The sequence below is a fragment of the Carassius gibelio genome, chromosome A4 (assembly GCF_023724105.1).
Source record: "Carassius gibelio isolate Cgi1373 ecotype wild population from Czech Republic chromosome A4, carGib1.2-hapl.c, whole genome shotgun sequence".
NCBI lineage: Eukaryota > Metazoa > Chordata > Actinopteri > Cypriniformes > Cyprinidae > Carassius > Carassius gibelio.
The window spans coordinates 5,962,637-6,034,725 of record NC_068374.1 but is presented as its reverse complement, the minus strand read 5'-3'; the positions used below and the strand labels follow the sequence as shown (position 1 = coordinate 6,034,725).

The 72,089-nt window shown below is 39.1% G+C and overlaps 3 protein-coding genes and 1 long non-coding RNA gene across 6 annotated transcripts; 3 read left to right on the top strand and 1 right to left on the bottom strand.

Moving 5' to 3' along the window:
* Positions 1-20,684: 20,684 nt before the first annotated feature.
* On the top strand, positions 20,685-24,141 carry LOC127968610 (uncharacterized). Its single transcript, XR_008156028.1, has 2 exons — positions 20,685-21,165; positions 23,925-24,141. It is a non-coding gene; the product is annotated as an uncharacterized LOC127968610 (long non-coding RNA).
* Positions 24,142-33,666: 9,525 nt separating this feature from the next.
* On the top strand, positions 33,667-38,103 carry LOC127981329 (uncharacterized). The gene is made up of 8 exons (XM_052585493.1): positions 33,667-35,234; positions 35,392-35,521; positions 35,845-35,922; positions 36,238-36,627; positions 37,029-37,127; positions 37,313-37,545; positions 37,666-37,844; positions 38,004-38,103. Exons 1-8 carry the CDS (start codon positions 35,136-35,138, stop codon positions 38,101-38,103), a joined length of 1,308 nt encoding a protein of 435 aa, XP_052441453.1. The 5' UTR covers positions 33,667-35,135.
* Positions 38,104-39,430: 1,327 nt separating this feature from the next.
* On the top strand, positions 39,431-42,714 carry LOC127968196 (uncharacterized). The gene is made up of 7 exons (XM_052569212.1): positions 39,431-39,695; positions 39,954-40,045; positions 40,427-40,544; positions 40,728-40,829; positions 40,927-41,097; positions 41,493-41,669; positions 41,977-42,714. The coding sequence occupies exons 1-7, from the start codon at positions 39,683-39,685 to the stop codon at positions 42,183-42,185; spliced, it is 882 nt and encodes a 293-aa protein (XP_052425172.1). The 5' UTR covers positions 39,431-39,682; the 3' UTR covers positions 42,186-42,714.
* A 2,323-nt stretch (positions 42,715-45,037) lies between these two features.
* On the bottom strand, positions 45,038-53,132 carry LOC127967804 (uncharacterized). 3 transcript variants are annotated; one of them, XM_052568520.1, is made up of 7 exons: positions 52,805-53,132; positions 52,280-52,460; positions 49,706-50,289; positions 48,922-49,225; positions 48,322-48,386; positions 46,883-46,926; positions 45,038-45,856 (listed from the first exon to the last, which is right to left on the bottom strand). In XM_052568520.1, exons 1-7 carry the CDS (start codon positions 53,015-53,017, stop codon positions 45,820-45,822), a joined length of 1,428 nt encoding a protein of 475 aa, XP_052424480.1. In that variant the 5' UTR covers positions 53,018-53,132; the 3' UTR covers positions 45,038-45,819. The 3 variants fall into 3 exon arrangements, with proteins under 3 accessions (XP_052424480.1, XP_052424470.1, XP_052424459.1); XM_052568510.1 differs by having other exon boundaries at positions 48,922-49,345; positions 52,805-53,129; XM_052568499.1 differs by having other exon boundaries at positions 48,922-49,555; positions 52,805-53,124.
* Positions 53,133-72,089: the final 18,957 nt, after the last annotated feature.

The following is a 72,089-nucleotide window of genomic DNA, read 5'->3' as shown; positions in this document are numbered from 1 at the left end:
ATAACTGCTGGATTTGAGCATGCCTATGTTTGACTTCACGTTAATTGCAAAATGCATGACCATTAATAACCAAAAGTTATTAAATTGTGAACTTAACAAGGTTGACCTCAAATGGTTCAGAGGCTGTATCGTCCAAACTTTGATCAATCGAAACCAAACTTGGTAGACTTCATCTACACCATTATCTGAGGGTCCAATGGGAACAATGCCACATATGGGTGTTGAGATACCAAAAATGCACATTTGTTTAACTCCTGAACAGTCAGTCAGAAAATTATGATCTTGGTGTCTATGGATTCTGTAGGTTATGCCAGCTCTGTCTCATTTTCCAACATGACGTCTGTCCACCATATTGAATTGAATAAACTGTTTTTTTCACTACACCTCCTTGAAATCTTGTTCAATTTTGTAAAATTGTATCAAATCTTCAGACCAGATTTTTGATATTCACTCCCTGGCTAAGGCACTGATCCCGAACCCGAGAGGTTGTGGGTTCGAATCCAGGGGGGGTAAGGTTGATCTGTTGTCCTGATGTATGTTCCATTTCTGCTGTTTTTCTTCCCGCATTGCTCTGGGCAATATCATTATTAATATTCAGAACAGTTGAGTACCTTTTTTTTTTCAGGATTCTTTGAATATAAAGATCCAGAGATCAGAATTTATCAGAAATAAAAGCTTTTGTAACATTATATGCAATACCATTCAAAATCTCGGAGTCAATATTTTTTTTTTATTGGGGTGGGGAGTTATTGTATAAATTAATACTTCTATTTAGCAAGGATGCTTTAAAATTGACATAGACATTTATAATGCTACAAAAGATTTATTTCAGATAAATGCTGATCTTCTGAACTGATTTGCTGCTCCAAAAAACATAATTATCATTATGATTATTATTATTGAAACAGCTGAATATAATTTTTTTCAGGTGTCTAGAACTGTTATCAGGCCTTAAAAGTTCTTAAAAGGCTCGACAGGACCCTAGCCGAACAGATTTCGGCCCGAGCCTGACAAGTACATTTTGATGGACAGCTTTTTAAAAGGCAGAACCTGACTACAGAACCTGTCTACAGCCCGACATTTTTCACATGCATATGAACTGGTGTGTTGGTTTTATCTAGTAAATCAGCAAGTTTCTGTTTTATAGGTGAAAAGTCGCCAACCTTCAGCGCACTAGCTAGTTTAAATGTTAAACAAACATACAGCGATAGATGTGTGTGCCATCCTTTGAATGGTCTCTTAAAATAATACACATTGCTAATCATAGTTAGCCCAGCGATAGGTAACATTAGAAAATAAGCCTTGACTAAATTCCCCAAACCACCCAAAAGTAATTCATATGGCCGTATGGCATACGGGTCAGGTAGCCTGCTTCCATCCGCGAGAGTTAATTTACAAAAATATCTGTCACGGTCCAGCAGAGTCAGGGACTGTACATATTCGGACAGTTCCGAAACTTCTTCTGCATCCATGTTTAATAAATCCCTCCTAAAACGTGCTAGCTTATGCTTGTCAACATTGCGTCCACGCCTCTTTTTGCCTCCAGCTAAGCCCCACCCGCCCGGAGACGTTGCAATGTTTACAAACTTTTAAGGGGTCTATTCAATCCTAATACTAACACTGGATCAGTGCATTCTCTTAAAGTGACAGTCTTTATATTAAACGAACAGCAACAAAAAAGAAATCACTCACTGCTCTTGATTGAAAAGCTTTTGTAACTTTAATAAAGAATAATCTTTAATTTATAGTCCAAAATGCAATGCTGTTTTACATTTGATTACTTTATTCAATTTCTGTACCTAAAATCTAACGTTAGACCTCCCTAAAAATCCCTGAAAGGGAGTTTATTTCATTTGTATTTTTACTCTATTGTATTTTATTTGTGCTGTTGCTTGTAATTAGAATATGCTTAATAATATGATAAAATATATATATATTTTGAAAGTGTAGTTTTTCCATACATAGCACATACAACGGTACTTGCACCAACTAGCACTTTTTTTTACATATGGGGATACAGTATTTTTTTTTGTGCCAAATTTGACCAGAAATTTAGATTTTTCATTGCTAGCCTACAATATATAGCCTAGTCTACAATGTTTATTTATTTACTTTGAAGGTGACGAAGGAAGCAACAGTAGCATTAGTGCTGTTAGTGCTCCTTCTGCTGAACAAGAGGGGCTGGACAGTTCAGCTTTTGAGTCAGAGCAGGAACCTTCAGCTAAAGTTAAACTATAAGCACAACTAAACATGCTGGCTATACTCTCAGAAAAATATGTGCTTTTATGATTTACAAGGTCATCGGTAGTAGGACTGTGATAATTGGGACATACAATTGATGGCTGCATAATTAAAGCTGCGGTAGTTAACTTTTGACACTCTAGCGGTTAATAAACAGAACTGTTTGCGTCTTGTGGAAGAACATCGTAGCCGGAACTTCTTCTCTCTGTTTATGTCTATGAAGAATCACAAAGGCACTGGGTTACTCCGCCGCGGTATCCCCGAAGCAATCTAAAATAGTCCGAATATAAACACTTATTATAGGTGTACCCTAGTGATTCAGGACAAGCCAAAAACACGGTTTGGAAAATTGATACATGGTGTACTCACTTATTATATACATTTTTCTACATTTTGAACACAAACAAAGTTACGGACCGCAGCTCTGATTGGTTGTTTCTCAACGGGAGCGATGTATTTCTGCAAATGGTAATAGGACCACTGGGAGGAGCCAGAGGAGCTTGATTTTTTCACAGATTATCTGTCTCATATTCTACTGTCAGGACATAATGACAGGTTTAACAAATATGTAAAAAATATATGTTTACACAAGTTCCCTAATGCAGCTTTAATATAGATTATTGAAAGTGCTTATTCCATATTGCAGAGAAACTCAATGTGCAGAGTGAGAGAGAGGGGGATTAAGGGAAAGATGATTGAGACAGTGAATGCATTGATACTTCTTGATACTTTGTTTGATTATTTTGCCCATCCACAGTCTAGGGATTTTGATTTATTTTTTAAGTATAACCCAATTCAAACAACTGAAAGAGCCAAAGAGTTTATCAGTCTGGTGGACACATGAATTGTGTGGTGGTGACTGCAGCAACAGAGGAGGCCTGGGGTGGAGTCAAATTCCCGGCCTGATTTACTGTCCCAGTCCGCCACTGGCACTGAGTATTTTGTTACTGAATTAATCTTTGTTTTTGATCAAAGCATTTGAATCTATGATTCAGTGGCCCATTCATAAAGACAATCACTAACTTCATTTCTAAATGCATCAGCCGTTTTGAATGAGTCAGTTGATCACTCATAAAGACAGAGATTTTTAGTGTAATATTTATTTATCTATGTCAGGCTTAAACCATCACAAAAAGACACTCTGCAAAATATGGTATTATATAGGGATGCAACGATCATGATTTTTCATGGCCGATTACGATACCGATTTTTTTTTACAAGCAAACTGGCCGATTCCGATACCGATTTCCAATTTTTCTTTTTTTTTTTCTTTTAAGCAACAAACAAGAAAGAAAGAAAATGTGCATAAACAAGATATTTGGTATTTAATACCAAATTTGCTTTTGGCTATTGAAAACAATAACCGTAACCATCTAAAAATTAACAGCAGTAACTGCACAGTAAGTAGCCTACATTCAATACAAACATAGATGGTACAGACATCAGCATTTAGCTTTTGTTTTTTAATTGGGTTGAAACTACATTGAACTGGCCTTAATTAAAAGATTAACTGTAACCATGTGAAATTAAAAGACAACTACATTCTACAATCCAAACAACACAATCAACACACATTCAATAAGATGTTTCTTAATCAGCATTCAGCATTCCTAAACCGCATTCCTACGGATGCAGTGTTTATGCAAGTGGTACACATTGAAAAAACTATTTTAGGACAATGTTTGGTGTGACTTGCCTGGAACGGTACAAAGTCGTTAGTATAAATGTGGGATATTTATTGATTGTTTACTGCTCTAAAGGGTTCGCTGCCTGTAGGATGTGCAACAGCTCCACCTTTTGACAATGAAGCACAGCGCTCATCTTAAATACTGGGGCCAAATCACAGCACCCTCACTCTTCTTGGAGATGGTGGATGACAGAGTACCTCGTGTGTGGATTGTTGGCAGTTCAATTATTCGAAGGCTGCATGCTCACATCATTGAGCAGGGGCTCGACAGGAGCCTTGGCCTTCGCTGCAGCATTACTTGGCAGGGCAGAGGAGGCAGACTCTGGAAGCAGTTGTTTCCAGTGCTGCTGTCTCTCAGGGCCAGAGCTCCAGCTCCAGACATCTTGATTATTCACCTCGGTGGAAACAGCTTGTGTTGGGAGGGCCACAACGTCCTGGATCTCCTTCAGGAAATGAAGACGGACCTGACTGAAGTCTTCAGGATGCTCCCCAGAACTAGGCTTCTTCTTTCATTCATTCTTCCCCGACTGAATAGGTGAGGACAGACTGCTAGGTCTGAATACGGCATCGAACGGAGCCAGCGGTGGCTCAACAGCGTGATTGCAGGCTTCTTGTCGGAGAGACAGATGCACTGCGTTTGTCATTCCAGCATTGACCTGTCGCATCTGTCCAGGGACAGAGTCCACCTGAGCCCAGAGGGGAACGAGCGTTTGTTGAGTAACCCAAGAGAAGCACTGCAGGAAGAACTCTGCCCTCAAATGTGCTTTTACTGCAGCAATGGCTCTTTTAAGAGCCACCCATTAATTCAGATTAAGCTCATTTATCTTCAAGTCTCCTCATGTTACATGTTTTTTTCTTTCTGCACTGTTTGTCGTAGACTCTTGAATGAGGTGTCAAATCATACGGCTTTTTTAGGAGAGATAAGCTATGAATTTATAAGCAATCGGATGTACGATAATCGTACAGCAAGCAAGAAAATTGGGTAAAAATGTCCCATAGAATTAAAACTGACAAAATCAACTGACATATCCTTGGATCAGAAAGGCATAGAGGCTTGGGAGTGGCTCTTGGGGCCGTTGAATGCTTGAATCGGATTGGCTGACAAACGTTGTGAGGTGTGCAATTATTTTCTGGGAAACACTTGATGAACGTAGCTCCAGGCAGCTCTCGAGCGCATTACAGTTCATATCACTTCACATAGTTAACAGTAATAATGGTCACGCAGTTTACACAAAAAGCTGTCAGCGCTACCCGATGACTTTATCAGTTAGTGCAGCAGAAGAGTGTTTAGACTTCATTAATAACTGCATTAGAATGCTATCAATGGCTCAAGCCTCCATTACGTATCTTAAACTACGTTTTGGTTCTAGCAAAAGAGGAATTAGATGAGATGTGGAAGAAATAATCCTACTCACAAGAGATTTTAAGTATAAAAAAACAGACAATTCCCTGTAAATATATCTTCTGATTGATGTCTTGTGTGGTAACTTTGGTATTAGTGGAATAATTGACTCTGGATCATTAAAGGTCCCATGATGTGGATTATTTTATTTATTTTTTTGTATGTTTTTTAATGTTTCCTGAGGTGTGCTCATATTGTTAGTAAGATTTTTACATTTAACATGTAGAAATAAAAGCCATTTTTATATCCTGATTTTAGTCCTCTGTCTTGAATGCTGTTTGAAGGGGCGTGTCTATTGTGAGACTCTGTTGTGATTGGCTGACATCTTTGCATTTGAAATGTGCAATACATCTGGAACCCTTCTCAAATACTTTTACTACATTTTATTACGATTACTGCTGTCGAGATTAACGAATCGTGAAAGTGTTGATTATAGCATTATTGTTTTGATAATTTCCAGAGAGACAGAGTCTGTTTATAACGTGAATGCAGTGATCTCGTCATTGCAACGTGTTTTCTCTCACAAAATGTTTTCACCACAACTAACAGCAAACACGATATCGACATGAATACAGTAAGAGCTTCGATGTGCAGCATAACAGCATCATTCATTATAACAGCAGTTTGGGCAAGTGTGCAGATAAACTCACGATGTGTGATTGACAGCTCCGAACAAATATAAAGGGAGCGTTCTTTGATCGCTCTCTGTAGTTTTATCACAATTTAAACAGATTTGTTTCATGCTACTAAGAGAAACAACGTGAAGTTGATCGTTTAGTCACTGGCTTGATTCACTGACACATAAACAGTATTAAACGATTTAGAAAGAAAGTCTGTGTGAACTTGAATGATTAGCTACACATCAGAAATCACTGATCAGGCATTAATGAACACTGTTAGTCACTGTTTGTGGCGATGCTGTCGAATCCATATCGTAAAAGTCTGTTTGTGACGCCTGTGCTGACATTGTGACTCAATTAAATGTAAATATTTGGGTGGGCAAAGCAGAGAAAGGGGAGGTAACATTTCCCCGTATGACGACATACAGGGAAGACTCCAGATCAGACGTCTAAGCTCTCGTTTTCTCAGAGGTTGAGCTGGACACCCATCCTCATCCTCGGAATTACTAGCCACTGGGGGACCATAGACAGGTTAGGGGAACTAGTATTAATGCTAAAAAAAACCTCACAAAGTGACATTTTCATGTCATGGGACCTTTAAATTATTCAACAGCCCGTTGTCAATTATTCCTTACTTAATGTGCTTATATTATGTCTCCACAACATCACACAGACATCATGGGGGGGGTTACAGTACCGAGTTTTGCCACTGAAGCACCACTTCACTAAAACCCTAACACTAATATTAAAACATATTCATTTTTAATTCTGATGGCTGTACTTCTGGAGTTCCTAATAAACTGACATCTTGTTATAATTAACTGAACTGTCCACTCTTAATTCACGCGGACATATAATTAGCTGAAGTTTTTATAATGCGTATTTCGCGTGCTGAAAAGTGTACACTGTCCTCTAAGTGGAGGAGATGGGGTGCTGATATCAATGGAGACAGGTAAGTCAGCTGTATTTATACCCTAGGGTTGATTATCTTAAGTGTGCTCCACCTGTGCTAATTAGGCTGTGCTAATAATTATCTGACGTGCTCCTTCGAACCTTGTTATGAAACTTCATTAAGTGAAGATGAGGAGCAACAACTGAAGATGTTGACATAGTTTTGCTGCATAAATATTTTTCCTTCATGCTGTGAAAACTGTATTATAAAACATTGCTCATATAAAAGAACATTATCACTGAAATCAGCAAGATCAAATACTTTCTGTCCAATCTTTAATAAGGACAGATTTGTTCAGTGTGGATCTGATAAAGGCAAGAAGATTGTGTTTGTTAATAAATTTCTAAAATCTGAGAGCTTAATAGGAGACTTGTTTATATTATATTGTGTTCTTCTACCTCAAATGGTAGAGCATCATGCTATAAAGCGCAAGGTTGGGGGTTTGATTCCCCGGGAACATGATAAAGGTAAAAATTGATATCCTGAATGCTCTGTAGGTCGCTTTGGATAAAAGCGTCTGCTAAATGCACAAATGTAATTAAATTTGAATTTAATATTATTGTATTTAGAAAATATTATATACTGATTTTAATAAAGATAATCTATGGTGAATAACATTTTATTAACATTTAGGATAAATTATTTAAACCATTTTAATTAAAGATTTCTATTCAGAGGGTTGATGTAATCTTTTAGTCATGGATCTTTAATGAAATCCACTTTAACCATATAAAGCTGAAATGTGATTTATTTTAATATATATATATATATATATATATATATATTTTTTAGCAAACGCTTTTATCCAAAGTATATATATAGATACATTTAGATACAAGACTAGATAAAGCTCAGCTGTACTAATGGCTTTGGCCTTTTGATCGCTCTGCAGTTTAACTAATTCAGTCCATCCTTTGCCTCAATTATAGTCGTATTCTAATGTAAAATTCTATCAAGCAAGACTTTTATTTTGGTGTGGTGATGTGCTGCGCTAGTGCGGTGTGATTGTTCCTGTGTATAACGAGTGAACATTTGAAAGAGAACACTTCGGTTAGATAAGAGAACGAGAGTTTTGCCGCCTGCTGCACTATAAGCTGTATGAGTCGACGCTCGTCGCTCCACTCAATGATCTGATGAACGGCGCTTCCGGTGAGTTATATAGCGGTGGCCCCGCCCCTTTTGGCGGACTGATGCGCCATTGGTCTGTGCAGCTACACAAACGTGAACAAATCAGGCTTCAGCAGAAAGAAAAAAGGAGGATCTTCTGCGTCTGTGATTCAGCTGAAGGTGTGCTTTTAATCACAATAAGTGTCTGAATCAATACAGCTCGTTTAGAGAATTGTATATGAATATGAAATTAATTATTACTGACTGTAATTATTGTCACAGATAAATAATTACAGTGTTACAGTTATTTTGTGTGAGTGAAGCGCATCCGTGCTCGAATGAACATGAACAGTTTATCATAAACACTAGTTCAATCACCGGTATTGAGGGAGAAATCAATCTTTAATCAACTCCAAATCGACTGAATCAATTGCATCGCAGAAATGATTCAGTGATCCGAATCTCATTCTGACTGACTCCTTTACAGAACTCAGAAACTGATTGAGATACACATGGAGATCTACTTTTATTTTATTTTAATAATTTTCATTTAATTGGAAGTGTCCAAAAACTCCTGAAGCAGCTGAGATACACGACTCACTGTTATAAAGATGGATTTTATTAAAGAGGAGAGCGAAGACGTGAAGATTGAAGACACATTCAGTTTAGTTTTCATTCTCAAAGCTGAACTCAGTTTGATTTCATTCTTATTAAAATTACCAGCTCTGTAGAAACCAGGAAAAACAACACAAACGTCTATGCTGTTTTCAGTTGTTACTTTTGAAATTAAGGATTACCATTTTTGCCCGTTTAATCAGGAAGTTAAAATAATAAATACTGTTTTGCCATGACAGATCGCTGTCACCAGGCGGCAAGGAAGTCGACCGGAAGTTGAAGTCAGCTGCGTGCCGCCATCTTGTAGCAGAACTTCACTTGTGTTAGCATTCCCATTGACTCCCATTCATTTTGGCGTCACTTTGACAGCGAATAACTTTACATCTGAGGCGTTTAAAGACTCTGTTTGTCCATTATTTATTTCTAAAGAAACACGACAATGTATAAAGGGCTCCATTACCTTCTATGTTACATTATGGCCCCGTAGAAACAGTTTTTGTAAAAATAGGCTAACGATTGCGTCATAACCACTCGGCTCTCTGTCGCATTACCGTACAGACAGGAGGAGAAGCTCGCAGGCAATTAACTTAATATGGCGTACTGGCGTAACATTTTAAAATACTATACAAAATAATTAATAAGAATACTTACTCCTACTCACTCACGCCAAAGAACTCCCCGCTCAAGCTCGCCGTCTCTGCAAGATTAATGATGGCAGTTTGCACGCACAGCTACTAGAAGATTTACATCTGTCAGAAAGGTTGCTTACGTCGTTAAGCTTCGTTTGAGTCTGCGCGTCAGAAACGGAAGTGCTAAAAAATGCTAAAAATGGGCTTCACTTGTCTCAAATGAGTTCCAATGGGGTCACTGTGTCCATTTCTTTTACTGTCTATGGCTGTCGCCTCAGATCAAGCAAAGCACACGTGAACGATCCACTGAGCGCGAGTGTATAAAAAGCTAAATGTTTTCATTTAATTTTCATTTCGGTTCATTCTTGGTTTAAAAAAAATCTTCAGGTTCCATATGCAGAGCGAAATGGGAACGGTCCAGCATTTAGCAATAATTATTATTAACTTAATTTTTTCAAACTACTAACATTTTGCATTTTTGAATTATGCCTTATGTGTGTCCAAAAATGGAGTATTTTCTGTTTCAGCTGTTTGATCACGCTGGTGTCTCGTGCACACATTCACTGGAAACAGCAGTCGTTCACCAGACATTCAAGCCGCTTTTCCACTGTCTCCGTCGAACGACAAGCGACAGACTGGAAGTCATTCATTTCCAATAGAAAGTAATGCGGGATAGTGATGGGTCGTTCGCGAATGAGCCGGCTCTTGTAGGTGAACGACGGGAGCTGGCTCGCATTTCTGAAGAGCCGACTCTATTAAAAAAATATATATAGCCTATAGAAATAAAATAATTATGTAATAATTAAATAATGGATGCATTTTATTTTATTTAAAATAATTGACTTATTCAAAGAACAAAACAAATATATATTTAGACTGTCTGATCAGCCTCATATTCTGTTCCTGTCAATCATACACGAGGTTTCAACCAATTATACGGCATGAGGGAGGGGCCAAGCCATCACACACACAGTGTCAAACTCGGAGGAGAGGAGAGGAAAAACACAACAGCTTTTGAAAACAAAACAAAAGCAGGAAAATTAGTCGGAAGCACAGCAGCATTTGGAATCATTTTAATGATCATCAGCCCCTCGAAAGTAAGGCAGCTTGCATTTCTGAATGCAAATCTCTCATAAAATAAAAATATGATCAGCATTGTGTGTGTGTGTGTTCATGCTAGTTATACAAAACATAACTAGTGAGATAGTTCATGCTGACTATATATAACTTGCCAAAAAAGAGGGACCAGTTTAATCCTTTCAGTTATTTATTTTTCTTTAATATGGGTTCTATTATGTTGTTCAGATTTAGATTGTATTTGTTTTGTAATGTTGTTGTTTCTATACATTCAAAAGTTGTAATTTAAATGCAAATGTTTAATAGTATAATTTTTTCATAACAAATCAATAAATTTTTAAAGAAATTGTGAGAAATTGTGAGTATGATTTAATTGAATTATTTAATTAGAATCGTTTTCACACCATTCATAGTCAAAACATTGTTGTTTTTAAAGAGCCATTTGTGAGCCAAAAGAGCCAGCTCTATTCAGTGAGCTGAGTCAAACGAGCCGGCTCACGAAAAAGAGCCGAAATGCCCATCACTAATGCGGGAGCTGCGTGGAGTTCCGATCACATGCGTATGCGGAAATTTCGGATCCGATTTGAGCCTCTGATACGTTAAAATATTTGAACTTCTGTGACTAGACCGTATGCGAACGCCCGACCGGATGTGATGTTTCTAATCAAAACTATCAGTGCGAGGTCAGAATTACCAATATTTTGTTAACATTAACATTATACTTTAAACACTATTTCTGTAAAATGGTGGTTTATAATAATTATGGCAGAAATAATTATTTAATAATTATTAAACCATTATTACGTTGATTAGCCCCATAAAACCTACTGTTTTTATTTTGGGGGTCACCTGATTTGTGACGATGCATTCATACCTTAACTATGTTCATTAAAATTATTAATTTTACCATGGTGAATAGGCCAAGGTAACGGTTGCTGCACGACCAGTTTAAAGTTCTGCGCGACTGCCGCTAGAGGGAGAAATGCGACAATCATTACCGAATGTCGTGTGCTTCAGCGTTAGCAGTGATCCACTTACTCCACATATTGTTAATTATGATGTGTTTTCCATCGATACTGAAACGCGTGAACTACAAAGCCTATTTTACCTCACGAATAATCCTTAAACTTCAAATGGGCAACATCACGAATATGGAAACGAATTTCTCCAGAGTGAGAAAATAAGCCCAACCTTACCTTATGCTTAGCTTTAAATTATTATTATTATTTGTTTGCTTATAGCTAAGCCTATATTATTATATACTGCAATTATATTTATCCATTAGAATTTTATATTTTTAATTCTTGTTTTGTTCTGATATATTTGTTAAATTTAAAGGATTTGTTGTAAAGTGAAGGGAATAAAATATATCCTGTTTGTACATGATAACATTATTAGGCCAGCCGTTATTATTTCTAAATGTAATAAAATGCAATTTATACATGAATTATATAATATCAAAAAAAACAAAAAAACATGCAGCAAACGAAAATAGGTGATTAATACATTAAAATTAAACCTATACACGATTAAGATATCTTTTTTTTCTCTCACAAACTTAATTTATTTTTTATCGTGTTTAAAAATAAATAAAGAAAGAAAACATGCAGCAAATTAAAAAAGGATTAATCTGTTAAAATGTGTTACTCTGGGTTAACAGTAATAATAAGTATTACTTCAGAGCAGAGCCTGCATGGGCCTAATCTATAGGCAATTTTTTTTGTTTTGTTTTTTTCCATTGCATCTGAAAATGACTTCATTCATCGCATTCACTTCACGCGCTCTGGCGCAGATCCCCCTCTCGCGTTGCTCAGCTGCACTGAAAAAAATGTTATGTTGAATTTACTTAATTTTATTACGTCAAGAGGTTGCATGTATAAATTTATAGGGCATGTTGAGGCGCCCACCAGGGCGGAGCAGAGGATCACCACAGCCATGTGGTCAAGGCCAGAGCCCTCCAGGGCGGAGCGGAAGACCACCATGGCCTTGTGGTCAAAGTCAGAGCCCTCCAGGGCAGAGCGGAAGACCACCACGGCCTTGTGGTCAAAGCCAGAGCCCTCCAGGGCGGAGCGGAAGACCACCACAGCCTTGTGGTCAAGGCCAGAGCCCTGTCACCGCCAGAGTCCACGTGGTCACCGCCAGAGTCCCCCAGGGCGGAGCGGACGACCACCACGTCCTCGTGGTCAACGTCAAAGTCCCCCAGGGCGGAGCAGATGACCAACACGCCCCTGTGGTTGAGACAGGAGTCCCCCAGAACGGAGCAGCAGACCACCCAGTGACTTGGCTTGGTTCTGGAGGGTAATCGGTGACTGGCCCTGGCTCTGGAGGGTCATCGGTGACTGGAACTGGCTCTGGAAGGTCCACAAACACCTGACTCGACTCTGGAGGGTCCACTGGCACCCAACTCGACTCTGGAGGGTCCGCTGGAACCCGACTCGACTCTGGAGGGTCCGCCGGAACCCGACTCGACTCCTGAGAGTCCACTGGAACCCGACTCGACTCCGGAGAGTCCACCGGTACCTGCCTCGACTCCGGAGAGTCCATTGGATCATGACTCGACTCCGAAGAGTTCACCGGAACCTGACTCGACTCCGGAGAGTCCACCGGAACCTGACTCGACTCCGGAGAGTCCACCGGAACCTGACTCGACTCCGGAGAGTCCACCGGAACCTGACTCGACTCTGGAGAGTCCACCGGAACCTGACTCGACTCCGGAGAGTCCACCGGAACCTGACTCGACTCCGGAGAGTCCACCGGAACCTGACCCGACTCCGGAGAGTCCACCGGAACCTGACCCGACTCCGGAGAGTCCACGGGAATCTGACTAGACTCTGGACTGTCTGTGAAGACCTGAGGTGCCCTGGCTTCGGGCACTGTCTCTGGAACGGTCTCGGGCACTGCCTCGGTCAAGGCATCGGGAGCGACCTCGGACACTGCATTGGGAATGCCCTCAGGCACCCCCTCGGTAACGGCCTCGGGAGCGGTCTCGGGCACCACATCGACATCGGGCACCGCCTCGGCCTCCGGAACAGCATCGGTCACCGCCTCGGCCTCCAGAACAGCATCGGGCAACGCATCGGGAACGACCTCGGGCACCGCCTTGGCATCGGGCACCACCTCGACCTCCAGAACAGCATTGGGTACCGCCTCGGCATCGGGCACCGCATCGGGAATGACCTCGGGCACCGCCTCGGCATCGGGCACCACCTCGGCCTCCGGAACAGCAACGGGTACCACTTCGGGCACCGCCTCGGGGACGGCAGCGGTCCGCTCGGAAACGTCCTCCTGGACGGCAGCGGCCTGCTTGGGAACGTCCTCCTGAACGGCAGCGGCCCACTCGGGAATGTCCCCCTGGACGGCAGGGGCCCGCTCGAGAACGTCCTCCTGGACAGCAGTGGTCCGCTCGGGAACGTCCTCCTGGACAGCAGCAGCCCGCTCGGGAACGCTCTCCAGGTTTTGAGGAACAGTAGACGCCCGTCTCCTCGTCCTTCGTCCTTTATGACGGCGAGTCGGTGGTGCTGGGTTGGTGGCCATTTTGTGCTGTGGCTCTAAGCTGGCGGCCATCTTGAGCTGTGGCACTGGGCTGGTGGCCATCTTGAGCTGTGGCGTTGGGCTGGCGACCAACTTGTGCTGTGGCGCTGGGCTGGCGGTCATCTTGTGCTGTGGCGGTGGGTTGACGGCCATCTTGTGCTGAGGCGCTGGCTCAGCAGCCATCTTGTGCTGTGGCGCTGGGTTGGCGGCCATCCTGTGCTGAGGCGCTGGCTCAGCAGCCATGACGTGAACAGTCTTGGGAACTTCTACGATCCTTGATAGATAGAAGGGCACCGCAGCGGCGCTGGGTCGGCGGCCATCTTGTGCTGTGCTTCCTCTCGCCCACCTCGTCCTTGACGACCTCCCCTGGTCCCGCGAAACACAACCAGGCAGGTCCCCTCAAAGCGACCGCCTCTCTCCCGCTCGATGGCTGGGCAAGAAGCGCGAATCGGCATACCGCTGGATCTCGTTGCGGACGGAGTCCTTCTGTTACGTATGGCGACACAGAAAACAAGGAGAGATCCAAGTGCAGGTAAGCAGTTTATTAATAAGGGTAATCCAAACGGGTAGTCAAGCAAAGCAGGGTCAAAACCAGAATATCCAAACAAAACATTAACAGGACACTGTTTTATGGTGTCTTCTTTATCTATACACCTTTTACCTATTTCTTTATTATTCTCAGGTAGGTAAGGAAAGTCGACCCTGGACAAAACTATAAGCATTTCAAAAATACTTACATCTTGCTCAGTAGACTTCCCTGTGGTCAGTTCTTGCTTACGGCTCTTAAATTACTACTCTTGCAGACCATAACTTGTCAATAATAAAATACAAGTTTTATTAAAATTAACAAAAGTTATATCAAAGTACAATAGTAAAGTTACAAAATCAAGGTATAATCAGCTGGTATCAGGCGTCGAGGGATACTGTGCTTGTTCAGTATCCGTCGGTCGAGTCTCTCTCTCAGTCTTTTATACACAGACGTCGAACGCTGGTTCTTCTGATGTCATCACCTGGAGTGCTGCCAACTCCTCTGCCGAGGCTTTCAGTTGTTTATGTCGCATTGCTTTAGCCCTTTTCCTCTTTAACAGTCGGTGAAATACACCTTAAATACTATATTGTCCATTTATCATAAAAACTATTTCTAATACATAAGTGTTTCTACTCTAAATCAGTCACTACATACATTTCATGCAAGTAAGCAGTTTTCTTAATGTAAGTGAAATTACACAATACATTTTCCATATAGCATTAATCACAGGGTAACATCTTTGTACTTAAGCAAAAGCATTATTACTACTTAGGTTACAGTACATCTGTTTATAGCAAATTAAGCATTAATCAAGACAGTATAATTGCAAAATCATCATCTCCATTAACACCCACTGCTTTGCAATTTTGCTGGCTGATTTCATCCTAACATCTTCAAGCTAAAGTACTGTTCATCATGTTTTTTAAACTTGTTATATTTTGCAAGAATCATATACACAGTGCTATCATGCATCAGTAAGCTGGTATGAAACACATCCATATAGTTTTCAACCCAAACTCGAGCATTCTTTCTTTCCCCTTGCACTCTTTTTTTTTTTCTAATTTCCAGATACAGTAGTATCAGGTGACCAAATCTTTGTGCTCTGCTTGACAGTGCTAAGATAGTGTCCAAATCTTGCTCTCAACAATCGTCCGTTCGTAATTTCATGTACACAAGCCTCAATCTGACGCCCCCAGGGGTCCTCACTCAGAAACGCACGGCTCTTCCCCTCTCTCTGAAATCCTCTTCAGAAGCCAAGAGAGGGGATCTGGCATTCCAGGCATACCTTCTGGTGTGCGAGCCGCTTGTTTGATTCTTAGCACCTTGGGGCGTTAAGGCGGGCTGAGTCAGAGTTAAATCCTCCTTCTCCAGGAATTCCATAAATTTCTCTGCCTATAATAAAAAGCAGTTCATCAATTTTGACCACTTTTACAACTTCAGCTGTACATTTATTATGCAAGCAGTGCACAAGAATCTAATCCCCAGATCTCCAATCTGTACCAGTCTTTAAGTTTAAAAAGATTGTAAGTTAATTTTTATTGTTTTCCAAAATGTATATCTGCACTCCAGTCATCAATTCATAAGATTCAACATTATATTCTGCATCATCATAGTCATTAATCCACATAATGAATGTATTCTTGTAGAAACATTCCTAGCATAAATCCCCCATTACAAAGTTCACTCTTAAATCAGTCAGAAATTGACGGCATCTCATACAATTATCTTGCCCAATAACAATCCAGTAATTAAATTTTCTTGTCAATAATTCTCCACTTGGGGCTCTCCTTAATTCCTATTTGAGCCTTAAAAGAATTTTTTTTTTCTTTTTTAATCAAATTTTGGTCCTTTGTATTTGTTCTTAATTTACTCATTTACCTATCATATTAGGTTTCCATAATAAATCATGCATACATTTTCAGAACCAATAACCCACTTAAATGAAGTTCAAAAATAATAAATATAGAAAATAAAAACTTAAAAACATATGTATGTAACCCCCCTTTTTTATTTTAATTTATATTATTATTTTTATAATATCATATTCACTGTAATACAAAGACAGTTGTTTACCAGAATTTCCAAAAGGTTGTCACCGTTTCCTAACAAAATAGCAATGCTGGTAGAATCATTCTTAGAGTTATCCTTGGTATATCACTCAACTGTTCACCCTTCGTGGCACTCTGTTGAAATGCCATGTATTTCAGAAGTAAAGTCTCAGACCTTATGCACCAAAGGAGTGCTACGTTCGGTCAAGGTCTTTCGATGAATCCCTCTTTCAATGAGCACTTGTTTGTCCTCTTTATCTCTACTCCTACTAAGCCCAACCACCTGCAAGATAATATTAACGACTGTAGAATAACAGATTTTTAATAAACTTCTTATCAGTCCTCCAAGGCCCTTTAGTTCTCACAAAATCAAAATCCCAATGAAAGCTCCTACTAGTAAAATAACATACAGTATCAATTATCCATTGTCTGTATCCTGCATGTAATTTCATATATTGTGGTATAACTACTGTCCAATACAATGGGTACGGAGTCATACATTTCCCTGTATCTTCTTCAGCATAATTCTCTCTATTATCCATTTATGTGGGCTTATACGACATGAATCCTTAAGCCAACATCCAATTAATTCCTTAATTAATATCCAATCTTCTAAAATAACTATCTAAAGGCATATTTAAATAAGCCTTGTCTTCCTGTAAAGTAATAAACAGTCCATAAGCTTCTGTCAATGGTCAAAACCTTTTTGACATCTAGCATGCCACTAATATTAATTTACATTTTGTGATTAGGTGCTGATATAGTCATAACATTATGGTATTCTGGGATTTCCTTAGAAATAGAACAAAATAATCTGCTATCCTTTACCTGAAATCTCATCCAAACTACAGGAAAAGGATAGTAAGTGCTTAGCCCGGTATTTTTATATTTAATATTTTTATTTTTATCTTTTATACTCATCCCATCATGAGATTCTCTGTTTTTCATCTAAATTTTTGGGCTTTAATGCTTTTCACAGTAATGCTCTAATATTAGTTCCTGTATCACCAAATAAATAAATAATAAATAATACAAATGAATTGTATTATCATTTGATCCCTTTCAGTTCCATTTTCATTAAGCACATTTTCCCACAAGAGTTCTCAATCCTTTTGAATATACACTAATTCATTCAGTAGTTTCACCTAACCAATATTAATGTATAATAATATATTAATATATTAATATTAACCTATGTCAATATATAAACCAATATATCCATGCAAATGGATCCCATAATTTTTTGTAGTTTCACACATTGTATATTTATTGTCATTATAATATTTTTCACAGTTTCTTTGGAATGCACTTTTAGGATCATACAACCCATATTTTACACATTGGGAACCTCTATCTTTTTATTTAGTTGCAGTAATCTGGGTTTCTTTATTTGGCTTAACACTGTCCTCAGTGTTGCTCGTGTAACACCCTAATGTCTCTCTAGGTCCAATATAGAGTATATGCTGCAGGCGGTGCCAAATCCAAATTCTCTTTATCCGTGTAATGTTACATGGGCTTGACCTTATTCTACATTTCACTAATGTATCTTTCCCCACTGTATATATATATATATATATATATTTTTTTTTATTATTATTATTTCCTCACATTGGCTACATTCTTCCAATGTTTTTAGCTCACATGATCCTGAAAAAAAAAATTACACTATAGTAAAGTGGGAAACTTCTTTAACAGTAATCTCCTCAACCACAATCAATTTTGTAGTGAAATCAATTATTGGCCAAATTCCAGTTAAAATCACAACCCCTGTTATACTAATAATACCGTCAAACAAGGTTGTGGTATACAGGCTTGTCGCCAGCGTTGTATTTTCCTGGCCCATTTCTCTCTCTCGTCTAAGTCTTGTAATTTCATCATTCCTGAGAGAAAAATAAAAATAATAACACAATAATTCAAACCACCCCCCTTCCGAACCTTTTGTCAATTTACTCACTACTTAATCGTGTGCCAATTCAATGTCAACTGCACATGCTAGAATTTGTGGTTCAGAAGTGGTGGTCATGTTTAAAACAACTTTTAACATTAGTTTAATTCAGACAAGACTGCTGTAACCCCTCCATAATTGGCTTCTTGCCCGGAGATAATACAGCAGCTTGCTGGCTGTTCTGTCTCCATAATGCAATAGGACACAGAACTCTGCTTCTTTGCACTATTAGTTGAAATTAGTTAAAATGGCAACGCACATTGCTATTTGAGTCATCAGATTCTCCTCGTCTCAAAAAATCAATTCTAGGTGCCATTATTCACTCACCTATATTACTTTATAATAGTGTTTTGGCAACGGTGCCTACAGACCAGATAATTCCAGTTCCCTTATCTGGCCGGCATGCTTTGACCTTCACGTCAAAGCAAGTTTTCAAGCACTCCAGCTCCGTTCCCAGACCTTTGGGGTCAACGGGAGCCATTTACTTTGAATGTCATCCATATTTCTTTTAATACGGTATGACCATAGATAATCAACGCCTGATCCCAGCTGTTGTTGATAAGTCATGTTATCAACTTGCAATCTTGAACCTTCAATTTTGCCTTTACTAGAGAAATCAACAAAGGTCTTGTTACAAGACCAAACTTTATGTCTGCCATGTACCAGCAATTTATGGTATTTAATGTCATCAAGACATCCATCACATTTAATCCACTTATTACCTGTCCACAGACAATCACAAACGGTTTGACTTTCTCCAAGCCGCTGTGTCATTATCACTTCAAGTTTAGGGAAACTAATTCTACATTCTTGGCAGAGAACACACAAGGCTGCCTTTATTCCTCCAGGAGTTTTGTAATATTGATCTCTCTGTATTTTAGGCATAGTTTGGGGTTTACTATTTTTTAATTCCTCCCTGGATTTGGGCTTACTTACCGCTGGCCCTTCCCACCAAATGTATTCTGCAAAACTACCGCAAATAGCACACACACCCCCAGAATATGCTATATCACACGTCAATTTAACAGATTTATGCAATCTACCTGACTGTCTGGCTTTTTCGTGCTCAATATCCTTCGCTATATAATTAGCATCACTTCTTGTCATTAGATTAGTTTCAATTCTAATCACCCCTCTCTGATTATTGATCTCTACCAATTTTACGAGCTCATCCTTATCTCGTTGATAATCTTCCTGTTTGAATTCAATTTCCTTGTGCTTGGTTTTTAACCAAGACCAAATTCCTCTTACTCCAGAGGCCATTATCTTCTAATTCCACCGTGTGTTTATCAACTATTTTAATTATTTTATCCTTCTTAGTAATTAAATCTTTAAACGGTTTATTTTTATGTTTATTGTCTAACCTGATCCAGACGTGATCTCCTACTCGGCAAAAGTCTTCTGGCTGGTCTTTTGACGTTTGATCTCTGTAAGATTAATATAAAACATTAAATCTTCCATATATTCATCCCATCTATCATGATTACAATTGGCCCGTTTCCAGCTTTTTAGAATCCCTATATGTCTCTCAGCTATTGCCTTTGACTCTGGGCAATATCTTATAGCTTTAATTAAACTTATATGTTTTTCAGTTACAAAGTCTTCAAACTGTTTTCCTATAAAATCTGTGCCGTTGTCACACCTAATTATTTTCTGGCCGGCCCCAAGCTACCAGTAATTTATTGACATCTTTAATAATTGCATTTGCTTTTGTCTCTTTTAAAGGCTTTCCCAAAATTCGTCCCGTAAAGCCATCTACTACCATCAATAGATATTTATTACCATCTTTAGACCTCGGGATCAAAGGTCCAGCGATGTCCAAAGATTATTCCTGGTTAACTCTGTCTGGTATAAAACCTCCAAAATCACTTCGTATTGTTTTATTATAGCCTTTATGCATGCACTGTTCACAATTTAATCTTACGTTTCTCTATTTCTGTCTCAAGTTAGAAATATGTATTTTATAATCTGTCAAAACTTTGCAAACTAAATTTACACTTGGGTGCATAATTTGGTCATGTATTTTCTGTATTACGTTTCTTTCTGTTTATTTAATCACTACTATTCGTCTCATGCACGCTAATTTATCAACTTCATTATTTCCTTTGTCTGCCTAGGAATATCCTGGCTGATGTATCACTGTAACATCAAAATCACTTATTATTTTTTGTATCTCTTGCCAAAATGTTGCGTGTTCAATTTGCTTACCTTTTGACTTGGTGTAACCGTTGTCATTCCAGATTTGCAAATTGTCAGTAATTCCTGTTGCAACTGCAATCCGTCACTATTATGGCCTGTAAATATCCAAGTTTTTCAGTGTTTTCAAAGCCTGGAACACTGCCATGAGCTCTGCGTACTGTCCTGTGCCTTGCACTACTCCCTCATTTGAAGCTATGACCTTGTTGCTCTGTTTCAGAATCAAAAGCCCAGTGAGCTTCCTCGTCAGTGGCCGTTTTTGAGCCATCTGTGAAAACAACTGTATTTTTATAAAGCTCTAATTTCTTTTTCTGTCATTTTTTAAGTTCTTTTTGTCTGATTTTCATATCTGGATCTAGAAGCATACTTTCCCATCTCTGCCATCAGCTATTAAGCGCACGGTCATCCTTTACATTGTTTTGGAGAGATGAGCTAATACTGCTGTTTTCATGTTAACAAATATTATTTGGCCCCTTGCCAGGCCTTTCAACTCGGAAATATCGTTTTCTAAGTGCTGCCAGCTGCTTCTTCACACCAGTAAATTTAAGTTCTTGGATCTCCCAGCTTCCAGTCATAATTTTACCAGGTATGTTACTTTTCTTTTCTCTTACTATTAATTGGTAACCTGTTTCGTCTGTTTCCAAGTCAGCCTCTAAATTTTTCTCATCATTTCTTCCTTCCAGCTGTCCTGAGTTTAATATAGCTGTTTTAATTTCTATCAACGATTCTTCAGTTTTTTTGTCCATTTCAATTGTCCACCTTTGATAATCTCATAAATAAGTTTAGACATCTGCTAAAGCCAGGGATTAAGTCTCTAACATAACGTATGTAACCCCATTGTTTGCTGGCTCTGTCTAACTGTTTTTGGGGTCTCAAGTTGATTTACTCTGACTTTCATTGACTAAGTAACCCCTCTGTTACATGCTGAAACCCAAAATCCCCAAAATTCGACTATATCAGTCATTAATTGTCTCTTTTTTTATATTTATTTTCAAATCTGCCTCCGCAAGTCGTTTCAACAATTCTGTTACAAGGTTTATTTCTCCATTTGACACAATTAATATGTTGTCTATATAAAGTTCAATGTCTAAATCTTTCAGAATTTCACACCTTACCAATTGAAAAGTTATAGGCGAGTTTTAATAACCCATCAACAAACGTCGGTAAACATAATGTTTGTTGTTTACAGTAAAAGCAGTTTTTTCCTGACTTTCTTCGGCTAGAGTAATCGAGTAGAATCCATTGGCCAAAACAATTTTCTAATAAAACCGTCCATCTCGTATTTTTTCAACTGTATCTCATGCGTTAATTACATAACGTTTATCCAGTCTTGTTAAACGATTCAAAGTCTCAAAGTTTGTAAGAAATCTATATGTCCCGTTCGGTTTCACAGCTAACTGGATTGGCCAGTTAGTAATAGCTCCTTTAACTTGTTTTATAATTCCCTGTTCTTCAAGCTCTTTTATGGTTAAAGTTAGTTCAGCCATTCCGTTTTTATTCATTGGGTATTTCCTTTGTGGTTTATGAATTCCACTCTCAATAACATGTGCAAACGTATCATTTACTTTGCCGCAGTCATTTTTGCTCCGTACATATGAAGTTTTACATAGCTCTGACATTAACTGGTCCTTAGCCCATTGTGAACCTTTAATTTCATTTCAGATTCTTCTTAATTCTTGCTCATAATTAACCGGCTTTAATCTTAAAACCTTTTTCAGATCTTTTGCTGCTAATAAATTTTCAGAACTTCTAATCATAGTAATTCGCCTGTTTTTTTCCATTTTAACTTGTCCGTCATTTGTTTGTACCTGTATCGTACTATTTATCTCTAAAAGCTCAGTTGAGACAGACATTCATGCATGTGTCAATCAAATAGTACTCTGTTCCATGAATATTAACATATACATTTTCATTTTCTTCTTTAACTTTTGGGTCACACAGTCTCTGTTTCAACTGGCCAGCTAACCTTCATTCTGTATCAGAGTTGACTCGCTTTATGTCTTAGTTTTACATGTTTCCTCGTCATTCAATTTAGAGCGTTTTTCCATCTTTTGATTTACCTTAGTCCTCCTAATCTTTTTTCCGTTTTGATTTTTATTCTTAAGGTCTTCAATTATATTAGTTCGTTCTGCGGGGGTCATATTTTCCCATTTTTCACTTCTGTGAAGTTTTCTCCCTCCCTGTGCATACAGGTTTCCTTTTTTTTCTGTCTGAGACGTCTGTCTATTTCCAGTGAACTGGTTAACCTTCCTTGTTTCACCGTAATATCCTGCTTCATATTTATTTATGTATTTTATTATTATTATTATTTATTTTTAAATCTTTCTGGCCTTTGGAATTTATTGTTATTATAATTATTTTTAAACTGTAACCCTTAAGCTTGTTTAGTTTGCGATGTAAATTTCCTCATGGTTTTAACGTTTTGTACCAAGATCATACTCAGCTAGTTTTTCTTCTGTTTTTCTCTAGTCGCATTATTCAGCAGGGTAACTAAATTACGCCTACATGCCTCAGCAACGGAACTTTGTCAGCATTAGGGATCTCCTGTTCTATAGAAAGCCAAATTTCTAATAAAGTTATATGCTCTTTTCCGGGCATTAATGAGGGTTTTTGTCCATTCTTTAATTTTATCGTCTATACCTGTCAAATTCCTCAACTTATCCAAACCCTATGAGGATAAGCTATGGGTTGACCTGTACTGGTCTGCACTAACCCCGTAGCAGCATCTCGGCTCAGCTGCACATTCTCAGCCGCTTTCATTAGGCTATATGTTCTGTATATTCACTCTGGTCTTCGTGCGACTTCTTATTTCCTACCTGTTTTCTAACTGCTTCTGTTAATTGTAATTCCAGCAATTTCGCATGTACACTATTCTGGTTTTCTTCAGTTTCTTGTGGAGTTACTGTACAACTTCAATTGTCTGTAAGAAGTTGTAAATCTAGGAGTTGCTCGCCGATCCTGACTGTTTGTCCTTGCTTTGCGACCTGACCATCACTATCCTAATTAATTCTGTCCTTCAGTCCTATTACTTCCGCCCATTTTAATATTTCTATTACTTTTTCCAGATTTTTTATTTCTGATTGAACTAGGCTTTTTCCAGTTCTTTAACTATTTTTCTATTAATTAGTTTGTCACTTTGTTATTCCATCTGGCCTCTTCTTTTATTCCGCAGTCTAGATTCTTTGTAAATATATTCTGTTTCTCTACTTTCACTTCTCTTCAAAATTATCTTCAAAATATAGTGAAGAATCTGACCTGTCTGAGTCGTATACAACTCCGACACCTCGGATTCATCTTCAGACTCTGCCTGACGCTGTTGCTGTTGTTTTTTTCTGTCCCCTGCAGGACCATTCCCGACGGCTGAGAGAATCCTGGCTGGTTGTTGTCCTCCCTTTTCTCAATAATTTTTCCAAGTTCATCCTGATTTATGTTAGTCAATAATACATTTATGGTCAATTGACCTTCCTGTGACATATCTGTAATTCCCAATAGTATGCCTTCTAATACTGAATTAACCGGGTGTTTAAATTGTCCTGTTTCCATTAAAGTCATATGTATTTAATTTCTTGTCTGTGTAGTGTTTCTTTTATTACTGCTGTTGTTGTTAATATCCTGGCCTCTAACCAGGAACGTTCTGCACTACAGAATTCATCTCTGTAATCAGTCATTACTGTATATGCTACATAATTCCGCTGCGGACGGCCAGAGGTTATTCTCACTGTCGCTGTGTGTTGCGTTCCGAGCTATAGGCTCTCATACTTACAATCTCCTGTAATGCCTGTTTACCTAATTCATTGAAAATTGACCCAGCTATTCCAGAGCCAGTTAATATTTGTTTATTTCCATTTAGTATTACAACGCCCTCTTCAATTCTTTCGATTAAACTGTCTCTAATAAGTAGTCTTATTCTGCCTATTTGTAGCTCGTATCATTCTGGTATTAGGGTGTTTCTATGAGCAATGATAATAACACTATTTTGTTCCTCATCTTCAATTATTGGTATCGTCAATCGGATTTCTTCCGCTTGTTCGAAATTGTTAATACCGATTTGGTATCTTTTAACTCTTAACATGTCTGTCAAGTGTCCTTTTTCTCTTTTTAACGCGTTACCGCACATGTCATAAAGTTCTATTATGCCTTCATCTTTTTTGCTAATAGTTTTGATTATATTTTTTTCCTCTGGAGTTTTGCACTGCAATTGTATTGTACAGCTTTCATTTTTTGCTAGTTCTTGCATCCATCGCAATACTGCTAGACCCACTACACTTTCTGTGAAGTTTCCTAACTGCAGCCCCTCCTTGGTGGGAAGCCAAAGTAGTAATTCTCCTGGGTCCATTACCTGGACGGATGTCTCTGCCTGTAAGGCTAGTTTCTGCCATCCTAATACATGAGAATCGCCTCATGTATATTCTTGAATAAAGATATTGCTGGATTTTTCTTTAGCTTTTGCTGCCATAGCTTAGCCTCTTTAATATGACTCTACTTAGCAGTTTCTTTCGCCTTGTTATAGGCCTGTTACTGTTATCTTCACTCTTTATTTCTTATGTGCACATTTAACCCTTTCTGGGCTGCCCTTTCTGGGCTATTTAACAGTAAGCTTCTACCCTTTCTGGGCTGTATTCATAACAGTAAGCTTCTACCCTTTCTGGGCTGTATTCATAACAGTAAGCTTCTACCCTTTCTGGGCTGTATTCATAACAGTAAGCTTCTACCCTTTCTGGGCTATTTAACATTAAGCTTCTACCCTTTCTGGGCTATTTAACAGTAAGCTTCTACCCTTTCTGGGCTGTATTCATAACAGTAAGCTTCTACCCTTTCTGGGCTATTTAACAGTAAGCTTCTACCCTTTCTGGGCTGTATTCATAACAGTAAGCTTCTACCCTTTCTGGGCTATTTAACAGTAAGCTTCTACCCTTTCTGGGCTATTTAACAGTAAGCTTCTACCCTTTCTGGGCTGTATTCATAACAGTAAGCTTTTACCCTTTCTGGGCTGTATTCGCAAATACTGGTCCACCCTTTCTGGGTGTTTCGTCTATTTCCACCCTTTCTGGGCTTTTTCACTGCTTAGTCGTCTTTTATGTAGTAATTTATAATAGTAAACTACGCTTACTCTATTAGCCAAGCGCTCAATTGTCTAATTCTGGCCAGTAATTAGACAATTAAAGCACGTTGGGCGCCATGTTTTATGGTGTCTTCTTTATCTATACACCTTTTACCTATTTCTTTATTATTCTCAGGTAGGTAAGGAAAGTCGACCCTGGACAAAACTATAAGCATTTCAAAAATACTTACATCTTGCTCAGTAGACTTCCCTGTGGTCAGTTCTTGCTTACGGCTCTTAAATTACTACTCTTGCAGACCATAACTTGTCAATAATAAAATACAAGTTTTATTAAAATTAACAAAAGTTATATCAAAGTACAATAGTAAAGTTACAAAATCAAGGTATAATCAGCTGGTATCAGGCGTCGAGGGATACTGTGCTTGTTCAGTATCCGTCGGTCGAGTCTCTCTCTCAGTCTTTTATACACAGACGTCGAACGCTGGTTCTTCTGATGTCATCACCTGGAGTGCTGCCAACTCCTCTGCCGAGGCTTTCAGTTGTTTATGTCGCATTGCTTTAGCCCTTTTCCTCTTTAACAGTCGGTGAAATACACCTTAAATACTATATTGTCCATTTATCATAAAAACTATTTCTAATACATAAGTGTTTCTACTCTAAATCAGTCACTACATACATTTCATGCAAGTAAGCAGTTTTCTTAATGTAAGTGAAATTACACAATACATTTTCCATATAGCATTAATCACAGGGTAACATCTTTGTACTTAAGCAAAAGCATTATTACTACTTAGGTTACAGTACATCTGTTTATAGCAAATTAAGCATTAATCAAGACAGTATAATTGCAAAATCATCATCTCCATTAACAACACGAACACAGGGCAAGGCAAAGCAAGACAAGGGCAAGAGTATGACGGACATGTATAACGCTAAGATATTAAACAAGGACTCCGTAACAAGGACAGAAACAACCCAGGTATTTAAAGACATGTACGAACGATGAAAGTGGAAACATCTGAAAACAATGAACAGTGACGATAAGGGGAAGTGAGACCTCTAGTGGACACCCAGTGATACACAGACCAGACGCACTGTGACAATATGCAAATGTGATCCTGAAGCCAACGAGTGAAATGTCCGCTCAGCTGTGAACTCATCACAAGCCTTTCCTGCCCAACTGAGGCCCGCAGCTCTCCTTTAATTATTCCCAACTTTGAGAAGCTCCGCTCGCCGGAGTCACTGGCCACCATCATGCACAGATAGATGCGCTTACCAATTCCGACATTTGAAAATGTCTGAGAAAGATTCAACGATGCCAAAAGCTCGTACAAGCTCTGCTGATTCGTTCAGTCACCAGTTGCTGAGTTAAACGGTTTAACAAGTAATTTATTTATTTTCAGTAAATTATCAAAATATTTAAAAAGGTTTGCTGCATGGTTAAAATAAGTTACGTATATGTATGTATATAATTAAAAAATATACATAATGCAGTCACAAAATGTTTAAAAACATTAGGTTATAATAAACACTAGGCTATTTTTATAATCATTTGTCATCCAAATACATCCCAAATACGGAAACATTTTATTTTGTGAGAGACCCAACACTGGTTTCAGTTTTGTTTTAGCCTAAATTAATTAGTTTTGGTTTTTCGTTAATATTGCTATAGCTTCTTATATTTTAAATTCTTGTTCTTTTTTAAATACTGTTAATTGAAATGATTTGTTGTGGAGTGAGGGGAACTAAAATGGCCTAGAAGAGCTTCTCAAATTTCCCAGAAGCTGAACAGTTTTCATTTGCTATATTAACCTCAAAATAATTATTAGAATGAAATTTGGAGTCCAACTTTCGGACGCATATACAGCATTACTTATTATACAGTAGTCTAACTATTATTCTAAATTCTTTGCACTATGACGTTTCTGACTAGGGATGTTAATTTCAGTTATTTTTCCTAACCGACGCTCCTTAACCAATTATTAACTGTTTACAGACAAGATTATTTTAAGTAATGATAATTGAAAGTACTAACACTATATAATAAATAACATTTTAGCATCCAGATATGTCGGGAACATGGAAACATTTGGATTTGTGCCAAATGTGGTATCAGCTTCACCTTAGATTACCGTATTTTTCGGACTATAAATCGCACCTGAGTATAAGTCACATCAGTCCAAAAATACGTCATGATGAGGAAAAAAACATATATAATATATAACATAACATATATATATAACATATATCGCATTTATTTAGAACCAAGAGAAAACATTACCGTCTACAGCCGTGAGAGGGCGCTCTATGCTGCTCAGTGTAGGATATAGGTGCACTGAGCACAGTGAGCAGCATAGAGCGCCCTCTCGCGGCTGTAGACGGTAATGTTTTCTCTTGGTTCATTTCTCTCAGTTCATGTCAAATTAATTTTGATAAATAAGTCGCACCTGACTATAAATTGCAGGACCAGCCAAACTATGAAAAAGTGCGACTTATAGTCCAGAAAATACGGTAATCTGGTTTTGGATTAACGTTTTCATAGCCTAAACTTTAGAGGATTTGTTTTGGAGAGAAACTAATAACATTAGTAACATAGTTAAACATTTTGCTTTAGACTACGGGCATTTGAGCCTTCATTATTTCGGAAAGTAATAGGGCTTTTAACATGCGATGTGAGCCCCAACTTAACTTTTTTTTTTTTTTTTACAATGCAGCAAACATTTTTAAATATCTTAAAAATACTTTGATGTCTTTAGAGTGTTGATAGATTTTTTATTTTTTAAGTAGCTTACATTTTGCCAAAATCTAGAGAAGATGATGCTGTATTGGCTGTGACTAAGCGTTAGATCTATTTTTTTTATTTTCGTTTTGAGTAAGGAAAACGCTATTCTTTATTATTATTATATTATTAGGGGCCAAGCCCAAAGGGCTGTAGCCCCTATTGTATCTGTATGTTTTATTATTATTATTCTTCTTCTCCAATGGGGGTCTATGGCAGCCCTATGAAGGGAACATGGGAAAATGCTGAAATTTGGCACACCTGTAGACATGGCCATTATTAGTGATCTGACCAAATTTGGGGTCTCTAGGCCCAACTCTATAGCGCCACCAGCAGTCCAAAAATTCAAAATTCAAATGTTAATAACTCTTGAACCACTAATTCTATGAAAATAAAACTTAAAACTAAGTAAAAACTAAACTACTTATCTTAAAACTAAGTACATCTATTTTGTCTCTTCATGGAGATTCCATTCCATACCTTACATTAAGACTCCGCCCATTACAGTAGCGGCCATTTTGAAAAGTACAGTATTCCGTCTAAACGCTACTCCTCCTTCAAAATTGATCCAATTCTTCTGAAATTTGGCTCAGATGATCTTTGGACTGAGCCGCATAAAAATGACTGAATAGATTTTTGATATTCATCTTTGTTCAAAAGTTATTAAATTGTGATCTTAATGAAGTTGACCTAAAATCGGTTGAGATGCTGTATCTCAACCAAACTTTGATCAATCGAAACCAAACTTGATACACTTCATCTACACCATGATTTGAGGGTCCATGCCAAAGTTGGGAACAGCGCCACCTATGGGTGTTGAGATAACAAAAATGCACTTTTTTGCTTATAACTTCTGAACAATTCATCAGAAAATTATTATCTTGGTGTCTAAGGATTCTTTAGATAATTTCGAATCTGTGGATGTCAATTTTGTCAAGACCACCCGTGCGCCATTTTGAATTTTGTCATAAATTGCTATATCTTTTGAACTACTTGACAAATCTTCACAAAAATCGGTAGGCATCATCAACACCATGTCCCAAGGTACACCAGAAGTTTGAAGACAGCATTACCTAGTGTTCAAGAGATATAACGATTCTTACAAAACTCCTTATAACTTTTGAAATCGTTGGTCATTTTTTCTTATTTTCATGTCATTTTGTTCCTTTGGTTATGCCGAATCTGATGATGTCTCATTTGTCATTTTCCAACATGGCGTCTGTCCGCCATATTGAATTGAATGAAAAACTGTTTTTTTGCTACTCCTCCCTGAAATCTTGTTCAATTTTGTTCAAACTTTCATCAGATGAACTTCAGACCGGGCCTGACAGAAATGACTGAACAGATTTTTGATATTCATTCCCGTTCCCGACATGTACAGCTCCGAAGTTGACTGTGCCTGTGCTAGTTGATTTATGTAGGTTAGCTTAGCATGCTAATTAGCTAACATGCTAACACGTTTCTATTCACTCTAATGAGTCTCTTTAGCTATCTGATTAACTTTGAGCAATGTTAGCATTTTTTAGCTTAGCATGCTTATCTGGCTAAAATGCTACTTCAGGCTTTTGAGAGATCATTCTCACACCTTAACCTCTGTTCTGTGGCTTGTCAAATGTGTGTCAACTAATGTGGCGCACTTGGCTATGGCACTGGTCCCAAACTCGAGAGGTCATGGGCTTGAATCCAGGGTAGTTTGTGTTGTGCTTCTGTTCCAGACACTGGAATTTCTGTGTGTCTTGAATCAGAAATGGTCCTTCTCATCTGATCTTCTAAATGTTGAACTTCTCTTCTTCTGAAATTAGCTGTTTTTTTAAATGTACCTCCCTTTTCTGCTGTACTTGTTCTGCACTACACTTAATGAATATCCTTGTTTAGCATGCAAGTCAGTGCTTGCTCTGTGTTCCTTTTTCTATTAAAACAGATCTTCATTATAGTGACTGTGCTGTATGTGAATTCCACTCTCACATTTAAGGGCCTGATATGGCCCTTCTCATTCTCATACTGTATTCTTTGGCTGCCTCTGACCTCTGGAACCCTTTACTCCATAGTATATAAAGAAAAAAGGTAAAATAGGCTTTTCAGCACTAGCGTCATCTATAACATATGTAACAATAGAACACCTTCTGTATTTCACTTTTTATAGATATACTGTATAGCAGGATCATTAATAGGATTTAAGAACCTTCAATAATATTAGTCCCACACCCAGCCCAAGGTAATAAAAAAAAAACTGTATGGCACATTTACTCCAATTAAACATGGAGTTAAGCTAACAAGCCACCAACTTTAATTTACCAAAAAATAAATAAATAAGAACCCAGAGTCTCTGAAGGCATAACAGCATAAGTATTAATAGCTGTACCATTTTTTTTTTGTTGCTTCGTTTAAGTGCAACGGTTAAAGATGCTCTTTATTAAAAAAGAAAGTTTCAAACCTACATTTAAGTTAAACAAGTGATTGTGAACTTCAGTCACGAGAAGTCAAACTTAGGAAATGGAACTCAAACAGGCTTTATTAAAGCAGTATTTAAAGCATAGATCACGTTCATAAAAGGGGGGGGGGGGGGGGGGGGGGTAGAAGAAAATTAAAAAGCATAGTGAAACAACTCAACAGCTCCCCTTAAAAGCCCCCCACCCCCCAAAAAAAACATCTCTGAAAGACAACTTAAATTATTTTCTTCAGAGAAAAGAAAAGTCTTAAGTCATGACTTAAGACTTTGGTTGCCAGGTCATCGGTTGTATCTCTGAATTTTTCAGACAAATTTAAGACCTCACGGACATGGCCATCATCCATTATGATCTTCTTGTGAACTCCATTTACCTCAATTGATACATGGCCATTTAAATTGGACTTGCATTTTGTAAAACGACAACAATTGTCACATTTAATGCAACTATTCATATGAGTGGTTGTGTTTACTGCATCCATTTTGTGCAGTTTTGGACATAAGTGACTAACTTTGATTTCAGTGTCAACTATGTCTCCCTCAATGGTGATAATGGCATGTTCATCGCTCTGAAAGCAGTTACCCAAGTCAGGCAGAACCTTGATCTCAGTCTGCAAAGTGCTCAAAATGCATGGCTTCATGTCAAACTGCGGGACTGACACGTTCTGTAACTCGTACCACTTTCCAACATCAACCTGGCTATCACACCACACGCTTAAAGCCATGCTGGAAGTCTTGTCAGCTACTTGACAGGTCTTCCTCATTACTTGCTTGTGACTTTGAGTCAGGGTCTGCTTCTCAAAGCAGAGAGAGAGTATCTTGACTTGGATGGTCACCTGTGACTATTAAAACTGTTTCAAATGCTCATTCCTTAACACAGACCTCAGTAAATTCAGGGATAAACCTCATATCCCCTACTTTAACTAACATCTGCAAAACTTTAAACTTTTCAGCAAGAAAAAAAAAAAGTAAAAGTTACCCTCTGATACTCCCTGACATCACTGGCAAGTTCAATTAGGGTTCTGGTTTCACTAGTGGCTCTCAGACCATCATCAAAAGCAAATGACAACTGTTGGATGATTGAATTCTTGCTGTAGCTGTTTACAATTATATCGTCTTTTCCTGAATGTTGAAACGATGGCTTCAATGTGATTCCAGTTAGTTTCACAGGACTCCTGTAAGTAAAAAAAAAACCCTCAAGTTGTTATTTCACTTGACAACCATTATGGATGAATAAATTCTACAGTAACACTGTCTGTCATGTCAGAGACAATGTTAATGCTAATTCTTGACAGAACAGGTATCCATTAGTTACAGCCAAAACATACACATACTACTGGGAACAAGAATGACATCCTGTGGTCTTAAAACAGCAAGTATTAGTATGTACTAGTGTTCCTGTGGCTCAAGTGGTAGAACATTGTGTTAACAGCACAAGGTTGTGGGTTCGATTCCAAGGTAACACATGTTGGGTTAAAAAAAAATAATAATAATTACCCGAATGCACTGTAAGTTGTGTTGGATAAGTCTGCTAAATGCATACTGTTTTAAATGTATTACTCCCAACATATCACTTATTCTTTCCATTCAGGTTTAATGAGAAACCTAAAAAAAATTGTCACTTGCCTGTCTTTCTCCACACACTCAAAGACATTGTGGTGCTGTATATCAAACACCACCACACGAGTGTTGCAGTCCCACTCCTGCAGTAGAGCTTTAAAAAAAATACTTTAGTACAATGAACAAAATAAAGATCTTAACATGACAACTAGATTACAAACAATGCATACTATTCAAAAAGCAGCAAACTGTGTACAAACGTGGATGGTTTGACAAAAGAATCCAAGATGTGCTCACAAGCAACAAGAGCAAGGATATCAAACTTAATTCCCAAAGTGTCACAACCCTGTAGAGTTTAGAGCCATCCCTGCTCAGACACACGAGTGTTTTTGTGAAGTGGGTATATCCCATAGGCACAATGGTTTATGTGCTGTATAAATGGTATATAAATGGTATATTCTAACTAACCAGAGCAGAAAACTGTGCAATTTTACTTAAAAAGAAAATAAGAAAAGTTCTGTATGATTTAAAGGCATTTTGAAAAATGAGGACATGGTTGATGTCCTCATAAGACACCCTTTCCTCGTTACACGTGTCATACCCATGTAATTATACAAAAGTTGTGTCCTGATGGGTCACAAAAACATGCCCACACAGACACACAATGCACTTTTCAAAGAAGCCTAAATAACTCCATTAGCTGGCTCAGGTGGGTTAAAAGGCTGTGGCCCTATAGAGAACAAAGCATTCCTGAATTAAAGAGTAGTCTAAGAGAGAATGAGAATAGTCTAAGGGTTTTTTATTCATTTACATAAAACTTTTGACCCCTGTGTAGATTAAAATATTTTGTAAATATAATTTAACATTACCTGACAAGATGCCTGTCTCACACAATCACACCAAACAATAGTAGATTCAATCCTGTCCTCTATTTAAAGCTCTCATGCTTTGTAGGAACAACCAATCCGTCATGACTGATTAGCTCACTGACCAACTGTCTTAATGATCAACATATGTTCTACTTTTAAAACAGTGCATTGATTTAATTCAACCTGATCTCAAAGAAATGCGTGAAATGAACACGAGCCCTTAATCCCGATATACGTGGTGGTGGCACGGAATGTGTTGAAATTACGTGTCGGGACCACGGAAACAACACACATACAAAGTCAATGAAGCTAATTTGTCGTGGTGGAGACACGGATTCCCTGGTTCAACAACGTCACACAGTGGGCGGCGGTAAATGTTGTTTTCTAGTTTAGGAAACGTCCTCCTTTTATAATTTATTATATTGAATTTGTTGCTATTTTTGTTGTCTAAATAACAGTAAATTATTTGTTATTTAACTATCGATTTATAGATGGAGTAGTTTTAAAGAATTGCCCGAGGCAGTGTTAAATAGATTGTTCCCTTTACGTTATTAAACCCTTTACGATAATTTATGATTTTCAAATGAATTTTCTGTCATAGCATCGAATATTATTAATAATTATTCTTACGAATCAGAAAACTTTCAGTGGTTACCGCGGCAACGGTACGTCACGTTACGCACCGTGACCCACGCTTCTTACCCATAATCACTTTTACCACTCATTTCACCCGCCAATTGACTACAGTAAGTATCTCAACTCAATGGGTGTTTGTTTGTTTGTTAAAAAGCACGCAACACCTTTGCTGTTATTTCTTTAGTTGTAGTCAACCCTGGAGATTAGGTTGAATTTGTTACTGTTGCATTCTCATTTACACGGCTACCCGCCGCTATCCAGCCAAATGACAGCTGTTCCCGGCACAGCTGGATTGTGGCACTGCTAACCACTGCTACCAAAATCAGTTTAAACTCATGTATTTGTCCATGTGTTGTGAAGACAACAATTAACAACGAGTTGTTGCAGTGGTTAATGTTTTATTCAAAGTGCGAAGTAAATGTCAGAAGTGTAACTAAGGGGAATTACCAGAATCAGGGATGGACTGGAATAAAAAAGTGGACCTGGAGTCTTTCCAGAGGATTTGACTGCTCAGTGCGACTTAATGTCATATACCTGATATAATCAATGCACAATTAAATAGAGAGATATAGATAGAATAACCTGTAACACTATGGTGCCATACTTTTGTAAGACTTTGCCATTTCAGAAGACACTGAAATCATCATGACATAATTGAGGGTAATTGTTACTTTAGTTATGTGTGACATTGAGAAGACAGAGCAGTGGATATTCTGAGAAGCATTTTACGCAACAGGACAGAAAAAGACCACTGTTTCCATTATTTGTAGGCCTAAATAAAAATAGATTTGTGTATGTACTTGCTTGTGTCAAGTGACTGTGGTACAAATCTGACATTTGTACGGTAAGGATTGATTTGTATTTTGATATGATATTTGTGCGTAGTGGTTGTGATTGATTAATATTTATATTTACTCTGTCCTAACAATTAAGAAATGCTCATTTACTACAAAGGCTATTCTAATAATCTTTTGCTTTTTCCTGTTTTACAGCTTTATTGCAACACTTTTTGCCTTCACCAACACACACATATATACACACACGCACACAAATCAAAACAACGGCACTTTTAAGAGCCACACTCTCTCTCTCTCTCTCTCTCTCTCTTTCTCACTTGTCTCTTTCGATCACTCTCTTTCTCTATTTCTTCATCTTGTTTTTTTTTTTTTTTTTTTTTTTTGTGTATTGTTTCTATTTGTATGTGATGTCCCTAAATTCTGACGTCAGGGTCTTTGATGATCCCAATGATGCCAGGATCCACATGGCAGCATTGATTAGTGATGCTTATCTCCATGATGCCAGGGTAAGGCTTGTCATGAGAAGCAAATACCTAAGTCTGAAAATACTAATTGCTATTGCTGTTTATAGTGACGAAAAGGGTTAGTAAGACCCTTTTATGCAACTACTGAATAATGCACAATTATAAGTGCTGCTGGTATAAGTGCTCTGCAAATATATAGGCTGCCATGGCCAAGAAAAACCCTGCCTTTCCCCAAAGAAAAATGAGAAAAAGCAGGAAGAGATCCCTCACTAATCCACTGGTCACAGGCAGGCGTGAGAAACGTCGGGAAACACACTGCTCTGCATCAGGTTTGTTCTTTACTAAAACACGATTACTGTATCAAAGAATAAAGATAATTCATTAAATAGTGTTTTGGTGGTTACACGTATTATAAAATGAGAGTCAAATACTACTTTGAAAAAATGGTGTTGCAATGTTTGTGAAAATTTTTCTCACTAAAGTATAAGATATTTGAAGAGCATGTGACTGATAATCCTTACTTGTGTTGTGTTTTAATACCTTTTGCTTAGTTCCCCTGCCTCCACTCCAATATTTTCATTTTGAAATGAATTGGTTTCATGTTATATTGATCAGTTATGATTATATTGAAGTAAAATGACTGTCTCTGCAGCTGCTTCTCAATCCAGAAGAAGGGATCCAGTGCATGAGGAAGGCCTTCAGATAGAAGATCAAGAGTTGGCAAGTCTTGGTGAGGATACTGAGTGGTACAGTAGTAACAGTCCACTACAGTTTTTCCAATTCCCACCATTTATTTAATTATAATCAAGCATTATGTTTGGTCAGTTCCATTACAGACTCACAGTATAACTGATATATTAAATTTAATTAAATGTATGCATTTAGCAGACGCTTTTATCCAGAGTGACTTACAGTGCATTCAGGCTAACAGTTTTTACCTAACATGTGTTCCCTGATATATACTTGTGATATATACTCGTGTGTGATCATAATCATGAGTACAGACCTTTTAAGGACAAGTGAATGTATATTTTTGTTTTTTTAGAAACAAGACTCCAAGAGTTAAGGGACACTATAACTGCAGACCAGGTTCCGGAGGGAACAGACAGAATGGTTTCTGCTTGGGAACAAAGGCAGCTTCTCACAGATGTGAGAATGAAAACTGCTAGGCCTATGCTTTTTGATGCAAAGCTCTCAGCCGAGAGAGTATCCGTCCAAAATTGTCACAGATGCTGTGCTGTAGAAGCTGTGATTAGGTGCCTGGACTGTGTACCACTGGACATGGAGTACCTCTGTGCTACCTGTGACATGGAGGCTCACAAGAGAAATATCTTCCATGACAGAGAGGCTGTGTTCCATGGATTTCTTGAGCCCATTCCCCCTACAACTGCTGTGGTGCTGAATGAAAATGGCCAGCCTCAGTTTTGTGAACAAAGTATGTTAAAATTATTATTATATCAAATTGTCTCATACTTATAGTGTAATTCCCCAAATGTTTTTGTAGATTGGCACGTTTATATTTAACAGTGTTTCTAAATGGCTTAGACATTTTTTTCTGCAAGTGTGAAATTTAGTAGCTGAATAACAAAAGTATGATTGGTTTTGACAGTTCTGACCAGCATATCTTTGACCAGCTAAGTCAATTGCATCTTAATAAATGTGTCTAAGCATTTACATAGTGACAATTACAGTTGGTATAGTGGTGTGGCCAGTTTTGATTAATGGTTGTGTTTTAAAGCACTGTTTTGAAAATGAGCTTAGCGTTTTGAGAAATGCATCTAAGGGACTGAGGAAAAGCTGTAAATATGGCCTTCATAACTTCTTTCTGTTTTGCAGTATGTCAACTGCCTGTTCCTGCACCAAGGTCAATTTGTGAATGCACACATGACTTCACAATCACTCCAGGGAAGCATATTTCTGTGGTCACCATCAATGGTATGTTGTTCTGAAAGCCCTCTTTTTTGTGCCTTATTGTACTAGAACTAGCAAAGCGTTGCCCAAATGCCATGTCAAATAGCTAATATATCATAAATTTGTATCTCTGTATAGAAGGCAATCTGTTGCAGTTTGATTACTGAAATGATTTTAGTCTTTACTACAGCATATTTACTTGTTCACAGGACGATACGATGTCTGCTTGCCACGGAAATCCTGTTCATCATGCTCTGCAGAGTGGACTCCCGAGTTGAAAGACCTGCTCATTTATCGGTACTGGCCAGCTAGCACCAGCTGCCAGACCCTGTACAAGTTTGATGTCTTCACCTCGTCTGAACATATGAAGGTGACGGCACCAGCCATGTCCAGGCAGGCCTTCCTGAAAATGTTGGAGCACAGATCTGTTCAAGCTGGAAGGGTAAATCTGCCTGAATATCACTGAAACGTATAACAAACAAAATTATATTACTTTATACCTAATATTTAATTGTGGGCATTAATTCAAAAAATCCTAACCCGATCATTTCTTAATATACAGACAGGTAGTATCTGTGCTGATACATTTCAGCGAAGCTTTTTTGAGTTTACCTTCTGTCAATACAAAGAAGAGGATATGTGCCAGGTCCATCATTTTGAGTGTCCAGCATGTTATCCAGACATGTTGGCTGTCTGCTCTGATGGGAACCGAAAACATTACCGCTTCAGCAAGTCAAAAGGGTAGGTATAGGTATTTTTCAGAAGTTTATTTTAGACTTGTCTTACACAAATAGTAGCTCTGCGGGTTGTCTTTGAGTGATCATAACTTACATTTTAACAAATAGTAAATGTTGTACTTTTGATTTTTATTACTGACGCATTTTATCTTATCATGGACAGGACTGAGGAGCCACCCATATACGAGGGCTTGTTCTTGGCCAAGGACGAGGAAGTTGCTACCTTTGTTGACCTCGCCAGAGGCAACATGAGAAGTGTATGAACATTTGATTTATTTTTTTAAATATTTTTTATAATACTTGTTTATACAGATATTTTGTGTTTTTATGTATCTTAAAATGTGTTATAAACTGACTTTATAGGCAAATGAAAGTGCTGTGTGCGGTACTGCCAAGTTCACCGCTGGCAGAGAGATGTCAAAAAAGTCTGGTGCTCAGATAGACGAGGAGGGCATTCAAGTTGCAGTTTGCAGGTATGTATGAGCTTGTGTATGATTTTTGAGTCTGATATTTGAGTTTTAATGGTAATCCAAGTCTTAAGGTCCTTGCACACCAAGTCCGAAATTTTCACATGCGTTTTTTCATATTCATGATTCTGTGGCTCTGAATTGTCAAAACACCAGTCAAAGTGAATGCTACTGAAAAACGCAGAAAATCAAACCCGATTCTTAAGTTTATGACAGACGAAAGTTTAGGAGAGAGTCTAACCACTAGATTTTCTTCTGATTTATCAGACATGGGTTTCTCTTACGAGGACTGAACCATTACCGTGGAGAAATATTTGCTTACCCAATGTTTCTTCAAAGAGAGATGTCAAAGAAGGCAAATGTTACCTTCTTCTGTATGGATGTTACATGCAGGTAATCCACATTGTCATATTGCAAATCAAACTCCATGATTAAATTGTCTTGTTTCTCAGCTTTACAGTGATTTTAGATTTCAATTAAAAATGGATCTTTGTTACACTCACATAATGCTGCTCCTGCTTTTTAGGTGCCCTACCTTAACAAAGTAGCAGAGGGTTTACCAGAGCTTCTGCCATTGACGGAAATGAGGCCATTTCTGAGCGTCATGCATGCCAAAGCCCATACAGCAAAATGCGAGGTACATGCAGTAACTTTGTCTGGTATGGCTGTAGCTATAGGGAAATAATAATGGGTCGGATAATAAAGGATGCTGTGTGTTATCTTTCACCAACTGCTTTTCAGCTGCTTTTGTAGGACATGGATTTTGTTTTCCTCCGCAAAATAAAAAGATTGTGTCATGAGATGTTTTAGAGATAATTGTATGCATTAATGTAGATATAACATTCTAGCAATCTTCAATGCAAAGGATTATTTTTACATTTGTGCATGTTATGCCTGATTGGATGATGTTATATAAAAACTTCTGAAGTACTGCTACATAATGCTTCTCACTCTGTGTTACAGGTGAGATGGGGTGGCAGAAGCCAGGATGGAGCAGGAAACACGGTGGGAGAAGATGTAGAGCAGGTATGGTATTATTTTCAGTATTTTAACTATGGCTTCAAAGAGTCTTAATAGAATCCATAACACCAAAAGGTACTTATTTGTCATCTAAGTAACAAGCCTGGTGTGAGGGTTAAAGTACATCCTTTATGTATGAGTTAAAATAAATAATAGGCAGTTCAGTTGTTCATGCATGCGTAAGGGGTCCCAGATTCCTAGGATAATATAGCACACATTTTTTCTGTTAAACCACAACCAGAGGATCTATGGTGTGTAGGTAATATTTTTATGTAATGGAGACCAAAATTTTATTGTATTATTTTCTTTATAGGTGAACAGCTTTCTCTCCAGGGCAGCACTTGTCACAAAATACATGACAAAGGCTGGTTAGTGTTGCCATTATACTTCACGCTGTCATAGCCTAAATAAATAATAATAAATACTTAATAGTGTTTTTACAGGGAATTAAAAAACAAAGTTTCTCTGTTCTGTTCTTACGAAAGTTATCATTGTATTACTTCAAGGTAATTACCCGTTCAACTAACTTTTAGTGATAGGGTTTAGGCATGTCTGTTGGGTTTCTCTTTTTGTCTTTTGGTTGTGAAATCATACTTTTTGGCTTGTGGGTGCATTGTTTTCATTAGGAAGAGTGAACATGCTAACGCGACAGGCCATGGGTTGGAACAGAAGAAAGAGGGACAACCTTCATCAAGTGTTAGCCCACAGATATGTCAAAGTAAGGGTAAATTATAATTGAGATCCTAAGCACTGCCCGTTTCTCTCAGTGCACCATCTACAGCTAGATCTGAAACTATTTGTTGATTAATTGTTTAATAAAATAAATATGTGACTATTTGGATAATAATCTTGTAACTGAGGGGAGGGTAGTGTTTAGGATTGGTCAGTTACCTTCTAAGATTGTAACCTCACTGTTTTACAGACATTTTTCTCCTATTTACAAGTCTGCTTGGTAGTATACACAGATATTTAATGTGTTATTTAATGTAACACCTGTTCTGATGAATGTCTTGTACCAAAAGCTCAAGTAAAATTTGTGGTTTTTTGCATTGTAGTGGTGCGTAGAGCTTTTTTTCTGACTTTTTTTTCTTTTTAAAAGATCACAGAGAGGGCAAAACTGGAAGCTGCCAGCCTTAGCAAAATCAAGAAGGAGCACAACCTTGATCAGGAGACAATACAGCAGTGGGTGTGTGATGTCAGACAATGGGCAGTTACAGGTAAAACAGTACACTATGTATATAGAGTGTGTGTATATATGCACACACACACACACACACACACACACACACACACACACACACCTGTTAATGACTGTACCTTATACAAATAATAAAAGGTGGCTATATTTTGAAAATGTCACTAATTGTCTCTTGTTCAACTGTTTTGTTTCACCTATTTAGAGAGAGTCTACACTACAGGTTGTACTGAAGAGCTAAGGGCTGACATTGAGAACATCACTGTAACCCTTTTGCGCAAGAAGAAAGATCTGTATCGTTTACATGGTTTGTTGTCAAATCAAGTTATTTAAGTTAATAACACTTCAAAAAACAATAATATTCTGGGATTATGGCACAGTTTTCTTTTCGTTTCGATTTGCAGATAGCAACCAGGCAAGACAAAGAAAGAAAAAGAAAATGACAGAGTTGAAGAAGAAGCTTCGCGAAAAGGTCTTGCAATACAACACCGTAGTGGAAGGAGATCCGATTGACGAGGAATTAGCTTGCAGTCTGACAGAGGGATACATCCTACCATGGGAGAGACACAAAGATGGTATATGTATGAATTGCTAGTTTACCATTGTCCTTTTTGTTACTTGTCATGCAACAACACAGGAATGAGATGATACATTGAAATAAAAAATATCATGAATACGAAAATATGGAAATATTTATCATGGAGCATAAACATTTGAATGGTGACATCAACACCATGTTATTCTGCTGTAGTAAATGCAAATAAAATGCTTGACCATCACAATTTCACAAGCTCTCCATCCAAATTATATTATTGTTACTTTTATTCATATTTTTTTAATTGTTTATATTCTACAGAACCAATGCTGTCACTAAAAAGATTTTTCAGAAATAACATAATTCTGTTATACTTATATAATATAATAATAAACATTCCTTTGTCCACTGTTCCATTCCTTTCCCCAACCAAAGGCAACACGTTCAGGTTGAAGAGATCTATCTTCGACCAGGTAATGCTGCTGAAACGCTTGGAGGAGGAGCAGAGCATCCTGGTAAAGGAGATGTCTCAGCACATCAAGTACCTTCTGAAGCAAGTGCAAGAAGTCGAGTCACTTAGAGGACAGACTTTGGAGCGCATCAAAACCAGCAGTATGTACAGTATCTTTAGATTTTAGTGTCATGAATTAATTTATAATAAATAGATATATAAATAAAGATAATAAAGATATAGATATATATCTCCAGGGAGCTCTATACATTGAGTTGTGATCAGACACTAAGCTGACCAGCTATTTGGCACCAGTGTGCACAATGTTAAAGTTGTAAATATAATGACTAAAAAATAATGTTGGAGTTGCAAATTCAGCATTGTAAAAAGCAAAAATAGTTACAAATGTCATGTATTGTTTTATGTCTCATATTTCTCTTTCTATTTTTTTCCACAATTCCTCTACAGGTTTCAGTGACCTGACAGAGGACGCTACACATGGGCTCAACAGTGTCCTCAGTCGGAGGGGTCACTCACTTAGAAGTCAACACCAACAGGCTGTTAAAGCATACAGCAGTATAGCCACTATGGAATGTGATTTTCTTTCCATACAGGAGGACATTGAGGAGTGGGATGACAATGGGTTCACCAGCCCTGAATCTGAGGAAGACACCTAAAGACTGCTGCCAAACAACACAGAGGAACTGGAGATTTGTACAAAAAAATCTTGCCTTTGTTTTTAAATAGCTGTACCAAAGTATCTACAGGAAAGTTTGTGTAGAGTCTGTATTTTTATAAAAGGAAAAAAAAAAATAGAAAAACATTGTTTTATTTATCTCTTCTAACATTTGAGTTTGCTGGTTTCAGACCAAAACTGCTTATTGCTGCTTTAAATAATTAATTGTCATATTTGCATGGAAAAATGTAATGAAGATTCAATGGCAGTCTGTGTGTAATTGTAACAAGTATAATACTAATGCTTTTTTTTATTTCCATAATATATTTGGATTTATATTTGTTTGCAATATGCATATGCATGTACCCATATTATTTTGTAGTTATTTGTAGTTATAGCATACTTTATGTTTTCTATATCTACATGTAAATACAGACAGACAAATCCAAACATTTTTCACTTACATCCTGTAAAACTGTATAAAGAAATGTCTTGCATATGCACAACTTTAATAAACCCATTTAATGGAATTGTCTGTTGTGTGAACTTAATATGCCAGTTAAATCCTTCAGTGGTGGACCTGGTCGTGAATAAGTACATTTACAAAAGTACTGTAATTAGGTACAAAATACTGGTATTTTTACTTCTGTATTTTCTATTCAGAAAACTGCTTTAGTTACTATTTACTTCACAAAGTTTTCCACACAAACAATATGAAGAATATAAATTAAGGTACTCAACAGTTTATAAAAGTATAGCTAGTACATTAGTTAATCGACAGAACTTTAATTGCCAGCTATTTAGATAATTGTTTAAGTCATGTCATGTAAAAACATTTAATGGTTCCAGCTTCACAAATGTGAAGATTATCTTTTAATTTTGATTATTTAATATATATATATATATATATATATATATATATATATATATATATATATATATATATATATTAAACATTTTTAGGTTTAGACTGACGAAACAAGCAGTGTGAAGGTGTTACTTTTAGGCTATGGGTTCTTGATTAAGGTTGAGGTTTAACTCTGACTCTACTCTAACCCTAATCCTTTACTTAAGTAACATTATTTTGACTTTTACTTGTAACAGAGTATTTGTCCAGCTAATTATTAGCACTTTTACTTTAAAAGTAAAAAAATTAAAAGTAAATTATCTGAAAACATAATCCACCATTGCCATCATTTGAAAGTACTATTTGGACACCTAATTGCTCCTTTTAGACTAATGCTGATGCGCATAAGTTTATGACTGTGCCAAAACACTCAAATAGTCTGTTTGTTGCTTGGCTGCAGTACATACATACAGGTGCTGGTCATATAATTAGAATATCATCAAAAAGTTTATTTATTTCACTAATTCCATTCAGAAAGCATTTTATTTATTTATTTTAATTTTGATGATTATAACTTAAGTAATATTCTAATTTTATGAGAAACTGATATAATCATCAAAATTAAAATAAATAAACAATTGAAATATATCAGTCTGTGTGTAATGAATGAATATAATATACAAGTTTCACTTTTTGAAGCCATCAACTTTTTGATGATATTCTAATTATATGACCAGCACGGTATAATACTACATTTCTAAAAAAATATATAAAAGTTGAGGTCGGGGCTGCAAAGTCCTCACTGAAACTAAGCCTGAGCCAAGGCTGTGTCCATGAGAAGTTAAAATTTAAACTTTTTCTTAGGACTAAACCAAATATATTGTTGGAAAGGGCTCGACATGAAGAGTAAAATATGTCAGTCTGAAGGTTGTAAATAGCTAAAAACAGCATACATGAAACCAACTGTTATGAATAGTTCTTGACCTCAGCTGTATGACTGTACTCATATGGATAGAGTCATCAAGAGGGGAGCTGTCAAAAATGGTCAAACTTGAATTTCACCTATTTAACAGTAAGGTATTTACAATTTTATTACACAAATGTGATTCCCATCCCCTTTAATCCATCACTAGACTTTTACATCATTATTTACAAATTTCAATTTCAGTAAATTGAGTCATTTATTTTTAAACTACAATTCCCTCTAGCCACGCCATCCCACTTGATACTAATTAGTATCATATTTGTAGTTTTTCCTGTTTGCAAAGTTGGGCTGTGAATAGGGTCGTAAAAAGCTGTATGCACAGAAAATATATTGAATATCTAGTACAACCAAACTAGTACTTACACTGTATTTAGGTGTTGTATGTTATGCAAAAGAAAAGAATTTGGTTTATTTGAGATATTTTCAGAGCTTGAAAAGAAAAGAAATCAGCATCACAGTAGTTCTTCTGGTTTGCAAAATAGGGTTTCCATAGAAAAACATATCAGGAGAGTATCTTAATGTTTAACTACAGCCGAAACATATATTACACTGACTTTATGTCATTTATTTGAAAAAAGCTAACTTTAGGCATTTGATTTGTATATTGTTTAATTAGAATTTTAAAATGTTTGTTGGGCCACCACGACTCAAATAAAATTGCTCCTGTGTGATTGGTAATGTTATCAGTAGCTTACTTACACAATATTGCATTGTGTTAGTAAGGATTAAGGTGCTAGTATATTACGTAGTCAAGGTCAATGATATATGGACAGACCTAAAAAACACCCATATTAAATTAAAACATTTACAGTGCATACTCACGTCGTTTTTAACTTACTAATATAAGGCTACAAATTACTCCTAAATGTGTAAATATGTATTTATTATCTCCTTTCCCTTTTCTTGTTATACAGGTATACATTACCTTTTTCAAAATCTCAATAGGCTATTCACTTTTCTTAAACTCTATTTTGATATGAACAGAAATGATAAATGAACAAGAAAATGTAGTACCAAAAACTTTTATTAAAGATTGTCAATTCCCATATTTGAAGTTTGTGAAATGTACATTTTCATTCCCATCAAAACTTTAAATAGCTATTTTACATTGTCAATACACAATCAGCTTCAAGGTAACTGCTACAGAGGGTTAGTCAAAACAGTATGTTATGCAAATTAGGATATGGCATGTTTTCATAGTTAATTACGGTACTGTAATTTAGCACAAGAGGTTGAAAGACTGCTATTTCGAAGCCTGTGAATAAAATGGGAAGTTGCTCATTTAGTTTAATTTGTGGCGGAGGTTATTTAATATGAAATCTTAAAATTAAACCGTGTCCTCTTTGATATTAAGCTATGTCCCCCAGTAAAGCACTCCAACTGTGTGTGTCATCAGTGGACTGAACATTATGGCAGTTGTGAAAGGATCAGTTGTTACTAAGTTGTTAGTTTAGCTTGTCTGAGTCAAAATATGATCAACTGTAACTTTTCCATGGTCTGTTGGCCACAAAACAATCCATATAGGGGTCCTTCAAGTTTAAGAAATGTTAAGTTTTGTTGACTGTTGCCCTTTATTGAATCCATACACATAAAAGAGATTGTAACAAGCTTGAAGACAAAACATGAAGAATATTAAAGTTCAAATTACATTACAAACTGCTTAACTGATGTAACATGACAATGTTATGGAACAATACAAGTGGACAACAAAAAATATGTAAAGAAAAAACACTTAACAAGACCAAGGAAAAAAATTATGTTTGCAATGTATGTTGCATATTTGCAGGCTGCACGGGATGGGAATCAGGCTGGCTGCCAGGATGGAGGCCAGATCTTTCCACTGTGAAAAACAAATAAATAAAGAGAGGGAAGTTGAAGGAGAATTAGTAAGTATAATACACAATGAATTGATTGTCATGATTGTAACATTTACTGTTTTACAATACTTTGTAGAGTAGTGCAGTGCATCAAGAATCTGTTGTTCCAGAGTGGGGACGAGGTGATAAAATTATGTAACTGTTAACGTAGTCTTGCATAGCAAGACCTATCTCCACACTAGAGCTGTGCCAGAGTTGGAGGAAGGTCTTGTAGTGTTTAGGTCATTATCATTTTGTTGTATCTGGTTTCCATGTGCGCAAAATTACTTTAAAACGAGATATAAAACATGACGGCCATTATGGTATGTCAGAGTTTCTTACAGTAACTGTTGCTCATGGAAAAATAAACAAAACTAGATAATTGTGTAAAAAAATTTAGATAGGCACAATACAGCTGTCAGGTGGACCAAACGTGGTCTTAAAATGTCAAAAATGCTGTGGAAAAAAAAAAAAATCCTCTAACTGACAAATAAATGTATCCATTCACAGTGTACTAACTGCCAAACCCTGAAACCCTGATGTTTCCTCTGACTATACCATAAACATCTCCAATCACTGCATTCCTCTTGTAGAGACTTACAGCAGAAACGTAACTTTTCACTTTTGGTTTCATACGGCTGCGGATGCACAGTACAACATATCAGTTTCTTCACAATTGTAAACAGCATACAAAAACTGTTTGCAGTACAATTTTTCTTTAATAATCTCTACCCAAGACAATGGCTTGTCAACAATCCCCACAAATTAAAACAGTACATTACGTTACATTTATTCATTTAGCTGATGCTTTTATCCAAAGCGACTTACAAATGCTGTTTATGTCAAAGGTCGCACGCCTCTGGAGCAACTAGGGGTTAAGTATCTTGCTCAGGGACACATTGGTGTGTGAATGCTTTCTTCCAGTACAGAGAGATCCATGCACAGATAGATCCAAGAGCCCAATAATAAAATGCATGTAATCATACATAACCAAAAGCTATTTAACATACCACATTGTGCAGGGCTGCCAGTCATAAAGATGTTCTGTCCTCCCCTGTGGCAGGAAGACAAAGACATTGTATTACTGTATGTTATTTAAATGTTGTTCTTTAACAAGGAGTCAATACATATTCATTGTTGACATTTTATATACTGCATATTTTGAATCATAGTAATCAAATAAGATCCATAACTGACACTTCAAGCTAAAGGTATTTACAGGATGCCTACTTATACAGCTCAATGTTGTGACTTAGACAACAGCATTTTGTCAAGGTAACATTAAGTAATTGCAAAACAATTTATCCAACAGTCATAGAATGTCATCCAGTGTTTCCTTTGTATTTTTTTAGGGTGGAGGGAGGTGGGTGTCTTTAGGGGTAATGTTTGTTTTTTTGAATAAATAATAAAAGCGATAAAAGCAATGGGTCTCATTCACTAATTTTTGCGTACAATTTTCTTATTTATATGCACATTTGAACTTCTCACGAGAACTTTCCGCCTACTTCACAACACGTGCGTACGCACATGAGCTTGTTCTTAAACTCGTTCTTCTGTTAGTGAATTTGGAGTCTTCTAAATGAGCGCCCGCGTGCACAAGGTCAGTAATTAGCATAATTCACACCCAAACCAGCTCCATATAAGGGCTTTCCACAACAAGGCACTTGTACAGAGAAAGAAAATTATGGCACCGAAACAAAAGATAAAGAAAAATAACTTTAACGATAATGAACGTGAGGTATTGCTGTCTGAGGTGGAAGCCAGGAAAAATTTGTTATTTATAAGTGTATCCACTGGCATAATGGGCACAGGTAAAATAGAAGCATGGGTTATTACACAGGCTTGAAAATAAGGTGGTATAGGGTGAGAGTGGTTGGTGATGTGGCTTAGGTGTGGTTCCAGTGAGTTGCATAAATTAATGAGGACTTCTCTGGGCAACCTAAAGCGACTGAACAGCCATTCGTCACTCTCTGCGAACATATCTGTGCGCACAGTGCGCTCTCTAAAGACGCGCCACGATGTCTTCAAGCAACTATATATATATATATATATATATATATATATATATATAAAATTGGAACTGTAGCCTAATTATAATTTATCAATAACATCTAATTATATAGGGTTCTTAACACATGCTTATAAGGCCCCGGTGATTATTGCGTACGTGTGGTATAAGTTGTTCTTGAATCTTTTCGTACATTTAGGATAAATTTTAGTACGAAAGTTTTTGATGAATCATGATTTATTCGTGAAAACGTCCGTAAGCACATTTCACGCAAAAATCTGTGCCTACGCATATTTAGTGAATGAGACCCATTGTTCTTAATCACATATTTGTTGCTGCATTTAAAGTGAAATTTAAATTAATTAAGGTTAATGACAATTCCAATAGCATTATTTAACTAATTGAAAGGAAACACTTTCATCCAGTTAGTCATTGTCCTACCTTTCTTTTCCTTGTCTTTATTATTTCACGGACTGGGAACATTTCAAGCCGATTGTGAGGACAATCTGTAATTGTAAGGAATATATTATTTGCACCAATGTCCACAATATGTGTTGTACTTTTTGTGGAGGAATCAATTCACAATCCACACATGTATGCATTTTTTCCACTGTTTGTCATTAGCACATTTAGCTCGTCCTAGTGAGATTTGAGAACCAGAGGAGTATCAAAGGCTGCACATGGTTCTATTCAAAATCTTTTTTTTTGCCATTGCTTCTTTATGTTGTGTTTCCTAATGGGATGTTTACATTTTCCATCGCTTGCCACAAAGGCAGATATCTTTTACACTGGTATTCTTTACACTGGGACTTTAACTTTGCAGCTCTCTAATTACATGAAGCAGGGATGTGTAAAGAACCATCAATTAAATTATTATTTAAAAAAACAATAAAATAATATATTATCTAGGCATACAGTATAATTGCAATTCTGGATCAGATCCATAATAAATAAATAATGTTTGGAGGGTTTACAAAAATTACATTAACTTCAAGATAATTATGCAGGGGGAAAAATGTCTGTGCATAGACTAAAACAGACCTTTGATTTTTTGTAGTCTTTTACGTTGCTGTGGACCCCGCAGTGTTGGCTGCACAGCTGAGACCTGGTGTGCTGGTTCCTGGTTGGGTGGAACTGTGTGTGGTGGTGTGTGGCTGGAAAGAGCCTGGTGTGCTGGTTCCTGGATGGGTGGAGCCTGGTGTGCTGGTTCCTGGATGGGTGGAGCCTGGTGTGCTGGTTCTTGGATGGGTGGAGCCTGGTGTGCTGGTTCTTGGATGGGTGGAGCCTGGTGTGCTGGTTCCTGGATGGGTGGAGCCTGGTGTGCTGGTTCCTGGATGGGTGGAGCCTGGTGTGCTGGTTCTTGGATGGGTGGAGCCTGGTGTGCTGGTTCTTGGATGGGTGGAGCCTGGTGTGCTGGTTCCTGGATGGGTGGAGCCTGGTGTGCTGGTTCCTGGATGGGTGGAGCCTGGTGTGCTGGTTCCTGGATGGGTGGAGCCTGGTGTGCTGGTTCTTGGATGGGTGGAGCCTGGTGTGCTGGTTCTTGGATGGGTGGAGCCTGGTGTGCTGGTTCCTGGATGGGTGGAGCCTGGTGTGCTGGTTCTTGGATGGGTGGAGCCTGGTGTGCTGGTTCCTGGATGGGTGGAGCCTGGTGTGCTGGTTCCTGGATGGGTGGAGCCTGGTGTGCTGGTTCTTGGATGGGTGGAGCCTGGTGTGCTGGTTCTTGGATGGGTGGAGCCTGGTGTGCTGGTTCCTGGATGGGTGGAGCCTGGTGTGCTGGTTCTTGGATGGGTGGAGCCTGGTGTGCTGGTTCCTGGATGGGTGGAACTGTGTGTGGTGGTGTGTGGCTGGAAAGAGCCTGGTGTGCTGGTTCCTGGATGGGTGGAGCCTGGTGTGCTGGTTCCTGGATGGGTGGAGCCTGGTGTGCTGGTTCTTGGATGGGTGGAGCCTGGTGTGCTGGTTCTTGGATGGGTGGAGCCTGGTGTGCTGGTTCCTGGATGGGTGGAGCCTGGTGTGCTGGTTCTTGGATGGGTGGAGCCTGGTGTGCTGGTTCCTGGATGGGTGGAGCCTGGTGTGCTGGTTCCTGGATGGGTGGAGCCTGGTGTGCTGGTTCTTGGATGGGTGGAGCCTGGTGTGCTGGTTCTTGGATGGGTGGAGCCTGGTGTGCTGGTTCCTGGATGGGTGGAGCCTGGTGTGCTGGTTCTTGGATGGGTGGAGCCTGGTGTGCTGGTTCCTGGATGGGTGGAGCCTGGTGTGCTGGTTCTTGGATGGGTGGAGCCTGGTGTGCTGGTTCCTGGATGGGTGGAGCCTGGTGTGCTGGTTCCTGGATGGGTGGATCACATGGCACCAAATTTAGAATGAAGTTCTCCTCTTCTTCTTGAGGCAGTTGGTCTGGGTTGAGTCTTGTCCAACCTATAAATGGACATGGAACACACACAAATATAATATATAATATGCAATTAGCCCAAAGTGAAAATAAATGCAACCCCAAATCAACCCTAACGGTTAAAAAAAGGTGGACTTAGTGAATGTGATTATACCCACAGGATTCTGAAAGGCATAGGGCAGAGGAGTCAAGGAAAAATGGAGAATCGGTTGGATATATGTTCTTTCAACAGCTGTTAAGTATTGCCATTATTGTGTCACAGTCTAAGATGCAAAGAACATTGTTATCCATTGTAAACTTCTACAACCTACAATAAAGGTCTACAACCGCCAACAATTCTAAATCTAATTTATTGAAGCACCGCCATCTAAAACATATAAAAAGAAACACCGGCGCTGACGGGTAGGAGGCTGCTGCCAGTGATGCAAGCACTCGTCGGGAGAGTAGCATTAAGCAAAGTTTAATCTACTGTAAAAACACTGAATACTGCTCTTATAAATACAGGAGCAGAAAAACATTAGTTCAAAAGTCGGGGTTGAGTTGCTTTATTTTTTATTTCAGCCAGGGATGTTAGGAAATGTTATATGTTTTGTAAAAAAAAAAAAAAAACATACTCCATGCTGCTCTTATCAATATGATATTAGTTAAATAGCATTAGATATCTATTAGTTGGGAGATACTTTATTATTCTTAAATATGCACATTGCTTCTCTGTATGGCATCACCTGGTTGGAGAAGCAGCAATATGTAAAGATTGGCTGATTGTTGACTACTAATGTTAATTATTGTTCCAGTAAAGTGGATTAATTTGATGGCTAATTTCACTGGTACTTGTGACTAGTGACAATAAAGGGCTACTACTACTAATTTAGAATAAGCTACTTAAATAAGCAGACTAAACAGGTTATCTGTCACTTTTTAGAAATGGGCGGACAAGTAACATAACAAGTAACTTTTAATTCCCTGTAATAAGTAAAGTAATATTATCATTTTTACAGGAGGAGTAACAATTTCGGAGTAACTTTCCCAACACTGGTTGTGGTCTCAGTTAGGTACTTCCAATCTCCAATCTCTATTCGCAGTGGCACAAGTAGTAGATTTATTTTGACTAGGTACCATTGTTTTTAAAAAATACATTAACATAAACACAAGTTAGTCATAAAGGGCAAAATGAGTAGGATTGTCTCTTGCGGTTTGTAAACACATGATTCAAAGTTGGCCCCTGTTGGAAGGAGCCACATTGGCGGATTTTGTGTGAATACAGCCGAAGCCACCGTCAGCTTTTAATATAGGTCTGCTATAAGTGTGTGTGTGTAGCTCAGACACACATACCTGCTTGACAGAGACAGATCACAGAGGAGAGAGATGGAGACAGCAATGTAACCTGGTTGCTACGTTACTACAGAGTCAGAGTCGCGGCTTTTACTTTATGAAAAACCACAGGAAGTCCTGTTTCCCATTTGCGCTAGCTTCCCAGCTGAGTGTTTAGGCCCAGTCAAAACAATACAGTTGCATTAATTTACATCATCCAAGTACTGACATTTTTATTGATTGCATTTAGCTGGAGGTCACTAATTTAGCTTTAGCACACATCCAGTGTCCTGCTTTGCTTGTCATCTGGCTGAAATGCAAACTGTGACTACATAAGTCTGCTGGTGGTCTTGTGCTAGAGCTTCCAGCATATTTGATTTGACAGTGAGTGTGACTCATTAAAAAGTTCAGACTGAAAAAGGTGCTCCCACTGCAGATTTCAAAAGTTTGAATAACTTAAAACTACCAAGGAGATAGAAGTGAGGTATTTTAAAGCACATGTGACCCCTGCCATCATCCCAAAGCATTTTTTGTCCTTGTTTTCCACAATACCAGCTCTTTAAAATTACTCTAAGTTTCAGCTAGGCTACAGCCAGATCGGAATTTCTAGTCTTTGATGTTTGGAAAAGTACAGGACAACACCAAAAATTGTTCAATTGATAGAGAATTAATTTAATAAATAAGGTTAAATAAATGCAATCTCACCTTCAACCATCAATTTGTAGATGGCATTCACATTCTCTAAGCATGTCTTAGCGGATGTGCTAAGTTGGGCATGCACTGGCAGCATTATTTTAGTCTGGTACGTGTGAGTCCCTGTCACCATCTTAGGAGGATGTGCAATCAGCAGCAGGGGCTTCATGCCAAGGGTATACAACTTCTCAAGCTGGAACAGAGAGGTAGAGAGATCAATATACACAAAACTGTAGTTTACAGCTGAATTTGTCCTCAAGCTTGATCTGAAGTTACATCAAAGCTAGAAAACATCTACAAACAATCAAACTATGGTTTTTACATAATCTTTGGGTAGATAAATGTGAGAAGTTTTATGAGTTTCAACTCCATAGACATAATAGTTTGGAAAAACCAGTAAACATGAATTGTATTCTTATTAATAGTGTGGATGTATGAGGCAATATATTATACCAGTTATTATACCAATACATTTATTTGCTTATGTCAAAATAATAAAACACTTTTCGTAAATGAGATGATCGGAAATCTACATACCAGAATGGCAGCATCATCAAGAACGTGGGACTTTATTTTATTTTTTTTCATGGATGCCAACCACTGCTTCTGCTGACTTTTAAATTTTTCCATCTTTTTCTGAAGTCTGACATGTTGGGGTTGTGGATGTTTGCAAAACGAACAAATTTTAAGTCCGCAGTATATTTTTTCCCCACAGTTTGGGCAGGTCTTTTTTTGTGATCCTCCAGCCATTGCTGAACAGAAATAGCTGGGAGTGAGATAGCTAGATTAAAAGAGTGATTAAAAGAGGGAGGGAGGCAATAAGAAAAAGAGAGTGATCGAAAGAGACAAGTGAGAAAGAGAGAGAGAGAGAGAGAGAGAGAGAGAGAGAGAGTGTGGCTCTTAAAAGTGCCGTTGTTTTGATTTGTGTGCGTGTGTGTATATATGTGTGTGTTGGTGAAGGCAAAAAGTGTTGCAATAAAGCTGTAAAACAGGAAAAAGCAAAAGATTATTAGAATAGCCTTTGTAGTAAATGAGCATTTCTTAATTGTTAGGACAGAGTAAATATAAATATTAATCAATCACAACCACTACGCACAAATATCATATCAAAATACAAATCAATCCTTACCGTACAAATGTCAGATTTGTACCACAGTCACTTGACACAAGCAAGTACATACACAAATCTATTTTTATTTAGGCCTACAAATAATGGAAACAGTGGTCTTTTTCTGTCCTGTTGCGTAAAATGCTTCTCAGAATATCCACTGCTCTGTCTTCTCAATGTCACACATAACTAAAGTAACAATTACCCTCAATTATGTCATGATGATTTCAGTGTCTTCTGAAATGGCAAAGTCTTACAAAAGTATGGCACCATAGTGTTACAGGTTATTCTATCTATATCTCTCTATTTAATTGTGCATTGATTATATCAGGTATATGACATTAAGTCGCACTGAGCAGTCAAATCCTCTGGAAAGACTCCAGGTCCACTTTTTTATTCCAGTCCATCCCTGATTCTGGTAATTCCCCTTAGTTACACTTCTGACATTTACTTCGCACTTTGAATAAAACATTAACCACTGCAACAACTCGTTGTTAATTGTTGTCTTCACAACACATGGACAAATACATGAGTTTAAACTGATTTTGGTAGCAGTGGTTAGCAGTGCCACAATCCAGCTGTGCCGGGAACAGCTGTCATTTGGCTGGATAGCGGCGGGTAGCCGTGTAAATGAGAATGCAACAGTAACAAATTCAACCTAATCTCCAGGGTTGACTACAACTAAAGAAATAACAGCAAAGGTGTTGCGTGCTTTTTAACAAACAAACAAACACCCATTGAGTTGAGATACTTACTGTAGTCAATTGGCGGGTGAAATGAGTGGTAAAAGTGATTATGGGTAAGAAGCGTGGGTCACGGTGCGTAACGTGACGTACCGTTGCCGCGGTAACCACTGAAAGTTTTCTGATTCGTAAGAATAATTATTAATAATATTCGATGCTATGACAGAAAATTCATTTGAAAATCATAAATTATCGTAAAGGGTTTAATAACGTAAAGGGAACAATCTATTTAACACTGCCTCGGGCAATTCTTTAAAACTACTCCATCTATAAATCGATAGTTAAATAACAAATAATTTACTGTTATTTAGACAACAAAAATAGCAACAAATTCAATATAATAAATTATAAAAGGAGGACGTTTCCTAAACTAGAAAACAACATTTACCGCCGCCCACTGTGTGACGTTGTTGAACCAGGGAATCCGTGTCTCCACCACGACAAATTAGCTTCATTGACTTTGTATGTGTGTTGTTTCCGTGGTCCCGACACGTAATTTCAACACATTCCGTGCCACCACCACGTATATCGGGATTAAGGGCTCGTGTTCATTTCACGCATTTCTTTGAGATCAGGTTGATTTAATTTCATGAAAGAACAGTGATTAACACATCAGGTATGAATTTTCTAATGAGGGATCTATGCACGTTTTAATGAATCTCTGTTATATCATTTTGGGTCTATATGACCCCAATTGACTTTTCTTTAGTTAAAAAAAATCTCTTGAAACGGTTGCTCTAAAGGTGTGTTAAAAAAAACAAAACTAACACTCATGGCATTTGGGGTCAGATGGACAACACTGAAAATGAATGGGAATTGTTTTGTTTTGTTTTTTGTAAAAAAATAAAAATAAAAAAAATAAACCTATCCAGTATAAATACTGCAATTCTACATTTAACTCATGATCTGGTCCTAGAGCAGAGTGGTATAGTTGAGGAATTGTGTGCTGAATAGGTAAAAAAGTAATTTAAATCTCCAAAATACAGCATTAATGTATAGATGAGAACTATATATATATATATATATATATATATATATATATATATATATATATATATATATATATATATATATATATATATAGTTTATTATTAAAAATTAAAAAAAAAAAAATCCAACCACTCTATAAACTGTGGGGTCCCTGAACGCACCAAGTGTAAACAGGAAACTAAGGAAATATGTGGGTTTTAAATTAGAACCTGAAATAAAAACTTTGCATCTGTTGATTCTTTGGCTTATGCCTAATCTATGTTTGGAACAGCAAATGCTTTGTGAAGTTTGTTGTTAAATTGACAGTTATGAACAAAAATATGCATATGTATTGAGTGGGTCAGCTAATGCCATTGTATAGTTTAGCAAAGCATTTCATTTTTGTCTGTTTCATGGAGAACATCACTGGTAAAAAATAAAATAAATTGTAAACTGCTTTTAAGCTTTTAGTTTCTCAAAAAGTAAAATGGGATCACCATTTCGGTCTTACAGGATTATTTAATTATGTTGTGTACAGTAAATAAACTAACAATTTTATCCCCAAATTCAGGTTTAAAAATGGTACACCAAATCAATAACAAATAAAAAGAAAATAACTAATATGTTTTTATCCATTATCATGTATTCTCCATGTAGCACAGTGTGATATAAATTGTGCTAACAAATGAGGTCCATTAAAAAAAAATTATACAGTACAGACAAAAGTTTGGACACACCTTCTCATTCAAAGAGTTTTCTTTATTTTCATTACTATGAAAATTGTAGAGTCACACTGAAGGCATCAAGGGCTATTTGACCAAGGAGAGTGATGGGGTGCTGCACCAGATGACCTGGCCTCCACAGTCACCGGACCTGAACCCAATCCAGATGGTTTAGGGGTGAGCTGGACCGCAGACAGAAGGCAAAAGGGCAAACAAGTGCTAAGCATCTCTCTGGGGACTCCTTCAAGACTGTTGGAAGACCATTTACGGGGAGTCGTGGCCTAATAGTTAGAGAGTCGGACTCCCAATCGAAGGCTTGTGAGTTTGAGTCCCGGGCCGGCAGGAATTGTGGGTGGGGGGAGTGCATGTACAGCTCGCTCACCACCTTCAATACCACGACTTAGGTGCCCTTGAGCAAGGCATCGAACCCCCAACTGCTCCCCGGGCGCCGCAGCATAAATGGCTGCCCACTGCTCCAGTTGTGTGCTCACAGTGTGTGTGTGTTCACTGCTCTGTGTGTGTGCACTTCGGATGGGTTAAATGCAGAGCACAAATTCTGAGTATGGGTCACCATACTTGGCTGAATGTCATGCAACTAATAGTCAATAATTTCAGGTGACGACCTCTTGAAGCTCATCAAGAGAATGCCAAGAGTGTGCAAAGCAGTAATCAAAGCAAAAGGTGGCTACTTTGAAGAACCTACAATATGACATATTTTCAGTTGTTTCACACTTTTTTTTGTTTTGATGCCTTCAGTGTGAATTTAAAATTTTCGTGACTATGAAAATTAAGACAACTCTTTGAATGAGGTGTGTCCAAACTTTTGGTCTGTACTGTGTGTATATATATATATATATATATATATATATATATATATATATAAAAAAAAAAAAAACTTCTGTGGGGAACAAAATTAACATTCTACTTAAAACTTTTAATGTCAATCAGTAAACAAACAGGACACTGAAGTAAACAGAAGTGCATGACAGGGACAAAAGTACATTCTAAATCATGATGCATTTATTAAATTCTTTACAAAACACTTTACACAGTTTATATTGACAATGTTGTGCCTCAGTACCCTAGTGAGCAAGCCAGAAGGCGACAGTGGCAAGGAAAAACTCCCCAAATTGATGAATGAGCATTATCAGCTAAAAGGTACAGGGAGAAACCTTGGGAGAAACCAGACTCAGCAGGGAGAGGCCATCCTCCTTTGGCTGGCACATATCTAAATTTGCTGTACATAGCCTATACTGTATATAAAATCAAGCCATCCATCCAATATTTAATATATAATTGTAACTTATATATTATTCATTTGTATAATAATGTCGACTATTGACTGTCTGCATCAGTTTAGGAACATTTTCTGAATTGATACTTGACAATAGTATAGTCTTCACTGTAAGAAAGAGAAACAGAAAATCAAGAAATTAAAGTAATCAAATTAGTATTCTTAAAAGGATACTATATTCTACATTTTTATCATTTGTGTCCTTCATACAAACAGTTAATGAAGTGGAGAATCATATAAACGAGGACGTTTCAAGTGTAGCATATTGCTACAGAAATCTGTAGTAATATAATAGAAATAGAAATCTGAAAAAAAAAAAAATCATGGAACATTAATTGCTCTATTAAGGGTTTACAACATAAAAACATAGGTCTGTGTACTCACCTTTTCAGTGTAGTGGACAGTAGATATTGAGTTGTGCTGCACAAAACTGAAAGAATATGGTTATTGCTTCAATTACAGCTTAAAGGTGCAGTAGGGAACTTTTAGATGATGTCGACTTCGCCTGAAATTTTGAACAATCACAGCTTACAGGTCACTCCCTCTTGCTCTCTGCTGCGCTAAAGCCCTCCCTCCACAGCTCCTCCCCCACATCGGAGCCTGCTGTGAACACACGGGCTAGTAAACAATGCAGGGTCACTGATGACGGTGGATTAACGGATATGGCACATTCACAGGTAGGGACGAAACATCAACAATATGCTTTACATTGACTACAAACTTGGTCCTCCAAACATTAAGTATTTTGTAAGACATTTATTGTAACTATATGATGTTGCACTATGTCTATAAGTAATAAATAGCTAGTAAGATAATATGATGGTAATTGACGTTACAGTATGCAAGTAATTATTCTATCGATATGTAATGCTAAATAAGGTTTGCATGTAAATTAATTCAGCAACATGACAAGCCAGTTAATTAAAAAGTTTCAATTGTTGCTTTGCACAGTGCATGACATTTTACTTGTATGTTATGCGGCTAGAGTTTTGACACCGAGTCAATGGGCTCCGACGAGGAATTGACAGCCACAGCGAGTTCGACGAGTCAACGGGCGGGGAGGAGAGGAAACGTACTCGGTTACTAACGTAACCTCGGTTCCCTGAAATACGGGAACGAGTACTGCGTCGAAGACGCATATGGGTAAAAACCCCTTTTTTCTCCTGAACTGAAGCCTTATTCAATCACGCAGTGAAACTGCACAGCCATTGGATCGTGCAGTGCTATTAAAACAAACCAATGGCTTGGCAGCGGTGCTGCACGAACCTATGGCAGCGAAGCCCGCCAAAGCCCGCCAATATGGGCGGGGAATCTGGCTATATATTGGCCGCTTCGCCACAGGAATTCAGGTTACTTCGACTGAAGCGACGACTGAGTTGTGCAGCCTTTTTAGCATGGCAAGGAACGCAGTACTCGTTCCCGTATTTCAGGGAACCGAGGTTACGTTAGTAACCGAGTACGTTCCCTTTCAATACTTCACTCGTACTGCGTCGAAGACGCATATGGGAACCCAGTTCAATCACGCCATGCTAAGAAGGGAGGACGACCAACGCAATCAAACTTGATTTGTTAAACCAAGATATGATAATAGCAACTAGGGGCAGAATAAGCTCAATGAGGTTACGTCTGGCCTAGCCTGATCATCCCGTGTTCGTGTCGCCTCAGTAGCCAAGGGACAGAGTGCATACGTCTAGACTGTAAAATCTACCAAATGTGGACGGCGAGCTCCAGCCAGCCGCCTCACAAATTTCTGCGATAGTCACACCATTAGACCATGCCCAAGACGAAGACACTGCTCTCGTCGAATGGGCTCTTACTCCAATTGGGCTTTGCAGGCCCAAAGAAGAGTAGGCTAGCTGGATTGCATCAACAATCCACCTTGAAAGTCTTTGCTTAGAGACCGGTAACCCTCTGGTGCGGTTTCCAAAGCATATGAAGAGCTGTTCTGATCGTCTTATTGGCGCAGAACGCTCTATGTAGACTTTTAGAGCCCTTACTGGGCAAAGTAGATTCAGCCCTGGATCCTCCTCTGTGTTTTGTAACGCAGAGAGGGTGACCACTTGTGCTCTAAAGGGTGTGGAGAGCACCTTTGGCACATAGCCATGCCTCGGTTTCAGGACGACCCTCGAGTCGTTAGGCCCGAATTCTAGGCAATTAGGGCTTATCGAAAGTGCTTGCAAATCACCCACACGCTTAACAGACGCTAGTGCCAATAGCAGAGCGGTCTTTAGCGACAGGGATTTAAGGCCTATGGACTGTAGCGGTTCAAAGGGGGCCCCCTTCAGGGCTCTCAGCACCGTGGGCAGGTCCCAAGAAGGGACGGTGGGAGGGCAAGGCGGATGAAGCCGTCTGGCACCTCTCATAAATCGGACGACTAAGTCGTTTCTGCCCACCGACTGGCCTGCTATAAGGGCGTGTGACGCCGCTATAGTTGCTACATAGACCTTGAGCGTGGAGGGGGATCGTCCCTTCTCCAAGAGCTCTTGCAAAAATGACAGTATCACTGATACGTCACAAGAGGTCGGGCTTTCACCATGGTCTGAACACCATGTGGAGAACACAAACCATTTGGAGGCATAGAGGCGTCGTGTAGACGGAGCTCTAGCCTGTGAAATTGTGTCTAGCACACGCTCAGGGAGTCCCGCGGGCTCCCGTCGAGCGACCAAAGGTGCAGAGACCACTTCTCTGGGTGTGGATGCCAAATCGTCCCGTCTGCCTGAGAAAGGAGGTCCCGTCTCAGGGGAACGGGCCATGGGGCTGCAGTCAGCATCTGCGACAGGTCGGCTATCCAGTGCTGATTTTCCCAGAATGGGGCTACAAGCAGAACCCTGCATCTCTGGTCCCTGACCCGCCTGATTACTTGGGGAATCAGAGGGACCGGAGGAAAAGCATAAAGAAGACGGTTGGGCCAGTCCTGGGACAACGCGTCCTTGATCTTGGAAAAATATATTGGGCAATGAGAGTTGTCTTTTGAGGCAAAGAGGTCTATTTCCGCTCTGCCAAAGACCTCCCATATCTTCTGAACCGTCTGCGGGTGGAGTCTCCACTCTTCTGAGGAGACTCCGCTTCTTGACAGCATATCCGCGCCCTTGTTCAGCTTGCCCGGAAGATGCACTGCTCTCAGGGACCCCAAATTGCTTTGGGTCCATTCCAGCAGTCGCGACGTCAGTCTGAAGAGACGCGTCGATGACAGCCCACCTTGGTGATTTATATAAGAGACCACCGTCATGCTGTCCGATCTGACCAGCACGTGGTGGCTCCTTAGGTCTGACAGGAAGCTCTGGCAGGCTCGTTGAACTGCAATCATCTCGAGGCAGTTGATGTGAAGCCTGCTCTCCTCTTTCGACCATTGGCCGAAAGCGGGTTTCCCTTCGCACAGCGCGCCCCAACCCTTGTTGGACGCGTCTGTGGAGATCACTTTCCTTCTGCAAACCATACCAAGTGGAGCACCCCGTTCCATCCATTGCATGTTCCTCCAAGGGGTCAGGGCCGAAATACAGTCCTGACTCACCTTGATATTCAAGCGTCCGTGACACCATGCATGAGGTGGAACACGTGGTTTCAGCCAATATTGGAGGGGGCGCATACGAAGCAGCCCGAGCTCCAGCACCGGCGATGCCGCCGCCATAAGACCCAGCAGCTTCTGGAATGTCTTTAGGGGTCGAGAAGCAACTATTTTGAAAGAGGCCACAAGTCGCTGTAGAGCCGCAGCGCGCTCCTTCACCATTGTTGCCCTCATCGTCACTGAGTCTAACACTGTTCCCGGAAACGATATCCGTCGGCTGGGGGACAGTGAGCTCTTGACAAAGTTCACCCTGAGCCCCAGGCATTCCAGATGGCTGAGGAGCACAGTTCTGTAACCCAATGCCTCCCCCTCTGACTGAGCTAGAACTAGCCAGTCGTCGAGGTAATTGAGAATGCGGATGCCCTTCTGCCTGAGAGGGGAGAGAGCCGCATCCATGCACTTTGTGAACGTGCGAGGCGCCAGAGACAGCCCAAAGGGGAGGACCTTGTATTGGTAAGCCACGCCCTCGAAGGCAAATCTCAAGAACGGCCTGTGACGGGGGGCTATCTGGATGTGAAAGTAAGCGTCTTTCAGATCCAGCGAAAAGAACCAATCCCCTGAGCGTATTTGCGAGAGGATTTGTTTCAATGTGATCATTCTGAAGCGCCGTCTCATGAGGGCACGGTTCAGATGTCTTAAATCGAGGATGGGGCGCAGCCCGCCATCCTTCTTGGGAACCAGGAAGTAACGGCTGTAAAACACTGAGTCGCGGTGTGCTGGGGGAACGATTTCTTTAGCTCCCTTCACCAGCAGATTTTTCACTTCGGCACGAAGAACGTGAGCGTTCTCGTTGTGCACTGAAGTGGTGACCACCACGCTTGCCGTCGTGCGATCTGAAGGGAATAGCCGTGTTTTATTACTCCCATGACCCAATCTGATACCCCGGGAATGGCTTGCCATTGTGAGGCCCGGATGGACAGAGGTTGTATTAACTCGAGTGATTGACCACCGTGGGGGGACATAGCACTCGTGAGTGTTGTGTGAGGAAAACTGCTCTTTTTGTGAAGGAGTGTGTTTTTTTTTTTTGCACTATAACAGCGCTTTGCTGTCTGGGCGCTAACAAGGGCACATTGTTTGCAGCAGGAACAACTTCGTCGACATCTGGAGATAGACGGCAGAACACACGGGGCAGTTTGGGGGGTGGTCCGGCTGTAGCAAGACTTAGCCCCCTCCTCTTTCTTTCCTGTCGATCAGGATGACGGCGGCGGCGCAGGGTCCAGCACTATCTTGGGCCGGGGTCCTATGCGCTTGGGATACTGATACCGTCTGGTGGCCGAGCGAGAACGGTGTCGAGGCTCGGGTTTCACCGGCTGGGCTGCGGTGGTAGCAGCTGGCGCTTGCTTAGGAGGCTGACGAATCGGCACTTGTCTGGGGCGACTGGCAGCAGATGAAGCGCGCTTCGGCAGGAAGTGTCGCATTGCCTGGGACGACTTCTGCGCCTCTGTGAAACGCTCGGCGAATCCCTCTATCGCCGGGCCAAAGAGGCCGCTGGGGGAGATCGGTGCGTCTAGGAACTGGGCTCTGTCAGCATCCTTGATCTCCGTAAGGTTGAGCCATAAGTGGCGCTCCAAGACGACCAGGTTAGCCATCGAGCGCCCAATGGCCTGGGTGGTGCTCTTGGTAGCACGCAGCACCAAGTCTGTTGCACTTCTCAGCTCCCTGAGCGTGGCGACATCTGGGCCAGACTTGTCGGTGGCGGCGAGAAGTTTGGCCTGGAAGACTTGAAGCACCGCCATAGAGTGGAGCGCCGCGGCTGCTTGCCCTGCCGATGAGTAGGCACGCCCGGCGAGCGCCGACGTCGTACGGCAGGGTTTGGACGGATGGTTGGCCTTGGCTTTCCATCCAATAGCTGCTGGTGGGCAGAGATGCACGGCCACAGACTCGTCCAGCGGCGGCAGCCGTTCGTATCCTCTTTTATCAGCGCCGTCAATTGAGGTGAGGGCGGATGAAGATGAAGTACGCAGGCGCGCTGAGTCGTGGACCTCCGGGAAGAACGGAGCAGTTCGCTGACGAGGGGCTTGCTGGCGCCCCGGCAGAAACCATTCATCCAGACGGCTACGGGCTGGTTCCTCTGGAGGAGACCAATCCAGACCCAGCTCATCCACTGCCCTGGAGAGAACGCGGATAAGCTCGGCGTCCATCCCGAGTTTCGAGCGGTTTGGTTCAGATGACATCGAGGGGGCGGGGTCCGGCGAGCCCGACAGCTCCTCAGCATCTGAAGCAGCTAGAGACATGCTGTCCTCTAGCAGTTCCTCCTCAGTCCCTCCAAACAAAACCAGATCACTCGCGGCAGCAGAGGGACACTGGTCTGGCTGTACAAAGAGGACTCGGGAATCCCCTCTGGGCGGAGAAAACGAGGCACGCGGGGGCTGAGCCGGCGTGAGCTCGCTTTCATCCTGCTGCTTTAATCCTCTGCCCCGCCTTTTCTTCCTCGCCGGCTCGCGGGAGGAAGAAAAAGGGAGGGCGCGAGGAGCGAGATCGCTCTCTGAAAAGAAAGCGATTCGCGAGCGCAGAGAGGCGATATTCATGTTCTCGCAATGAGAACATGAATTCCCCGTGAGTGCTGTGTCAGCGTGGGGTTTCCCCAAGCACGCGACACACTCGATGCTGCAATGACGAGACGGCATTTGCAACAACGCCGTAGAAAAAGGCTCTTTTAGAGAAATTTGCTCTTTCAATATATCTCACCGGATGGCCGCAGGGAAGCGATGAATCTGCGGTGGGGACCGGCAGTCGCGTTCCAGTGCGAGGCGTGTCAACGGCGAGCAGTTCAGCGGAGATCAGCGAAGCGATGTGACGTCGTCGCTGAAGGAGAATAATCTGAATTCCTGTGGCGAAGCGGCCAATATATAGCCAGATTCCCCGCCCATATTGGCGGGCTTCGCTGCCATAGGTTCGTGCAGCACCGCTGCCAAGCCATTGGTTTGTTTTAATAGCACTGCACGATCCAATGGCTGTGCAGTTTCACTGCGTGATTGAATAAGGCTTCAGTTCAGGAGAAAAAAGGGGTTTTTCCCCATATGCGTCTTCGACGCAGTACGAGTGAAGTATTGAAAGGGAACCGTGGTGTGCGCGGAGCATCAGGCAGGGGACGTGGGAGACGGGGCAGAGGTCGTCGAGTGGGTCCAACTCCCAAGCACCTCAGCAGAGAGGACATAGAGCGTGCGGAAAATTTAAGATTTGAGAGGATTGCTTATGAACGTGTAAGTTAGCTCAGTTATAAATGTTTTCCCTTTGCACATCATAATGTATAATATTGTAAAATTTTATTTGGTTTATATAATATTGATATATGTAGTGTAATGTTAGCCGTTTATCTGTAGATAATGAGAATTTTGTCTGTTATCACTAGGAGCAAATTCAACAATTGAATTTACAACAGACACAACAAGTGTTGCAGCAATGTTTGGCACGGGATCCAAGCCTAATCTTCAATGTCCTCACCCATTTGGGACCTGCTTCTCCTCCTTGCACAGCGATATAAAAACACATGTGCCTCGCTTTGATATTTAAACATATAAATGTAAAGAATTATTATTATTTAACGTGCAGTACTTAACGTTACTCAATGAAGCCTTTTTGAAAAAAGATCAGTTTTAAAATTGTGGCGAGTCTCCAAAAATAAAAGAATGTATGGGAAACACATCCCACAGCACAACCACCTGAGCCCAACTTCAGTCTACTCATCACCTTGCCTTTAACTGCGTTTGTAGAAGGCACTGCAGCCAGACCGATATACACAACACAGACCGGAAGTTAACTTAGGTCCAGGCGCGTGCACCCGATGAAACCGTCTATACACAAAATAATAAAATAATAACAAATACAAATATAGGAAAAAAATGTACAAGTTTGACAATAGTGAAGTGCATTTTTATATATTAAAATACTTAAAGCAAGTATCTTCTTGCTCAAGTTTTTGGAACCATGCCACATGTTCAGAGTGTGCAGCACTCCGCTATGCTTGTATTTTCCTTTGACTGGGTCTTTCGAATAAGAGGGCAACATAAATATAATTAGATATTCTGATTCATTGTCAAATTACAGACTCAGATGTCAAGCAAACATTTAACATTTGTATTAGTATGACTGTATTGGACTTACTGAAGAGAGCAGATATCTGTGAATGTGCATCTGTGCATACTTCAGCAAGTTTAACCTCCTGGTGGAGCTGGTCGAAACTCCTGATAAAACCTTCCGTCTCCATAATCACAGAATTCCTCTGCGTGTCTCGCTTGTCAATGTTGACTATTGACAGGATTTCTTTGGTGTCATTTTCCATGATGGTGTAGGTGCGTAGTGAGCACAAAACCCAGGACTGTCCATATGCCCATCACCTATAAAAATTAACACATGCACAAGAAACAAAAATCTTGTCAAACCTGGGGACAACAGTGTCAGTAGAGATGCATGTGAACATTGGCTGGGGTGCTATAATTATACTTACCAAGTACTACAACATTGTCCTTTGACTGCAGCCTTGAAACTACTTCTGCTCTGTTGCTGATCCAGAAGTCTTTGATGGTATCAACACAGTATGTGTCCTGTATTTTAAAGAAGGTTGTCCGCTCCACCATTCCCATATTCATAAACTTGAAGAGCAATGCAACTTTGGCATAATTGTTGCCAGATAGTAATATATTTGATGCCAAAAGGAAGTCCCCAGCTTGCATCCCGTACTTGAAAGTAGGCTGGGAGTTTCATTGCCACACACAATGATTGTTTGGACAGATCTGGAAAACATATTAACAAACACATTTAACATTACTTTCTAACTGTTACAATGATGCCCTTACAACGGATTAAACAACACACAAATGAACATACCCATTGCATGATGACTGTTCCTCTGGACTTGGTCTGGATCTGGAATGGTCCAGGGGCCCGACATCCCACCATTGTCAGTGGGTCTTTCACTGTACACATTGGGATTGGGAGCAACAGATACTCTGCGAGCTGTTTCAAACAGACATGATAAGTGATGGCTGCAGGATGATCAATGTCGTCCTCACTCTGGATTTTAATTATTTCTGGAACTGGTTGGGATTCTATTAGCTCTGGGTCTGGAGTGTCATGAACAGTGTCCTCCAAGCTGATGACCTGAAGAGCATCCAGACATATTTTTTGTTGAATGGCACCACTAGTGCTGATTGAATAATAATAATAAAAAAAATGTTTAGAAAAATTTTCTTTAAAGACAACTTTTATTTAGGAACTTACCGAACACATAAAGGTGGGATGTAATCCTCATCTTCACTGTCATCATAGTCACTGGCCTCCTCTATGGTTTCCTCTTCCTCTGATGTTAAACTTCTCTTGTGTCCTCATGTGGAGCCCATGTCCTGTCCTCAGCCCAGTCAATACTATGTAGTGAATAAAATATTAGTCAATGACACTCAACACGTCCAATCTCAGATCAAATTTATATAAATACTACTGCTTACACAGAGTTCTGAATGTGATTGAATTCATTTTCATCGATGTCATCATTAATGTCGAGCGATGACATACTAACAAAAAAAAAAAAAAAAACATTATATAAAATTGATGCAGATACACATAACAAAAAATATTGTAATCCATCAGAATTTTCTCAATACCTTTAATCCATTACAGAAGTTCAGTGTTTTTTCTTTCTACATTACTTATAATTTGACAGTAATATTTTGAATGCCTGACTGCAGAGCCAATAATGAACAAACGTCTACATTACATAAAGAAATCTCCCAAAATTAGTTTCATGTTTATCTCTACTAATTTTTTAATTATGTTGCACTGAATAAGTTTAATAAACAAACAACCTAACAACCATACTTCATTCCTTTCCTATTGTCCTACAACCAAGATTACCATCAGAGCTACACAAGTTATATTTCAAACCAGAATAAATTATAATATAAGTAAAAATTCTTTCATGACTTACCTTGTTTCTAAAACACAAATAGGTGTCTCCCCAACTTCACTACAGCCCGGACCCTCCCCAAAATCATCATCACTGTAGAAAATCAAATAATTGAGCTCAAACCATTATCATATTTTTCACACATTTATCACAGATTAAAATGTACTTTATGAACTGCGTCTCTACCAACTTGCCTCTAATTTTCAATTGTCCTTATGTTTGTGCAATGAATCATATATCATAATCATTCGGACCAAACATCTAATAACACACCATGAACACCGCTGAGGCTGAATCAACATAGTGAACTTAGTAATATAGGCTTTCACAATAATTTTCATACCGATCTGAGGATGAGTCGCCAACATTACTAGAAAGGGCAGGGATAGGAAGCGTAGTCATCGGATGTTTGGTTGGTGTTGATGTTATATGCAAAGCACAACCCTGAAAGCTACAAGAAATCATGCCATACATAATTTGTCAGGCCTGTTTTGAAATGATCTTAGTTGTGTAGTTCTTAAAAAATGAAACAAATCATGCAGGGATACTTACTTGTCGAGCAGACATGTGGCTAACTCGGCATCGGTTTTAAATCCTTTCAGGACACGTAGCTCCCTCCACCTCTGAAAAGCCGCTCCGATATTTACCCTCGTTTTATTTTGGACTCTATCAAATTCTTTCCTTTTTTGTTTTTCATCATCATCTGTCTTTTTCCGTTTACCCGTTATTTTATGAGCTGGTGTTACACGAGGTTTATCCGTCATTAGCACAGCTGCGGCACACTGACAGTATTGATTTTGAATGGCCCCACACGCTGTGAGTGTGCAGGGGGGTGATCAGCGCGCACACGAGCTTGATTGACACTCCTAAGACACTCCTCCTGGCTCTGATTGGTTGTTTCTTACCGGGAGCGGTGCATTTCTGCAAATGGCAATAGGACCACTGGGAGGAGCCTGAGGGGCTTGATTTTTTCACAGATTATCCGTCTCATATTCTCCGTCAGCACATAATGAAAGTTTTAATAAATATGCAAAAAATATTTTTTTACAAAAGTTCCCTACTGCACCTTTAAAGGGGACATATCATGAAAATCTTACTTCTTCCATATTTAAGAGCTATAATCGGGTCCCTGGCACTTCTACCAACCCAGAAAATGTCAAAAAATGACTACCCAGTAACTGTGAGTGTTTTTCTGAAAAAAAAATTCTGAAAAAATCAGTAGATCAGATTTTGCTCTCCTAATGATGTAAGAAGAGAAACCTATTATAATATTACCGTCCCTTAACCTGCATGTTTACACGCATGGCACTTTCTTTTAGCTTTCTCAAGCAACAACGGTGTACCAGCTGTAACACCATGGCAAAAGTTTGAACAAAGCATGCTAACTGTTTTGTCTTAGGATGTACAGGCGAGCACAGAAATGTTCCTTTTCAGATCTTTTCCTTGCTTGTAAAGCTGTATGTCATAGGAGATGTGTGATCACCTCTGCTGTGTAATTTTTTAAAAGAATTAAATGTATCCAAGAAAACAGGCCAATTCATATACCAGTATGTCATTTTACACCAGATTAAAGCTAAAGATCTTTGCCCAAACTTTGGTTTAAATTCATATACAGTTTCAAGTACATACCACTTGGATGCATGGAATCTGAAAGTGTTCTATTTCCACAAAATGGAAAAGTAGCAAGTATTTTTGAAGAAATCTTTTTGAAATAAAAATCTTGAGTGGCTTACAAAACAACACCAAAAAAAAAAAAAAACACCTGACAACTGGTAGTTGTAAGCTGGACATCAATATGCGTCATCTGTATCAAATATTAATTAGAGCAACCATTGCTCAAAAAAAAAAAAAATTATATATTACAGTTAAATATAGATTACAAATAAGGAGACATAATACATAAACAACTATGTAAGTGGGAATGAAGTCTGTAAACTCCTTAGAATGAATGAAGCAACGTAACTACAATTCTCAAACCACTGTCTGCCTTGGTCATAAATGCCTGCCTGCTCAAATGCCTCTCGGATCATTTTTTCATCCGAGTGTGACTGTCTCTGGCTGTGTAGACTCCGATCATCCTTGAGTCACAGGGTTGCATGATGAAAGTCGATCATAGACATGACAGAGCAAGATCTTCTCCCCATACTCTGTCTCACCAGACACTGCAACAACTTCACAGCACTCTAGATCACTGAGAGTAAAGACATTGTTGGGTTGTTTTATTTCCACTGTCTGTTTGTGATGTATCCTTCTCAGTTTGTCTCTTTCTCCAAGCCGCCTCACAATCGGTGAGAGAGGGTTTTGCCCAGAACGAACCAGTCTTTTCAGCTGATGCAAGTCATTCTCAAAAACTGTGGACATTGTAAATGAGAAATTCATCCCCATACAGATGTCTGCCCTGTGCAACAAAGTACACCAACAACTCCTCTGCATTGTGACTGTACTGTTTTTCCAGTCTCGGGCAAACAAGGATGGATAATGCCACACTAAAAACCAGGAAGTGCTCATAGAGCTGCTTCAAAATAATGCCTTGAAGCACAATTTTTCCTGTATAGAGGACAAACCATCTCAGTTCTGTGGCCTTCCATCTGTCAATTTCTTCCAAGCCTCTTGGTTTTCTTGCAAATACATTTGGAAAGCATGGTTTAAGGTTCAGGAGCTGTAAACTGATCTGCTTAACATGCCCTGATGATAATCTGATTCCCAGAGGTCCCCTCAGACACATGAGGATCAATTTGTGCATAACCCCAAGACAGCATTGGTGCATATAGTTTTATTGACTTCACAAGAGCCTTGGCTGGGGCATCACATGTAACACAACTAGGGATGTAAAATATTGATTAATTCCATAACTGATTGACGTTTCAATTAACGATCAATTAATCGATTAATCGTTAACCGTAATGATGCAAAATGAATCCATTGCAGGCAAAAGTCACTGGCATGACAGGATGTGCAAAAGCAAAACACACACACACACACACACACACACACACAAACAAAATGCTTTCTCACTTGAATTAAAGGGCTTTTAGTCTGAATAAAATGCTAGTAGTTGTGATGTGATTTAGATTTGCTGTGATAGACGGTGATAACCGGTTTTAAGCCACAACACTGGTTACATCACTTTCCCACCGTGACACAACTGTTTTGATTTTTAATTTCTTAAAGTATTCGTTTTTCTTAAATATTTATTTGAATTAAGTAAAAATAATAATTATAAATAATTTAGTTTAAAATAAAGCATCCACCATAATTAAAAACTGAACACAGCTACGATGCTTCGTGCCAATAGTCACATCACAGATCAGCAGAACTGCGTCATCTCTTCTCCCTGTGTTGCGTCTCATTAAAGACGACACACTGGTCACATCGGAGGAGGACGGACATCTGACAGCCAACCTGTAAACCAGAATCAGTGGCGTAGCCAGAAATTGTATTTTGGGTGGGCCATTAAAAAGTGAGTGGGCCTATAGTTTTTCCTAGAAAAAATATGACTTAATAATAAAACCTCATAGAGTGGAAAAAAGAATAGACAAACTACAAAAACAGCTGCACCTTAATTTTGCAATATTTGGCAAAGGCAATAACAAAACACTGTCTAATCATCTTGTTCAACCAACAGAGCTCAATAAAGGCTGGATAAACCACCAGCATAGACAATAACCTGACTATTTTATTCAAGTTAGTCAGCAGTGCAGACAGTTAACCCGAAAATAAAGGCTAAAAGTAAAAGAAATTCAAATAATGAAAACTCTCAGCAGAGCATGGTTTGAAATAAATAACACATTCCCTACAGTAAATCCAGTCCTTAATTACACTGTACTCCAACCAAGAAAACTGTCCATACCACTTTGATGACAAGCTCTTTGATTTTCCATTCTTGAAAGTGCAGTGAAATATCTTCAGATTGGGTTGTGAAGGTGGTTCATCTATTGCAGTTAGATCTGCGGGTGAACCCGCGTCAGGCTGACCGGGAGAGAGCACTGGCACTGGCATTTTTTCCTTTTTTAAATAAAACATTGAAGAAACGTGTTTAGCCCATACAGTCTATGGTTTAGCCATTATTATGACGATGTTATTACACTGGCTAAAGGCCGCCAGAGCCCGCGGCTCAGAGAGTCTTCCTGTCGCCCTAGCAACATATCAACCAATTAGGCCTATGTTCCAGAGGGAGGCTTTCTACAACTCGCTTCATCAATTACATTTTAATCTGAAAACAAATTAAACACACACCAGTCAACAATAAATCAGGTTTATATTCGTATATTTTCTTAATAAATGTGAATAATAAAAATAAACTACACATTTATTTTAATCAAACTTGCACGGGCGGGCCAGTACCGCCCTGGCCCATTACTGGCTACGGGTCTGACCGGAATCATATGTATTTTAGCCTGAAGCAAGCCGACAGCTTATGCACAAGAGAACATTCCTGGACCCGCGCTACCATGATGACCATGACCTGAATGTTGAAGAGACCAAGAAACGGTCATCCTCGGAGAAGAGAGAAGAGAGAGAACAAAATGAGGAGGAAGCCAACGTCCAGCCGCAGCCCAAAAGAAAAAAAAAATCTGCAAGCACTGTTAATAAATGCCAAATTAAAGTGTTTTTATTTTTTTTGAGTGCTGACTTCTCATTTATGTAGTCTAAGCTCATTTGGGAAGTTTTGTACACAGAATTATTGTGCTTCTATTTCACTGAGCTCTGTCTGTTTGGCGCGCATCGGCGCTCGTTCGTCTGTGGAGATTAGCAGAGAATCGCTATAGCAAAGGCTCATGCACTTCTGACAGCAAAATGCGAATACTTCAGTTGGTTTTTTAGCATGTACAGATGGAGAATGTACCTGTGAAATGTAAGTTATGCATCAAGGAAATCAGCACATCTCAAACACATTAAACAGCGCGTCACTGTCAGCCTCACACGCAGCCTTTCTGTCAGCGCATCTGACGGGGCGAGCGCGAGCCGCTTTGAACTAAACTATAGAAACTATCGGCTACTAGGAGAGAAATAAAACGCAGAAATGATTTAAATGCAAAACAAACACCACAAGCAGCTATTGACTGACCACGAACAGGAAATACAACTTATTTGCTTACTTTTTTTATTCGTTTCTGTCTTGAGGTCTTGCTGTTTTGTTTTTTTTTTCCTTTTAGAAAATTACATTTTGGGCAAAAAGTGTGTTGTAAATATATATTAAAAAAAATGTGCAGGGTTAGGGAAATGTTAGATCGTGACTTTGCCTCTGGATGCCGTTCGAGATATAGACTTCATTAATGTGACTTTGTTCTGGTTTGATGGTTTCTTTTCTTAAATCGCATCTCTTACTGTGTGTGGTAAACATGGGAAGGGAAATGAAAGATATCATGAATAAAGTATTCATTCGATTTATTAATTTGTTCCCTTATTTCAATTAAATATATGATTAGGAAATACATTCCAAGGACTTGATGTGTTCTTCATAACCATTTAATTTTGACAGTGTCATTAAGTGTAAGACTTGCAGTTTGTCCCCCTGC

Bases quoted from the DNA above. Each gene is read 5' to 3' on its own strand.
- LOC127967804 (XM_052568499.1), bottom strand. From the start codon at position 53,017: ATGGCTGGAGGATCACAAAAAAAGACCTGCCCAAACTGTGGGGAAAAA. The intron at 52,461-52,804 runs GTATGTAGATTT...TCTCTGTTCCAG, and splicing joins TTGATGATGCTGCCATTCTG to CTTGAGAAGTTGTATACCCT. The intron at 48,387-48,921 runs GTCTGTTTTAGT...TTACAATTACAG, and splicing joins AAGACTACAAAAAATCAAAG to ATTGTCCTCACAATCGGCTT.
- LOC127968196 (XM_052569212.1), top strand. The intron at 40,545-40,727 runs GTAAAACAGTAC...TCACCTATTTAG, and splicing joins CAGACAATGGGCAGTTACAG to AGAGAGTCTACACTACAGGT. The intron at 40,830-40,926 runs GTTTGTTGTCAA...TTCGATTTGCAG, and splicing joins AGATCTGTATCGTTTACATG to ATAGCAACCAGGCAAGACAA.
- LOC127981329 (XM_052585493.1), top strand. From the start codon at position 35,136: ATGTCCCTAAATTCTGACGTCAGGGTCTTTGATGATCCCAATGATGCC. The intron at 36,628-37,028 runs GTATGTTAAAAT...TCTGTTTTGCAG, and splicing joins GCCTCAGTTTTGTGAACAAA to TATGTCAACTGCCTGTTCCT. The intron at 37,546-37,665 runs GTAAATCTGCCT...CTTAATATACAG, and splicing joins GATCTGTTCAAGCTGGAAGG to ACAGGTAGTATCTGTGCTGA.